This window comes from Benincasa hispida, chromosome 1 (genome assembly GCF_027475165.1).
Source record: "Benincasa hispida cultivar pf3 chromosome 1, pf3_genome.v1.1, whole genome shotgun sequence".
In the NCBI taxonomy this organism is placed as follows: Eukaryota; Viridiplantae; Streptophyta; class Magnoliopsida; order Cucurbitales; family Cucurbitaceae; genus Benincasa; species Benincasa hispida.
Window position 1 is genome coordinate 23,710,846 of NC_143478.1, and position 72,089 is coordinate 23,782,934.

Genomic DNA, 72,089 nt, shown 5'->3' on the forward strand with positions numbered 1-72,089 from the left:
AGAAAGCTCAAGTGGCAGTGACCTATAAAACTATCAGCTTACACGTGACAGGCCTCAGCGGGTGAGGCATGCTTCTACGAAGTATGGTTATGCTAATTTAGTTGCTTATACTCTTACTTGTGCAGTTGACAGTATTGAAGCAGATCTTACTTTTGAGGAGGCTATTGTATCTGATTCGAAGGAACAGTGGAATGATGCTATGGAAGCAAAATTGTTCTCATTGCAGAAGAATCAGACATGGTCATTGGTTCCAAGACCTCCTAATCAGAAACTCATTCAGTCAAAGTGGATTTATAAAATCAAGCCAGGTATAGGAGGTGACAGTAAGCCTAGGTATAAGGCTAGACTGGTAGCCAAGGGCTACACTCAAAAGGAGGGAGTTGACTTTCATGAGATTTTCTCTCCGGTGGTGAGGCATTCGTCCATTCGATTAATTTTATCTATTGTTGTTCACTTTGATATGTTGGTTGAATAGATGGACGTCACCACAGATTTCCTTCATGGTGAATTGGAGGAAGTGATCAATATGACTCAACCTAAGTGCTATGAGGTGAAAAGAAAGGAAGAAATGGTTTGTCGTCTTCACAGGTCCATCTCTGGACTGAAGCAATTTTCGAGACAGTGGTATATCAGGTTTGACACCTTTATTCTGAAATAGGGTTTCACAGGAGCTCATATGATGCCTACGTATACTGAAAACTATCTTAGAAAGGTACATATACTTATCTACTTCTGTATGTATGATATGATTCTGGTGTCTAAGGATTATTTTGAAATCTGTGATCTCAAGAAACGATTGAGTAGTGAATTTGAGATGAAAGATTTAGGTGAACTGAAAAGGATCCTAGGTATGGATGTGAAAAGAGATAAGAAACCATTTCGCAGAAGAGTTATGTGCATAAACTGCTTGAGAAGTATAATATGTCTGGTTGTAAGGCAGTTTCGACACCCTTAGCATCTCATTTTAGGCTTTCTTCATCTCAGTGTCCTGTTACTAAACACGAAAGGTTAGAGATGGCTAATATTCCCTATTGTAATGTTGTTGGAAGTATTATGTATTTGATGATTTATACTAGGCCTGACTTGGGATATGCTATGAGTATGATAAGTAGGTTTATGTCAAATCCTGGGAAGGAGCAATGGAATGCAGTTAAATGGGTGCTTCGATATTTGAAAGGTAGTGCCAGTGTATCATTGTGTTTTAGCAGGGATTGTGATAAATCAATACTGTTGGAAGGCTTCACAGATGCAGATTATGTTGCAGACCTTGACAAAAGAAGGTCTCTATCAGGTCACATTTTATGTGGTCAGTTGGAAAGTTGCTCTTCAGTCAGTTGTTGCCTTGTCTACTACTAAGTCAGAGTATATTTCAGGGGTGAAGTTGTGAAAGAGGCAGTGTGGTTGAAAAAGATAGTTGGTGAGTTGTTGTCGCAAGAGTTCATTTCTATCGTTGTGATAGCCAAAGTGCAATTCATCTTGTGAAGAATCCATCTCATCACGAACGGTCTAAGCATATCGATGTCAAATTTCATTTTATCAGAGAAGTTGTGGCCTAGAAAGATGTTGAACTGGTCAAGGTTCATACAGTTGAGAATTTGTCAAATATGTTAACCAAGGTTCTTCCAGCCCATAGGTTCAAATACCTATTAGATTGGCTGAATATTAAATCTGGATGATAGGAAGATTGGAGAATCAGCTTGGCACTTAAATATTCTTGTTATGAGGGAGATTTGTAGAAAATAACAAGGTGTTTAAGTGAGTTTTATTGAGTTTTTGGAAAAATTAAAGGCCCAATGGCATTATCGTAAATAATGAACAGTAGCATTTTTGTAATTACTCTTTTCTTCTCCACATAGGGAGTATTGCGTGTTTTTTTTCAAAGAAAAGAAATTTGCAGCCGTCTGTGAAGGAAAGGAGGCGCGCGCGGCCGACTTGAAGAAGAAGACGCCTGAAGCTGCCTGTGAGTAACCGTCCTTGAAGAGCAGCGTCGGTTCGAGCGTCAGCGGCGATCCGGTCTGGGAAGCTTAAGGCGTAGGCGTGGATTTTCGTCAGTGCGGAGTTCGGGCAGTCCGGTCTGGGGAGGTTCGTCTGAGCAACAGTTCGTCTGGCAGAGATTATTAGCGAGAGATACGCGCGGGTCTGCCCATGGTTCGCCGGTCAGAGGCAGGTAGCACACTGTTTTGGGTTGTTTTGCTGTGGGTTGTTCTCAGTTTTCAGAGGTGACGTTGTGTGCAGATCTCTCGGTATCAGTAGATACTTAAAATTACAGATTGGTGATTTCGTTGATTATCTGTAATTTGTAAAATTCCTTTATTGCTCGTTAATAAATTAATTCAAGCTGGTTCTCAAAGTGAATGTTGACTAAACTAGTCAAACCACTATATATCTTGGTGTTCTTTACTGTTTTCGATTTATTTCTGCTTATTGTTTGCGTTCTGTTTGGCCATCTAAGTTAGGTTCAGAAACTTTCACACCCTTTTTCTTTTAGTTTTTTTTTTTCTTTAATTTTTTTTTTTTGTAATGACCCTAAAAAAAGCCGATAATCCCCATTTTAAGAATATGTCATTCTTTAGCTTTAATAAAATCAATAAATGAGCGATTTCCTTATCTAGCGCTGGATTAAATTTATAAAATCTAGTACACCATCATTTTAGGATTTGAAATTTCAAAATACCAATTTGAGTTATTAAATTTTGAACAAAAACTGTTTAATGTTCATCCATTAACTGATTGGAGTGGCTCCAATAAATGCCACATTATTAGCACATTGATAATTGATGTTATTCATTTATTAAAGCATTAACTCTTATAAAATAATTATTAAGCAATTAACCAAACAACATCAATAACTTCCATTAGAATCACATGCGGGGGGTTTGGTTAAACGGTTTCATTCTTTGTCTTTCTCGCTTTTCCTTTTAGGGGTCGTTTTCAATTAAATTTATTATTCGATGATTCAATTGAGAACTGTGTGTTTGACCCTATATGTTGAAATAAGATGGCTCATAATTTGGTCGACTATGCTTTTTCTTCTTCCCCTTCTTGTACTTGGACAGATGGTTTTCCTGACTGGCTTTTCCATCTCGTTGGGGCTGAGAAAGAAGAGACCCTTCTTTCTCATTAATGTTATTCGTTGATGTTCTTAAAAAAAAAAATAAATAAATCAACATTATTAGCTCTTCGGCTTAAAATAAACATTTTAAATAAAACTTTAAGCAACTAAAAAAAAAGTTTAAATAATCTTAAAAGTTGATGATATAAATGAAATCTAAAAGAAAAATAGTATCGTTTAATATTTGTTTGGCTTTTTTATAACTTAGCCTATGAATATGTGTTTTTTGTAGGATGGCCTCATTTGGGAGGCTTAAATGAAAAATGGCCGCCTATAGAAAAAGTAACATAAAGTGGCATTGTGCTGATGTCATCCATGTGTGATTTTATCGCTTCACCCCTAAGATGCACCCCACGAGTCTGAACCTACCAAGGAACTCAATCCTTGATTACCCGTCACTCGATCCTCGATTACTCGTCACATGATCCTCGATGCATGATCACCCGATACTTGGATGCGTGGTCACTTGATACATGTGCAATCAACATGTGTATACTCGTTCATAACCACGTCATACTCGATACTCGATTAACGTATACTTGATCATTTCAAACTTTTTGAATTCTTAACCCATTTGAAGTTCATTATTTCACCATTTCAACTCGTTTCTCAGACTATTCTCTCTTGTTTTTCGATTTTATCTCTCTCAATGACTGCATCTCTACACTCAAAACTCTCTAGATTCTCTCTGCATCAAGTAACATTCTTCTTTGTGCTTATATTTTGGCATCATTCGTCTCTTTGTTTATTATATTTTGGCATCATGTTCCTTGATACTCGACCGATACAATTTTATTTCGGTTTCACATCTTACATGTTTGGCTGGAGCTCGAATTTTTCTCGTTTTGGTTTTCATATTTTTGGTATTTCGGACCGTCTAGAGTTTAGGATTTGAGTAGAACAAGTTATGAGAAGGTGAAAAATCAAACCGAGCCATCGTGTATTGTATATCGAGTAAAAGACACTATGTAGCATGTATCGAGTAAGGGACACTATGTAGCATGTATTGTGTATCTGCTATCGAGCAATCGTGTATCATGTTTTGTGTATCGAGTATTGAATATCGTGCATCGAGTATCGTACATCATGTATCGAGTATAAAACAGAATGCTTAATTTCTGGTGTTCTTTATTATTCTGTGCAGTATGGCTAGAAAATTCAGGATTCCTCCCTAGGATCGTTTCCTAGGCCAAGAGACCAGCTTATCCTCTCATATAGGGGCGGCAACAAGATTGTGAAAGAGAAGCTTACTCTCACTCAGCTTGCCTTCTTCAAGAAGACGGTATTTGGGCGATTCGTGGACATGGACATTATCTTCAACAGTCCATTGGTCCACTACATTCTATTGAGGGAGGTTGTAGATGATAGAAATGATGAAATGACCTTCGATTTGAATGGTACAGTTGTTACATTCTCCAAAGAAAACTTCCTGTTGGTGACGAGTTGTGGTGGTCACCTAATCCAATAGTTGTGAGGAGGGGTGAAGCACTTGGACCACCGCGTAGTAGGTACTTCAAGAATGATCTTGCGGGGGACATTCATATTGGTACCTTAGATACAGTGTACAAAGAGATGGAGTTTGGTAACGAAATGGATGTTGTGAAGATGACATTAATCTATTATACTGCATTGAGTATGATGGGGAGGGAGAAGACGAAGGTCAATGTTGACAAGACATTATTAATTGATATAGATGGTGGAACATGAGACATACGCAGCGGAAAAATGACCTAATTACACTCTAATTGCTTTTAATTTAAAGGAAATTAGCATGCAATTTGAAGGGGAAAAAACAGCAAATTAAATTTACCTTTGAAGCTCCCGAAAATCGCTTTTCCTCGCTGAATCTCGACCCAAACTCTTCCGAACCACCACTAGAGTTGACCTACTATCCTCTGGACTCAGAACCAGGTTGTGGGACCCGGTGGATAAAGAACCCGAGAGAGAGAAAAAGATGGAAAAGAAGATGGAATCTTGGGTTAGGTTTAGGATTTTCTTTTTTTCACAAAGTAGTGATTTTTCCAGCCCAAATTTAGAAAAAAAAATTTGGAAAAATGGCCAAAAGTTTTTCATCCATCATTGAAAGCCCAATTTATAGAAAAAAGTCATGCAACAATTGCATGAAACAAATCCATAAAAACCCAACACCTAAAATCCACGATCTAAGTGGGCTTAATGTCTCCACTATAAGCCAACACCTAGCCCACTATTTTATTAATGAAATTATCCAACAAAAGTTTGGATTTTCCCACTAACTATAGTCAAAGGGCAAAATAGTCATTTTGTCAAAGTTAAACTTTGACCAAAAAGTCAACATTTTGACTTTTTATGCTTTTTTCCGTGTTGGCTAATTTTGACCTCTCGAGCATGAATCCGCATTCATTTTCTCAAAATTAAAATCACATTTGAATATAAAGTTGATCAAAGTTTGACTTTTCAAAGTCAAAAGTCAACTCTTTGACTTTTTACATCTTTGACCATTTCCATTATTTCTGAGCTTCCGAATATGAACGTATTCATATTCTTAATATTTAAATCACATTGTGATTTAAATATTAAAGCTGTATCTCTAAACTGAAAAACCCGACCACTATATCACATATACTTGTCAGTTTCTCTCTCTTCACCTAATTCGAACAATTCGAATTATTCTATCATACTAATCTAAGTTTATTCCATATGAGCTAGTAGGGGAACCTAATGGACCTATAGATCATGGGCTCCAACGATCCGAGATTAACTGGCTAAAACTCTTTTAGACGGAGCTAATCAACATTCGTTAACTAACGGGTCATTCCACTATAGTCCCGTAGTTGCACTCCCCTCACTAAAGATATATTTGTTTCCATTTGATATAACCATAATTAGTAAGTTAATCCTTCATAGGTTGTTCGTAATCTCGGTTGGGTCATAAAAACCGTTTTACCCCCAAGACTACATCTTGTACCTTAAGTTCCATTGATCCTCTAATGAACAATTTGTTTAAGGTCCAACCTATAAACCGAATCCCTCTCAGGCCAAGGAGAGGGTGGGGCCCCTTGTTCAAGACCTAGATTCAGTACTAAAGGGAACAACCTATCTACTATCTCTATTACGGGTAGGAGTAAATTCCGTCTTGCTCCCTATGTTCCCAGTTATCCATCTGATCTTACCCCTGAAATGAGAGGCTTATTGGGCAAGCGATGATGAGCTGCCCTCACCAATGCAGATTTAAGGATAATTCCGAGTGAATAGGAGTTCATAGTTAGCTCAGGATTAAGATTAAGTTACCTAGGTCATCAATTAACGAAATAGTCAGTTTTATACATAAAACGACATTTAGAACGTAAAAAATGACTATTTCATGGATCAGTCTTATGCAAACTCATTGCATAGGATGCCCCCACTCACATATCTCTATATGAACGATTCAGGATCACATCGTTTGTACTAACTAAAAAGTGGGCCACATCCATAGTGTCCTCAGAATAAGGCGCCCAACCTTATTCATATACTATAGACCATTTTGGCTATATATTTGAACTTGATCCATATTTATGTCACTACATAAAGTTCAAACTACATTAAATAGCCTCAGGACCTTAGTTTATTGGATTCAAGATTACAATTTCAATAACAACTTTATCGAAAAACAAAACAGAATATGTTTATTAATTTACAAACGACGAGTTTTAGGACATAAAATCCAACAGTAGATGCTTTTGATTACTTTAATTCTATGGATTGGGGAAATGTGCTATGGGAGAGGACATTAATTGGACTACAAAGGGGATTGAGTGGCAAGGCAGATAACTAAAAAAAAGGTCCAAGAACAATAAGAACTATATTGTGAAGTACAACCTACCGAGGTTTCCTCATGCATTCCAGATAATATCCATTCATTGACCATACGAGTTACTATTTATTCTTTTTTTATAATTGTTTATGAATTATGGTAGGTGTAGGCATACAAGATCATATCAACGGTTGTCAAAAAAGTTGCAAACCCATTAAGTAGACATATCGTACCTCACTTCCTGAGATGAGAGTGTACATACTCACCGCCGACTAAAACAATACAGCGATAGGTGTTTGAGTCCAATGAGGTTAGTGTATTACATAAATATTTACTTGGATTTAAAGTGAATATCACATATAAGTAACAAATTCTTTGTTGTTTTGTACAGACAAGGATCACACCCACACCACTAATCATGTCGAATAGGGAGAGGCAATATAGTGACACTAGGGTTGATGAATGACCCGTATATGAGTGCATTGATGCTGAGACAAGCTCCTCAGAGACACATAGATCACATCATGATAAGGATGCTCATAGTCACTCCAGTAACTACGAGAGTCACGAGCGTCAGTCCCACGAGCCAGACGATAAGCATCAGTCTCACGAGCTCCTACTGACGAGTGTGAGACTCACCGTCCTTATAGTTAGTGTCACAAGCTCCCTACTTACGAGCATGTGCCCCCAATTAAGGAGTAAGTGTCTCCTCGACCGAATACATCCTATTCGAAGCCCATGAAGGGTGTGGGCATTCGTACACCACTTTGTGACATAGACTAGAGAGTGTCTATGATGGAGGATAAATTAGACGATATGTAGTCAGACTTGAAAGATGTGAAGTCTGACTTGAATGTCCTTTAGGCTGGTATACAAACAATCACCAGCTTACTGTGGTCCTTGTGTCAAGTACGTAATATTATATTGAACTTGTTCTAATGTAAATATATAACACGTAGTGTTTGACCTAATGTACTTCGTAAACAATGTAGGGTTTTAGGCATGGATTCCACCTAGACTAGTGACCCCATTCCTCCATCATCCATCGAGTCTCATGATCCCATTCCTCCACCATCCATTGAGTCCCATGACCCCATTCCTTCACCATCCACCAAGACTAGTGTCCCCATCCACCGTCCACCGAGTCTCATGACCCTATCCATCCATCATCCACAAAGTCCATTGACCCCATCCAACCACCATCCATCGAGCCATTGATCCTATCCCTTCACCATCCACAGAGTCCATTGACCCCATCCATCCACCATCCACCAAGGCTATTGACCCCATCCCTACACCTTCCACCGAGTCCATTGACCCCATCCCTACACCTTCCACAGAGTCCAGTGCCTCCATGCATCCATATTCCACCGTATTTAGTGACTTCATCCCTCCACCATCCATTGAGTCCATCCTCACCATTGTTATAGTATCCACTGCTCTCCCCAAGATACAACATCTTTTTATGTTTCTTCTCGAGATACCATATTTTCCCCCATTGACACTCTCGCATCCTAAGTTGCTTCAACTACAGATGTTGAAGAAGTTCAGGGTTAAGGAGAAGCCCAATGTAAAGGGCGAGCCCAAGGTGAAGGTCGAGCCTGATGTGAAGGGCGAGCCTGCAGACTTTAATGGGGAACAAAGATGGACAAGCAGGAAAAGGAAGCCGATACAATCGTATACGCCTCCAGTTGACACGGCTAGGGTGGTGGGAAAAAAGCATAAATACATTCAGCTAGGTCAACGTCTGACTGACATCGTCCCTTATGACCTAACACATGCTATTCCAGAGGACGTGATGAATACATTAATGGTCTGGTTGACCAGCGCAGATATGGGTCCTCACTGGCCGAGTAATAGAGTCCTCTTCAAGATGAATTGCATAATGAAAAAATTGTTCCATGAGCTAACACCTGACAATTATTGGGTTGAGAACGACTTAAGTTAACATCTTCATTACATTTATATGCTTGTTATTTACTATTTCTGCTCATTAACCAGACTTATATATTATAGATCCTCGATGTTTTATTCATGTTTCTCTGGTGGAAGTTTATTAGCCGACCAGAGATATGTGCTCATCGGTTCATGACGTTGCCATATGGCATATTGGTATGTATTATAGATTATTTAAATTTTGCACGATTGATATGCACTTAACCTATTGTTATCTATTTTGCAGAGTCACTTGAACCTACAGAGTCCAGATAGCTTATTCCACGCCATATATAAGAAAAATGCATGAAGAAGTTGCTAAGCTATGGGAGAAATAACACGTGTATGTCAATTACGTGCTTGGATTGATAGTTGAACATTAGTCTAGATGGGCAAATGTCGATTACATCTATAGCCCATTCAACTACAAGTAGCACTGGATTATGTTGGTGATAGACATGAACCTTGGGTGCATCCTTTTGCATGATTCACTCCCTAAGTATATCACACAAAAGGATCTGGTATCATTCTTATGGCTTCTATGCTTCACTCTCCCTTCACTAGCACATTTCTGCAACTTACATGATGCAAAGCCCGACTTTGCACATAGTCCTTGTGAAGGAACTCATTTTATAGAGATCCTTGAGTGGAAGCGGATCGTCCAAATTCTATTTGCATTGAAAAAACAAATTTACAGTAAACATACAAGATATGCATTCTAAGATAATTACAACATGCTTTTTGTAAAGAAAATGGGTTCAAGGGATACTAACTTTGAAGAACTTTTCTTCTTGTAAATCCCTCTCGTGGTTACGAACCTCGAACACAACAACAAAATTGAAGACCCTCTTCAAAAACTTCTCGAACCAAAAGTAAGAAGACACTACCATAGGGAGCCTTCAGTATTCTCAGGGTGAGAGTCCAGGAGTGGTGGACTCTGACTATTTTGATTTGGAGGGTTTTTGAGTTTGGAGGAGGAAGGAGATTGAAGAAGACACCGAACGATTCTGTGATACTCTCTATCGTATAGCAAAGCTCTCAATTGTGTAACAACTGTCAGGAAGAAGAGAAAATAATTTTTTTTATTCCTTTTACCATAAAACGACCCACTAAGGTGGTTTGAGAGAAATTAGGAATTATTATCCAAAATAATAAAATTAATATAAATAAATATGATGACTAACTTATCATATCTTATTTATACTAAACTATATATCATATCAAATATAACACATAACCTATAGTTTTAATATTGTATCATATAGAATATAAACTATAGTTCCTTTTCTCTATTTTATGGCATTTAATATAAATCATATTTATATTAAATTTAGCAACTATGAATCACATTCATAGAAAATATATTTGAATCTCATTCAAATATTTATCTCCTCCAAATAAACTATAACGTATCAAATACATTATAACAATTATATCATATATAATTGAATCAATTTAATTATATCATATATAATTATATTCCCTCTTATTAATTTGAACAATTCAAATTAACCCAAAAACTGATTCTCAACTAAATCCTAATGAACAATAGATCATAGTCCTACTATGACTAAGCCCCTCTCGAGCCAGGAAATGGTGTGACGTCACATTGTTCAAGACCCGGAATCAGCCTTTAAGGGAGTAATTTATCTACTTATCCTTGCTTTGGGAAATGAGTGAATTCCATCTTGGGTAGTTGTGTTCCCAACTCCCCAATCAAACTAATTCTCAAAAGGTAAGCTTGTTGAGTCGACAATCTGGCCACTCTCACCCATACAAATTAAAGGATCGCCCTCATAGGCAAGAGTTCACAACTCACTCAAGATTAAGGTCATGTTACCTATGGTCATCCTAGTGAAATGAAAGTCTCTATTATGAATGGCTTTATATAATGAGACTAAATATTTCATGGTCCAGTCTTATACAAACTCCTTTGTATAGAATATCTCCGCTCGCATATCTAATACATGAATGATCAGGATCAGATCATTTATAGCACTTTACAACACTTGTAACACCTACAAAGCGGGCCATACTCGTAGTGTCACCAGAATAAGGTATCCAGCCATATCCATATACTACAGACCATTTAGGTTATCCCTTAAACATGATCCACTTGTATGTCTCCACATACATGTTTAAGTTACAAGGATAATCTTGGATGTTAGTTTATTGGTTTGTGGTTAATGCAACTAAAACATCACATATTTTATAGACAAGTTGAATAAAATATCATATATTATTAATCATATAAGAGTTTGTTCATACAAGGTTTACAAACTATAGAATCCTATGAGATTTAGGGCATAAACCCTAACAATCTCCCACTTGTCCTAAAGCTAATGGGGTGTACAAGATAATAAAATACAAGTACACAAAACAATAAACTAGAGCATAACACGACCAGTACAAGATCTCCCACTTGCGCTAGTCCAGTCGTGGTCTGTCCCATAGACCCATACTCTGTAGGTGAACCTCAAACACTGTAGCTGTGAGGGCCTTCGTAAAAGAATCGGCAACGTTGTGCTTCGAAACTATCTTCGTGACAATCACTTCCCCTCGATGCACAATCTCTTGGATGAGATGATACTTTCGCTCTATGTGCTTGCCACACTTATGACTCCTAGGCTCATGGGAATTAGCCACAGCACCACTATTATCATAATAAAGTATGATGGGATTTGACATGTCTGGAACAACTTCTAGATCAGTCAGGAATTTCCTAAGCCAAACGGCCTCCTTAGTAGAGTCACAAGCCGCTACATACTCAACCTCCATGGTGGAGTCCACGATGCACCCCTGCTTGGTGCATCGCCATACTACTATCCCTCCGTTAAGAGTGAATACTGATCCTGATGTGGATTTCCAAGAATCCCTATCAATATGAAAATCAGAGTCTATGTATCCCGTAAGGATCAAATCCTTAGAACCATATACAAGCATGTAGTCTCTCGTTCTCCATAGATACTTGAGGACGTTCTTAACAGTTGTCCAGTGATCTAATCCTGGATTAGACTGATATCTACTGACTATCCCCACTGCATAACAGATGTTAGGTCTAATATATAACATCACATACATCAAACCGCCTACGGCATATGCATAGGGGACTCGTCTCATATCCTCAACATCTTGAGGTGTCTTAAGACACTGTCCCTTAGACAAAGTAACTCCGTGCCTGAAAGGCAAAAGGTCCCTCTTGGAGTTTTGCATCGAATACTTGACAAGCATCTTGTCAATATACGACACCTGAGACAGTGCTAGTATTTTGTTCTTTCGATCTTGAAAGATCTGAATACCTAGAACAAACTAAACCTCTTAAAAAAATTTCATTTGAAATTGGGTCGCTAGCCAGTTCTTAACTGTAGTCAGTAAACCTACACCATTCCTAATGAGTAGGATATCATCTATATACAACACTAGAAAACTACTGAACTGTTAATGATCTTCTTGTAGACACAAGGCTCATCAACGTTTTGATCAAAGCCATAACATTTGATCGCAATATCAAATCTTATGTTCCAAGATCGAGATGTTTGTTTTAATCCATAAATGGATCTTCTACTCTTGACCTTGGACTATGAATCCCTCGGGTTGTACCATATAAATGGCCACCTCAAGATTGTCATTCAGAAAAGCTGTTTTGACATCCATTTGCCATATCTCGTAGTCATAATATGAGGCAATTGATAGGAGGATTTGAATAGACTTCAGCATGGCAACAAACGAGAAAGTCTCCTTATAGTCGACTCTCTCTATCTGGGTATAACCCTTTGCCACCAATCTAGCCTTGAAGGTTTGAACTTTCCCATCAGTACCCCGTTTCCTCTTGTGGATCCATTTACAATCTATAGGTTTAACCCCATCAGGTTGATCTACAAGATCCTAAATTGACTCGAACTACATAGACTCCATTTCGAGATCCATGCCTTTGATCCATTCATCTATGTCAACATCCTCCATTGCCTTCTTGTAAGACAATGGATCCTCAACCTCACCATCAGCTACAATAGTTAGGATTTCAGTTAAATCCATACAGCGAATAGGTGGGTTCGCAACCCTCTCACTACGTCGAGGTTCCCTCAACACTTGAGGTGGATTTTACCTACTAGAGGAACCTACTTCAACAACTCTTGTTGAGGTAATTGGCTCTTCAACAACTCTTGTTGAAGATTCAATAGTTTCTTTGGAAAGCTCATTCAACACGATTTACTTTTGGGTTTGTACTCCCTTATATGGTCCTCCTTAAGAAAAGTAGCATTTGTCGATACAAATTTTTTTCTTTAGGATCATAGAAATAACCACCTCTCGTTCCCTTGGGGTGGCCTACAAATAGGCATAACCTTGAACGTGGTTCCAGTTTCTTAGGATTGGCCTCAAGCACATTTGTTAGGCAACCCCAGATTTTCAAATGATGTAAATTAGCTTTACGACCATTACATAACTCCAGAGGTTTTTTGGAAACACTCTTTGAGGGAACACGGTTCAGGATATAAGCTGCAGTCTCTATTGCATAAACCCAAAACAAGTCAGATAAGGAAGCATAACTCATCATAAACCGAACCATGTCCAACAGGGTTCGATTTCTCCTCTCTGATACACCATTTTGACAAGGTGTACCAGATGCTGAGATTTGGGATACTATTCCATGTTCTATCAAATAGTTCTGGAAAGTTAAATCCTCTCTACCCCGATCAGATCGAAATATTCTAATCGTTCTATTTAATGCATTTTCAACTTCAGCTTTGAATTCTTTGAACTATTCAAAAGACTCAGACTTTTGTTGCATTAAATAAATGTACCCATACCTTGAATAATCATCAGTAAAAGACCTTTTAGTCATCTTGCCTTCAAGGCATGACTCACACACAGGTAAAGAATTTTCTTCTAACTCGCTTAGAAGTCCATTCTTCACCAATCTCCCAATCCTATTGAAATTAATATGTCCTAGTCTTAAGTGCCAAAGATGGGCATTTTTCTTAGGAGAAATTCTAAGTCATTTATTTTGAGTTACGAAAGTTTTAAATATCTCTATGTTATTGAGGGTATTTGTTACTAACGGCCTTAGCATATACAAATTAGTTTCCAGTTTAGCAGAACATATATCAACACCATTCTTAGTAATAAACACTTTATTATAAGAAAAGTTCAGTTGATAATTACATTCGAAAAGATACTTTACAGACACTAAGTTCCTTTTTAAATCAGAAACAACAAATACATCATTCAAAATGAGAAATTTGTTCTGTAAAGTTAACCGAAGACCTCCCACTGCCACAACTGAGACGACATGCCCGGTTCCAACTCGCGTCATCTCACCAACATCAAGTTGCCGCCAGGAACTAATTCCCTGAAATGAAGAACAAACATGGTTAGTGGCTCTAGAGTCTATAATCTAGGCAGAATCATCATTCTCCACTAAACAAGTTTCCAATACAAGTAAATCACATTTACCTTGTTTGGCCTTCTTCTTTTCTGCCAAATATTTGGGTAGTTCTCTTTCAGTGCCCGTCCCGATTGCAATGGAAGTGCTTTCCATTATCAACCCTCACTAGTTGTCTACCCCTTGGAGCAACAACTCCTGGGTTAGCAGCAGCCTTCCCCTTTCCACCCTTATTTTTCTTCCACTTTTTGGTGCTGGAGGTAGAAGGTGCATACTTAGTTCTAGAGGCCAAACCTTTATGGAACTTTTTAGATGATGAAGCAACATTTTCTTCACCCTTCTTCTCCTTACTTTTCAACAAGGATTAGAAAGAGTGCAGCTCGTTGAGCAAAGTAGTAAGGTTGTCGTCAATCCTGTTCAAAACAACATTGCTACGAAAATGAAAGAAGTTATCTGGTAAAGATTCCAGAATGATGCAAACCTGGTTGGCCTCATTGATTCTTGACCCGTCCATCTTAGCCACGTTGAAGTGAATCATCATGTTGAGAACGTGTTCCCAAAAAGATGACCTCTCTTGCATACGTGAGTTGAAGATGTACTTGAGAGCGTCGTGCCTGAGCTGTGCGGATGGTTATCTGAACATTCCCCTTAAGGACTCCATGATCTCACGTGCAGTGACCATGGGCTCATGCTTCTTGGCCAAGACTTTGTTAAGGCTGGCCAAGATATATGCTCGAGCCTTCTCGTTCACCTTTGTCCATCGCTCATACATTTTCCGAACATTTCGAGGAGCAATAGTAGCTGGAATGGGAGGACACTCCATCATCAGGACGAAACGAAGATCATCGATGATCAAAACCGTGTTTATGGTGTTTTTCCAACTAGCATAGTTTTCGTCAGTTAGTTTTTCGGGTGCAAGTAAAGTTAGAGTCGCAGTAGCCATATTAAAATTGCTGAAACATAATAAACTTAATTAAGTCTACTTGCATTAAACCACTTTTAGAAAACCAATCAAATTTTCGCAAAATAGTTTATTGTACCCTAAGTAACATCTATTTTGCAATAATGCTTCAGTGAGACAGGACAAAAGTCGCCGTAGGGTGATCAAGTGCCCCTTCACTGAAATGAGACATTCTCAACCATTATACAGAAACAACTCCTTGTAACTGAATCTAGTAGTCACCATTGTTCGTTCAGAAATTTGTTAACATCCTTAACAATTCTGTGTAAGTGTAAACTCTCATTTTAGGTTCTAGAGTCCCGCCCTAATGAGCCAACCTTAGGGAAAAATCGATTAGGACAAGAGACTAAAACAGCCCTATCCATTTTTGGAGATCAGATAAAAAGTCATACAAAACTGCCATCATTTAGAGGGAAACCCATGATTCCACGAGGCGATGCATGAAACTTTATCCAACCTAATGAGAGAGACTGGGATATGTTGTCACATGTCCCACTCCAACTTACTATGAACACTCTCTCCATTCATCTTAGTATTAACCTACCCAAACGCCACCCGTAGGGGGACACCCATAGTGCCTCGAGGCCGAGGATAGATCTCACAGTGTGAACTTTTAAGGAGAAACATGTAGAGGTTAAAATGAAGTATCATATACTCCATTTTCCTCCCACTAAGTGTTCTACCTAGGACTCATTAACTTAAAAAATTTGGCTACTGATTTTATCTAAGTGTTTGTTTAATTTGCTCAAAAATAACTCTTGTCTTTGATGATTAAACAACTTTGATTCAAGTCTTATTAAACTCTTTAACAAACTTTCATCAAACTTGCATGCATGTAACAAATCTATCTAAATTTACCTTTCTAGGTAGGTTCCCAGGTAGGGGTGCGATGTTTCCATCGGCTTAAGTACCCCAGCCTAGCCAGAACCAACCTTAGACAAAAGGTCCCTTATAGATATATTTGTTACATATTTAATCTTTTATTAAGTATCAATTTAATCCTATTAAATCGATTTAAAAGATTAAACTTAGATTTCTAATCTCATTAGAAACGTGATCTTAGATCTATCTCAATCAAATTTTAAAACACTTTTAAAAAATGATTAAAGCTTAAGGTTTGCATGCAACTCTTTATTATTGATTTTAATTCTAATTTCATTTATTATAACACTTATAATAAATGAAACAATTAAAACCAAACAACATTGCAAGCTAGACATACATAAGTTATATATAACATTTATAAATTAACCTAAGGTAGTGTCATGCTTCATGCAATGTTCATTCATTGCTAATATATAACATTTATATAAATAAGTAATGAACTAAGTTAGAGTATACATTTTATACAAACATTCAACCTTATATTATAACATTTATAATATAAATGATGCATGGATATACTATAAAGCATGCATACATATAGTATGACTCTTATATTATATGATGCATGAGCGTGTTTTTTTGTAATTTAAATCATGCATACTAATATATTATAACACTTATAATATAAAATGATGCATGAAAAAAAATATGCATAACCTATGGTGGGTTTTAAAACTATATGACATACATTATGACATATAAAATAAACATACATCACGTGTATATTTAACTAAAGTTGGTGGACCGGGATAGATAATCTCAAAAATTGGAAATAAATGGCTAAACTATTACAAAAGTTTGAGTCCACCGGTTCGGAACAAGTGAATCGGGTCTTGAACCGCTCGCCTTGAACCACTCCACCAAGAACCTTTGTAGCTTGATCGTGTAGCAATTCTGATCATCGAGCAACAAGGCGTCGAGTATAACCAATCGTTTAAATGCGATCGCATAGCTTTTGACTATGCGATGAGCATGAAAGTCTATGCGATCATGCAGCGTGCATCGAGTATCGCATACCATTCGATCGTGTAACTAAAGACTATGCAATGAGTATGATAGTATACACAATCGTTTAGCATGCATGCTTTACACCGAGTATCATATACCGCGTGATCGTCTACACCTAGAGTGTCTATGCGATCATGCAGCCAACGGAACATGATCGTGTAGTAAACTCTACACGATCGCGTAGCATTAGCTATGCGATCGTTTAGCAAATGTTACACGATCGTGTAGTAAACTCTATACGATCGCATAACAAAATTTAAATGATCATTTAGCTCCAACTACATGATGCGGCAACCACCGCTTCGTCTTCTCCATCGAAACGCACTGCAACCCTTCTTCTGAAGCCTCATGAGCGACTCAAAACTTAAATGAATACAGACTCAATTGCAAATTTAATGCCCAAAAAACGCAAGGCCCTTACAAATTAACTTTGTAAATTTAAACAGAAAGCCATAAACAGAGACATCTATCCCAAAACATCCATAACCAACCATCCACATACATTTAACATTTAAACGCAATGCAGAAACTAAAACCCACCACTATTGTAAATGGTTTCAATACATAAATGGAATTTGGAATCAAAACTACAACCTGGCTCTGATACCAATTGAAGAAACTCATTTTACAGAGATCCTTCAGAGGAAGCGGATCGTCCAAATTCTATTTACATTGAAAAACAATTTACAGTAAACATACAAGATATGCATTCTGAGCAAATTATAGCATGCTTTTTGTAAAGAAAATGGGTTCAAATGATACTACCCTTAAAGAACTTTTCTTCTTGTAAATCCCTCTCGTGGTCACAAACCTCGAACACAGTAACAAACTTGAAGACCTTCTTCAAGAACTTCTCGAACCAAAAGTAAGAAGACACTACCACAAGAGCTTTCGGTATTCTCAGAGTGAAAGTCCAGGAGTGGTAGGCTCTAACTATTTTGGTTTGGAGGGTTTTTGAGTTTGGAGGAGGAAGGAGATTGAAGAAGACACCGAACAATTCTGTGATACTCTTTATCATATAGCAAAGCTCTCAATCGTGTAACAACTGTCAGGAAGAAGAGAAAATAATTTCTTTTATTCCTTTTGCCATAAAACGAATTAACCACCCACTAAGGTGGTTGGAGAGAAATTAGGAATTATTATCCAAAATAATAAAATTAATATAAATAAATATGATGACTAACTTATCATATCTTATTTATACTAAACTATATATCATATCAAATATAACACATAAACTATAGTTTTAATATTATATCATATATAATATAAACTATAGTTCCTTTTTTCTATTTTATGGCATTTAATATAAATCATATTTATATTAAATTTAGCAACTTTGAATCACATTCATAGAAAATATATTTGAATCTCATTCAAATATTTATTTCCTCCAAATAAACTATAATGTATCAAATACATTATAACAATTATATCATATATAATTGAATCAATTTAATTATATCATATATAATTATATTCCCTCTTATTAATTTGAACTTCAAATTAACCCAAGAGTTGATTCTCGACTAAATCCTTTTGAACTACCAAGGAGACTTTATGGACCTGTAGCTTGAAGCTCCAACGGTATGTGAACAATTAATTAAACTCTTTAATTACATTATCCACCATCCGTTAACTATCGAGCACTCCACTAAAGATTGACACCTGTACTCTTCGCACTACAGATATATTTATGTGTCCATTGCATATAACCAATCAACAGTACAATGACCCTTCACAAATTGCTCCTAAGTATAGTTGGGCCAAATTACCGTTTTGCCTCTATAGTTACCTCTAACTCCTTATGTACCACTGATCCCTCTAATGAACAATAGATCATAGACCTACTATGACTAAACCCCTCTCGGGCCAGGAGAGGGTGTGGCGCCACATTGTTCAAGACCCAGAATCAGCCCTTAAGAGAGCAATCTATCTACTTATCTTTGCTTCGAGAAAGGAGTGAATTCCATCTTGTGTAGCTATGTTCCCAACTCCCCAATCAAACGAATCCCCAAAATGGTAGGCTTGTTGTGTCGAAGAACTAGCCACTCTCACCCATACAAATCAAAGGACCATCCTCATAAGCAATAGCTCACAACTCACTCAGGATTAAGGTCATGTTACTTATGGTCATCCTAGTGAAATGAAAGTCTCTATCATGAACGGCGTATATAATAAGACTAAACATTTCGTGATCCGGTCTTATACAAACTCCTTTGTATAGAATATCCCCGCTCACATGTCTAATACATGAATGATCAGGATCAGATCATTTGTAGCACTTTACAACACTTGTAACACTTGCAAAGCAGGCCATACTCATAGTGTCACCAGGATAAGGTACTCAGTTGTGATGTTAGTTTATTGGTTTGTGGTTAATGCAACTAAAATATCACATATTTTATAGACAAGTTGAATAAAATATCCTATATTACTAATCACATAAGATTTTGTTCATACAAGGTTTACAAACTATAGAACCCTACGAGATTTAGGGCATCAACCCCAACACCTTTGAGGTTGAGTCGTGTCAATACGGGCTTCCTACGAGGGTCAGATACACTAGATTATGGGATATTTTGTCTTAAGTTCTTCGAATACTTGGTGACCGGGTCTAGTTTGGAGAGTTTATGGCAAGATAAAATGCATGAGTTTAGGTTGCAGTATGATGCCGAGTTATAGGTCGATCAATTTTTTTATTAGATCTTTCTATGTAAATTTTGACAATTTTTGTAAATGTATGAATCTCTTAACTTTATATGAGCAATTTGTATATTTCCATACTTATATGAGAAACTTTTTCAAAGTAAGCAACTGTATGTGTATCGAGTGTACATGATTTTAGGTGTCGTATTTCGAGTATCATGCATCGATCATCAAGTAACATGCGTCAAGCATCAAGTAACTTGCATTGTGTATTAAGTAACTTGCATCGAGTATGGTATAATGAGTATCGTATATCGAGTGAAGTCATTGGATCAAGTATTGTTTATCGAGTATTGTCGAGTAATCATGTATCGAATAACATGCATCAAGTAGCGAGTAATGAGTATCGTGAATCGAGTATTTACAGAAAGTTCTTACTTTACATAATTAACAATATAATGCATATTATTAAATTATAAAGTATTGGTCATTGTTTGGGTCCCTTGAGTCTCAGTCCTCGCCTGTTCATTGCGTTTGGACGTATCAAGTGGTTCGTTGTACTTTTATCTATTATGTCCCGGTTGACCACACCGTCCACATTTCTTTAATGTGACATGTTCTCCAATGGACGGTGTCCCATTTACCTTTGTCTACCAACCTGTACCACTCTTTTCGGTGGGAGTATTTTTACCTCGGTATACCCTGGTGTCTTTTTCCATTCGAATACATGACCAAGTGGGTTTATCGACTCTGCATATGCTAGCACTAAGAATCAACACTATAGAATTTGTTGCATAGAGTAAACTGATTGATATTGCGCTCTCTAGCTACAGCAATAGTGTGCAAACACAAAATCTCCAAACACTGAAATTGTATGCAACTACATTCTCGAGTGTTAAGATTGAAGATACCATCTAATCCACCGTTCTTGACATGAAATCTATAACAATCGATTGGATTTACTTGGTATCGCCTAGCTTTATCACACCCTAAACCCATTATTTCCTCTACATACTTTGAATGTGGCGATATACTATTAAACCACATTGTTCGCCTCTCATGAAACCAACCTTCAAGTAGACCTCTTATGTATTCTAGCAACGAAGTTATTGGCAACTCTCGGGTTTCTTTGGTAATTGAATTATAGCATTCGACACTATTGTTGGTCATGTTATCATATCAGTTCCTGAACTGGTAACACTGTGCCCATCGCTGAATATCAACATCCTCCAAATATCTTGCAAGTGAACCATTGTTGTAGTTCATTATTTGGACCCAATGGTGCTTAAACTCTAACTCGATATGTTCTGCAAAACCAATTTCTCTGGCGTCCCCCTTGCAAGAGCAAAACCAATTTCTCTCGCATGCCATGCCTTGTCATAATTAATATCGACACCGTACGGATGCCGCACATTCTTAATAATATGGTGTGGTTTGTCCCCTCGACTAATGCCAAACTTGTCCTTCATCAAATGACCAATAACGAATGCACTGGCTTGCCTGTGGTCATGATTCAATACTTTAATCGAGCATGTGTGATTGGGCATGCATTTTGTGATCTTGAAAATATCACATCTGTCCATTTTAATTGATTGAAGGGCCCACCTACAAGTTGGGTGTAAACACCGAACAATATACAATTTTTTGTTCGATTTTTTAACCCGCAGCTCAAAGTTATTCTTAATAGCCAACATTGCTAACCTCATCTTTACATCACTCTTGCTGAACAAAATTTGACCTACTTCAACTGTATCCCCCAACCCTATAGACGATTGCGGTTGCATGATCAAGTCCCCTGTTCTGGCATTACTATTGGATGGTAGTACACTGCACGAATTTTGGCAAGACACACTCTCAACAAAATAGCCAAAATCATTTGACAAAATCGGAGTTGGTTGTCCTTCATTCACAATAGAAAGACCAATCCCTAAAACAACCTGGGTTGGTTGTTCTTCATTCTCAGCATCTTCCTCTTCTATCATCAAATTCTCATTTACACATGTCCCAACCTCTTTTGTTGTCACATTCGGATGCAATACATTTGCTATATTAACATCGATGTTTTCGTTTTTCAATGAGACACTCGATGGACAAACATCATGCTCATTGACACCCGCTCCACACATGGGTTGGTCTTCTCTCTCTAGGTAATCAAATGTTGCCTCGTGATGAATATCTTCAATTTCCTCAAGACTTACAAATACCTACGGTCTAGTACGGTCCCATTGAGAGGAGAAATTTAACATAAGCATCGTCCATTAAGCATACTGGAGGAGAATCAATATCCATCTTATATGTCACCCTCATTATAATCTTGAACTCTATCAAACTAACTCGCATGAACTCATATACTAGATTTACCAACTCATTAAACGTCAATGTGCTCGAAACTAGCAAACCCTTCAAATAGCCTCCAATATAGCCTTCTTCTATATCGTCCCATGTATCACTATAACGTAAGAATATATACTTCTTCATCCTTCAAGAAAAATAATACAAAAAGTGAGCAGTTAGGAAAATTGGTTAACGTTAAATACTCGCTATACTCGATCCTCGCTACTCGTCTTCACTATTCGATACCCAATACCCGATATTCGTCCCTCAATATTTGGTTCTCTTAACTCAATGCTTACTATTTCATAGATTTCTCTCCTTTCATCCTCGCTCCACTGGGAGCTACTCGCATGTCTCAGTGTATACTCACAAACTCACACTCACTCGTTCTCTTTGCTACATTCGTATATCTCGCATAGCATTGGAAAAGTAAAAAAAATGTGATCAAAAAATGGAAGAAAAAAAACTAGTACATTTACTTACTTGAGGTGTGAGACAATATAGTGAAATGATCTGAATGCCTTTATAACTTGATCTCTATTAAGAAAAACAGGTTTTGTGAAGCGGATTTTTAGAGGGAAAAAGAGCTCGATTTTCTCTTTTGTGTTTCAGTTCTATTTGTTCTTGGTTAATAAAAAAAAAAAATTACTTCACATTTCAAGAAATTGATTTGAAAAAAATAGTGAGAATTGTCAGAAAAATCTCCAATTTGTGTATGTTCATACATGAGCATTAACTACAGTGTAGATCCTTCGACAGGCACAGACAATTCAAAATGATCGAGTATGCATTAATCGAGTATCAAGTACGGATGGCAATGGTTGAGTATACACGTGTCAATTGCACATGTATCGAGTGACCATGCATCCCGGTATCAAGTTATCGTGCATTGAGGATCATGTGACGAGCCAATGAGGAACGAGTAACAAGCCATCAAGGATTGAATTCCTTGATAGTGGTGGGCTCGCAGGATGCATCTCAAGGGTGAAGTGGTAAAATCATACGTGGATGACATCAGCAAAAGGTAACTTTCCATTACTTTTTCTATAGGTGGCTATTTTTCATTTGGACCTCCCAAATGAGGCAATCCATACAAAAAAAAAAAAAAAAAAAAAAAAAAAAAAAAAAAAACTACGAATACTACATATTTTGTGAGATTCTATATTTTTTTATCTACCTCCTTCGAGTATTTTCAAAGTCCAATCCAAGTTTTAAAAAATAGAATGCACATTTTAGGATTTTGCTAAGAATCAAAATGTTTCTCTAAGAGAAGTGAAAATCATAATAAACAAATTGTGAGGAAACATGTACAATTTTCAAATATATATATATATATATAAAAAAAAAAAATCAAATGGAGTCTTCTACAATCTACGAGCTCCCACTTGATTGGTTTCAAATGGAGTTTATTTTTTGCCCAAAAAAACTTGAACTCTACTTATTGTTTAAAAAATGCTTTTATTCTTTCAAAAGTTTAAAATATAAATCCTTTAGGGGCTGTTTGGGGCGCTGAATTGAGATAGGATGTAGTTCACAAGTCTGTGGAGTTCATACATCTGTGAAGTTCATATGTCTGTGTTTGGGGTGATGAGTTATTTAGTCTGAGTTCATATGTCTTTGTTTGGAGTGCAGAGTTGAATTCATATGTCTGGGTATCTGATGTAATTTTTTAAACTCTAAATAATATGCTTTTATGATTATTATTTTTGTTTTGAAATCTTTTTATTCAATAATTCCACTTATCTTTGTTTGAATAAAATATGAACTATAATTTTTTTCTTTTAATTTTTAGAACTTTTCTTTCTTTCTTTCTTTCTTTCTTTTTTGGGCAATAAACAACAATTGACTCATTACATTTCTTGTAGAAATATGGTTAAATAAAATGAAAAACTAAAGTGAAATCAAAACTTTCTAGCCAATTTTTCTCCATGAATTTCATTATCATCTTCTTTTTTTTCTTCTTCTTCCTATTGTTGCTCTATATTTTTACTATGTCATGTATTTTTTTTAATTAAATTTCCCCCATCATCGTAACAGTCAATGGAATGTCACCACATTTCTTCAACAGTTTCACTTTCATTTCCTCTAAATTTAGAGGATCATCAAAGAACAAATCTCTATTTTTCACTAATTCTTGCTAGAAAATGTTCCATGAAAAAAATTTTCATTTTATGATTTTTTTTTATTATTATATGTTATATACTTTTCAACTATATACATACTTTTCGTCTAAATATTCTTAACACTCATTTGATATATGAATTCATTACATATAAATATTGCACTTAATGTAGACAAAATAATATTTTTTATATAATCAACAACTCTACAAAATACTTTAACAATCATCAGTCTTATAGTAGTCAGAAGTGGTTGTCGAAGTTGATTATTGAAGATGATTTTTGCTGGAGTTTGTAGCTGGAGGTGGTTGTTGGAGCTTGAAGTTGGTCACATGAAGGTATATTGGAGTTGGTTGTCGAAGTTTGTCATCGGAGGTGGTTTTTGAATCCCAGAGTTGGGCGGGCAAAAGTGGTTGTCGAAGTTAATCATCAAATATGATTTTCGCTGGAGATTGTGAGGGTGACTATAGGAGCCCAAAGTTAGTCTAAAGCATTGAGTTGGTCGTCAGATTACTCACTCAAAAGTGTTCATCGAAGGTGATTTTCATCGGAGTTTGTAGTCGGAGGTGGTTGTCGGAATTGGTCATCGGAGTTTGTTGTCAGAGCCAGTTGGTCGTCGGAGTTGATAGTGCGAAGGTGGTCGTCGGAGTTGGGTCACCGGAGGTGGTTGCCAAAGTTGATCGCGCAAAGTTTGTAGGAGCTCGGAGTTGGTTGTCGGAGTCCAAATTTCATCGTCGAAATTGTCATCAAAGGTGATTGTTGGAACCCAAAATTAGTTTTTGAAGTGTGACGGTGGTCAATGAGTAGAGCCATTGAAAACATTGGAAGAATGGAGAGTTAGGGTAAGTTGGTAAAATATACCAACTCAACTCTACCAACATTTAAAGTTGGCAGGTCAAACAATGAGTTGATATATTATACCAACTCAACTCATGTTGATGAGACAAACACCCACTTAGAATGTTACGAAAGATCAATGCAATGATGTGGAACGTGGCAATGACTAGGATGTTTGTTATATGAACACATAGAATATCAACGAATTCGTAACCTCGTAAACGTGAGAGAAATACAACTTCACGTTGTCTCCCTAATAAAATTTTACTCACTTTAGTGCCTAAGTTTCTTGAGTAATTGTCTCATATGATAGAACAAATTAATTTTCTTATGGAAGCAACACTCCGTTTGCAAGATCCAACGAACTATACTTTGTTGAAATAAACTAAAATGAAAGAAAGTTTCTTAGGAGAAAAGTGATTACGAAAAAGTTCTAAAAGTTCATTTATCACGGTTTTGGAATCAATCATTTTATAAAACATAAATTTTCCGACCAAAAATATCATTGTTATGACATCTTTTGGCTTATATATATTGTATTTCTCTAATGAATCCCATAGATTTTCGCCAAATCCACCACTATAAGAGAGATACGAAATCGTAAGCGTAGTATCCATCCATGCCATATTACTGCACTCAAAGCATCTCGTAAGGAGCTGAAACCATTCATTATATAGTGTTATCTAGTCAACTTAAAGTGTGGCTCTTGCATAAATATTTTGCATATGTTTCTATACCTTAAGTGCAAGCAACCTTTCTTTGTTGACTTCTCCTTCAACATTATAATAGCAATTGTTTTTTGAAAAAAAAAATTTCATTCCAAGTTGCAAGGGAGATTAGAATATTATGTTGTTATCATTTGAAATCAAAGCGATTAAATTTTTCATAATTTTTCTCCATAATTTTCACCAAAATGTGGTACAACAATTTCGCATTGTTCATGACATTTATGTGAGACGGATTACCAAATATTTGTGAAACAAGGTAAATAATTTTACTAAATATTTCTCACAAAATAAAATCAATAAGACAACAAATAAACTTGGGACATTATTCATTAGGCTTGAAATGTAAAATAATATGAGAACATTATATAATAGTAACAATTGACCGTAATACGCCAATTTTTTGCAGTACACGACTTAAAACCCTGTTGTCATAGATATAACTGTAAAATAAAAATTAGTGCATAAAATAAAAATAACCCACTGCACATATGCCAAACGATCAACGCATGCCAAAATTATATATATGCCAAAGAAAATATAGTATTAAAAAAAAATTTGCCCAAGTTGATGAATAACAATTTATCTTGCCATCAAATTTTAAGTTTAGAATCCACATTGCTCATTCCATCAAACATGATAAGTGTTTCTCATGATGCTTAAAAACCACAAATCCACAACCCAAAATCAAACAAAATTTATCAACATCTTTTGCAAAATCACTAGAAGTTAGTGATTACATCAAGAAAAAGGTAGATAAGGAAAAAAATTCTTCAAAGATTTTCGTGGGGTTTGTGATGCAAAGTGAAGAGCACAGAATAAGGGAAGGAAAGAACAAAATCTGGTTTTTTTCTGTGTTTATTTTTGTTTTTCTAAATCCAGTCGAAGAGTAAATATAGAACAAAAACGCACGGAAAATAATAAAATAAATTCAGAAACTCTTCAAAATCATTTCATGCCAATCTCACTTGAAAACACTTTTATGCAACTATCACTTGAGTGCAAATTAACAATTTTCACACTACAAAACTTCATGCATAAATAAAGCACATGAAAATCAGAAAATAAATAAAACGAGAATATTAACAATTTCGATGCATGAAGTTTTACTTAGAATGAGATGAAGATTTGGAGGAATAAAAGGTAAATCTCATTTTACATCCTAATTTGATGATTCCAACAAGATTCTCATTTGTTGAGTCATAACACTAAATCAACTAAAAAACCAAATGCACTAAAATCAGGTAAAACCCACACATACAACTCAGATTTAACTTATGGATTTTTTTCTTTAAAAAAAAAAAAAAAAGAACCAAAAAAGACCTCACGACAAATTTACATAAAACACATTCATGAAAAAACAATAAGATCCATGTATGAGTAATAGAAAAAAAATGAAATCTCATATCAATTATTTAATGATTGCATCATGCATAATGACAAAAATAAAACCAAATCCAATTAAAATTGTCTTAAGATTGTTATATGAATAATTTTACCAAAAATATGAAAAAATACATAACCTTATAAACACGAAGGATCCCGAGCCCAATGATTTCACGTTGTCTCCTTAAGACAATATTACTCACTCTAGTGCTTGAGTTTCTTGAGTAATTGTATCCCATGATAGAATAGACTAACTTTTTTATAGAAGCAGCACCTCGTCCACAAGATCTAACAGACTATACTTTGTGAAAATAAACCGAACTTCAAAAACTTGATAAAACAAGAGAGAGTTTCAAGGAGAAAAGTGATTATGAAAAAGTTATAAAATGCAATTTGAAGAAGAGACATATTTATAGACTATTCATCCATTTGAATAGTCGTGTCTCTTCATCAAGTTGGTTATTTACGAAAAGACATGTTCACTTATGAAACGATACAACTCTACACGAATGATCACTATCATTTATTCCAACAATGATTGCATGGATTACGTCAAAAAAACAACATCCAGACACTCAACTTTCTGTCCAAAATTCTAATGATTTTTTTCACTCCAAGTGTTATTTTGAAACCTTTATAAAAAAGACAAGGTAATATTGCAACTTTTGAAAATAGAGATATTTTTTAAACTAAGGACAAACTTCAGGGGTATAGTATCTAATTTAGCCTCCATTTGTTCAGTAGATAAAAGATTATAGGTGGGATTTGCTAGTTTATAAAATGCACCATTGGAAGACCAACACGATCAAAAAATATAAATACTTTTAAGCTATTATGAGTTTAGAACGGAATTCAGAAAATAAAAAAATATATAAAGGCTCTTAAGCTAGAAACAGAGTACCGAATTCATCTCCAAGTCCTTCACAGCAGGCTGCTTTAACTATGCTCTTTCCTCGGTACAAATCCTGCTTTCCTGCCTGCATTCAAAGTTAAAAACCCATAAAAATTAGCAGCCCCTCATTTTCTCAAGGTTGGTGATGGTGTGACAGAACATTTAATGGGTTATCTCCTTAGACTTACCTTTTCTTCCTAATCCTAAGCTCTCTTCTCTGTTTCTTCTGGTTTTGAACCATTACACAGCCAAAAGAAAGTTAAAAGGGAAGAATACTCGAGAAACTGCTTTGTTTTCTTTTTCCTCTTAGAAGACTGTTTCTAAATGGATATGATATTTGTTAACAAAAACACTGTCGAGGGTATCCTATGTTTTACCCTATTTACCTTGTTTGGAACTTGCTTCTCTAGAGATTTTACAGCTAATTTTGTGTTTGGGGATTCATTGGTGGAGGTTGGAAACAACAACTACATTCCATCGCTCTCCCGGGCCAACTATGTGCCAAACGGCATCGATTTCGGTAGGCCAACTGGTCGATTCACAAATGGGCGAACCATTGTTGACATAATAGGCAAGTTGTGATCTACATTGCACTAATAAGACCAACAAAATACAGGAAATACAAATTTCAATGTCTATCATGTTATTGTTTCCATCTTACCAGGTCAGGAGCTTGGGTTCATGACATTCACTACCCCATACTTGGCGCCTTCCACGACTGGGGCGGTGATTTTTTGAGGCGTCAACTATGCTTCTGGTTCAGCTGGAATCTTAAACAACGCAGGAAAAATCTTTGTAAGTTTCTGCGGCAATGGAAAACCATGATTGAAGTGCATATTTTCATGCTTTCTTCCTCATATGTGTTGTTCTTGCTATTTTTGTAACTAAAGTATGTTGTATTTGTGTTGGAAAGATTGCTCGAATCAACATGGATGCTCAAATCGATAACCTTGCAAATACCAGACAAGATATCATCTCCATGATTGGCCTTCCTGCTGCCATAGATTTGCTTAGAACTTCCATTTTCTCCATAACCATTGGCTCAAATGACTTCATTAATAACTACTTTACACCAGTCCTCTCTGATTCAGGACACCGCTTGATTCCTCCAGAGTTGTCTGTTGGTTCCATGATTTCGAGATACAGACTCCAACTCACAGTAATAACACTCTTTCTTGTTACTTCACTGACATCAAAGTTTATGACTCGTTTCCATTACTTCATTCGAAAACGGTTCTGAATCACTTGCAGAGACTCTACAATCTAGGAGCCAGAAGGATCGTAGCGGTAAACGTCGGACCAATCGGATGCATTCCATATCAGAGAGATTCAAAACCTTCATTAGGAAACAACTGTGCAAATTCCCCTAACCTAATGGCTCAGTTATTCAACAACCAATTGAGAGGTCTACTCATAGAGCTCGGAGCTCGATTTCAGGATTCGAATTTCCTTTACGCAGATGCATTTCGAATCGTTCAAGATATAGTTCAGAATCACGCATCATACGGTAAGAAAATAATGTGGAATTACACATTCTCACAGTGTTCACATTGAAAGCTTCGTTCATTGCATTTTGAATAGGGTTTGAGAATGCCGACTCGGCGTGCTGCCATATCGCCGGGAGGTACGGTGGTCTTTTTCCCTGTGGACCGCCGTCCAGCGTGTGCGTAGACAGGTCGAAGTACGTGTTTTGGGATTCATTTCATCCTTCTGAAACTGCGAACTCCATATCGCCGGGCGGCTCTTGAACGGGGACGCCATTGATATTTGGCCTATCAATATTCGAGAACTTGAACGTCTTAATTAATTAATCATTGCTAATTAGCCTGAAAAGAACTACCAGATTTTTATTTGATTAAATTGCAAATTTGCTTCCTATCGCAGTATCGCTTGATAATTAGAATTTAGAATTTTGGGCCTTTGAAGAAAATTTAAATTTATTGCATATTGTTTTTAATTAGAATTTAATCCTTATGGTTGAATAAAACTCTCACTAATAATTATCTATGTGTTGTGAAATTGAAGAGCACAACGGAAACACGAATATGGAGAAAATATAATATAATAACATATTTATATAATAATAATAATAATAAATAAAATAGCTACAAGCATAAAATAACTAAAATTATAAAATTGAATAATATGTAAATTAAGTGAAATTCTCACCAATTTATATCCGTACAAATGACCACTTATTTATAGGGAAGAATTTTGACAAGTAGGAAGTGGCACATTTGGATACTATGCATAGGAAGTTGAATGACACATAGCCAACACATGTGATAATGAGAAAATGACATTTGGCATTAGACACTAAGCATGATACTAATGGACATCTATTATTTTTATACAATACTTATAATACTCCCCCTTAGATGTCCATTATATATATGAAATATACCCCATTAAAATCTTACTAGAAAACAACCACATGGGTGGGAAAAAAATCATAGTGAAAAAAAAAATACATATTTCATATAATTTATACTTTCAAAAGAATATATTTGCTCCCCTCATGAAAACATCACTTAATATCTCTAAGTCACTGCATTCCAATGTTGTGCATCAATTTTTCAAAAGTTGCGATTGATAATACCTTTGAAAATAAGTTTGTCAGGTTATCCTTCGAACAAATTTGTTGTACAGTGATGTCGTCATTTTCTTCATGATCATGAGTGTAGGAAAGTTTCGGTGAAATATGCTTTTGTTCTATCTCCTTTAATATATTCTCCTTTGATTTGGGCTATGCAAGCTGTGTTGGTTTCGTATAATATTGTTGGAAGATTTTTATTAGAAGATAAGCCACACGTTTCACGAATGTGTTGAGTCATTGACCTTAGTCATACACTTTCTCAACTAGCCTTGTGAATTGCAAGAATTTCAACATGATTTGAGGAAGTAGCCGTTATAGTCTATTTCACTGATCGTCATAATATAACAGTTCCTCCATATGTGAACGGATAACCTGTTTAAGATCTGACTTTGTGTGGTTCAGATAAATATCTAGAATCTATATAACCAACTAGATCAAATTTTGATTTATTTAAATAAAACAAACTCATATTGATTATTCCTCAGAGATAACGGAGTATATGCTTAATTTCGTTCAAATGTCTCTTTGTAGGAGAAAAACTATATCTAGCTAATAAATTTACTGAAAATGCAATATTTGGTCTTGTATTATTAGCAAGATACATAAGTGCACCAATTATACTAAGATATGATACTGACTAATAAGTTCTTCATTATCTTCTAGAGGTTGAAATATATCTTTCTTTATATCCAATGAACGGACTTCCATTGGAATATTTAATGGATGTGTTTTGTTCATATAAAATCTTTTCAAAATTTTTCCTGTATAAGTTGACTGATGAATAAATATTTCATCTGCTAAATGCTCAATTTACAAACCAAGGCAAAATTTTATTTTTCTGAGATATTTCATCTCAAATTCTTTCTTAAGATATTCTATTGCATTTGAAAGCTCTTTAGGAGTTCCAATTATATTCAAGTTATCAACATATACATTATAATAGCAAATCATGATTGTGATTTTTTTTATAAAAACACACGGACATATTGGATTATTTTGATATCCTTCTTTCAATAAACATCCACTCAGGTGATTGTACCACATCCGTCCTGATTGTTTTAATCCATATAGTGATCACTGTAACTTTATTGAATACCATTCCCGGGAATTTGATGTATATGTTTCAGGTACCTTAAATCCTTCTGGGATTCTCATATAAATATCATTATCAAGAGATTCATATAAATATGTTGTGACTACATCCATAAGATGCATATCCAGACTTTTATACACAATCAAGCCAATTAAATATCTTAATAAAATTGCATCCACCACCGGAGAATATGTCTCCTCAAAATCAATACTAGGTCTTTGTGAAAAACCTTGTGCAACTAGCCTTGCTTTATACATTGTAACCTCATTATTTTCCTTTTTTTTTTCCTTACAAATACTCATTTGTATCTCACAGGTTTAACACCTTCTGGTGTTCGGACTACTGGTCCAAAAACCTGACATTTTGCAAGTGAGTTTAATTCTGCCTCCGTTGCTTCTTTCTACTGGAGCCAATCTTTTCTATAACAACATTCTTCAACAGATTTTGGTTCAGGATACTCATTTTCAGATATAATATCAAGAGCAATATTATACGCAAAAATATTGTCAATAATTACATTAGTTTGATTCCATCACATGACATAGTTTATTGAAATCTCATTATTATCTTTAGGTATTTCACCTTCTTCACTAGTCATGTCGAGGATTTCTTTATGGGCATTTACATCCTCAACCAAGTCTTCTTGACTATTAATTATTTTTCTTTTCCGAGAATTTTTATCTTTAGAACCCACTGGTCTACCACGCTTCTGGCGTGTTCCAAGCTCATTAGGGACAACTTGTTGTATTGGGATATCAATTTTTTATGGAACATTTGCAACTGGTATATATGACTTAGTTACTTTTTTTGCATCTATAAATGCATCTGGTAATTGATTTGTTATATTTTGCAAATAAATTATTTTCTGAACTTCAAGCTAATTGTAATGGCGAATACTTATGATAAGCTACTGGCCTAATACATACAAATGATGCTACATGTAAAATAGCATGTCCCCATACAGATGAAGGAAGCTTAGCTCTCATAAGTAATGGTCTTGCAATTAATTGCAAATGTTTTATAAATGATTCTGCTAAACCATTTTGTGTATGAACATGAGCTACAGAATGTTCAATACTTATCCCAATTGACATACAATAATTATCAAAAGTTTGGGATGAAAATTTCACCAACATTATCAAGACGAATAGTCTTAATTGTATAATAGGAAATTGTACTCTTAACTTAATTATTTGAGCAAGTAATCTTGCAAATGCAAACTTTCAACTTGATAATAAGCACACATGTGACCATCTGCTGGATGCATCTATTAATACCATAAAATATCTAAATGGTCCACTTGGTGGGTTGATGGGTCCACATATATCACAATGATTTCGTTCTAAAAATGCAGGTAATTCAGTCCCCACTTTAGCTGGTGATGGTCTAATTATCATTTTTTCTTGAGAGCAAGCATTACATGATAATTCATTAGATTGAAGAATCTTCTGGTTCTTCAATTGGTGTCCATTTGAATTTTCAATAATTCTCCTTATCATTATAGATCCTAGATGACCCAATTGGTCATGCCAAATTGTAAATATTCTGGATTATGAAATTCAGGTTCATTGTTGCATATGTTTCAATTACTTGTATATGAGTATAATACAATCCAGAAGATAAAACAGGCAATTCTTCCAATATATGTTTTTCATTTGAGACAGTGGATATGATATATAGATATTCCATATTATTCTTACTATCAGTTTCAATATGATAAACATTGTAACGTAATCTTTAAAACTTAGAAGATTTCTCTTTGATTGATTAGAGAACAATACATTGTCAATTGTAAATTTTGTTCCTCTAGGCAAAATAATATTTGCTTTTCCAAAACCTTCAATCAAGTTTGCAAAACCTCATATTGTATTTACTCTTGCTTTCAGCATTGTTAGTTTAGAAAATATTTTTTTTTGTAAGTATTGTATGTGTAGCTGTACTGTGTGCCAGACATAGATATTCTTTGCTCATTTTTTAGTCACCCAATATATGAAAATGATTCATGTTTCTTCATTAAAAGAAAATAATTACAATAAGAAAAAAAACACTTAAAATATACAAAAGTTACTAAAAAAAACATGAAGATAAATAAAAGAAAACAACAACATTAAATCTAGATATTCTCAAAGTCAAGAGAAACACTTGATGTGTCACTAACTGTGTTAATCTTCTCTTCAGAAGATTCAAAGAAGTCCGTCACATCTAAATTTGTCATATGGGATGGGTCAAATATGTTATTATCCTGGTATGCAAAATTTACTTCCATATTTTTCTATTTTTTCCTTCAGGGAAGCTTAATAGAGGTCAACTAAGTATTTTGACGTACAACAGGTATGTGACCAATGCCTAATCATTCGACATCAGAAGCATTTATTTTCAATACTCTTTAAACTTTTATCTTGTGGAACTTTTCCTTTGTAAGCATCATTTTGTGTGGTTCTTTTGAAATTTAAATGATTAGAACGACCACCATGAAAATAATAATTATTTATTCCTCTTCCATGGTCATGACCTCGACCACGATTATTTTTAAAATTCACAGCATTCACTTCAGGGAATAGTGTTGTTCTGGTTGGTCGAGATTCATGATTTTTCATCAATAACTCGTTATTTTGTTTGACCACGAGAATGTTGGGGTTAATGCCCTAAAGTCTCGTGTCATATAGTTTGTAAACAGTATGTACGAACACTTGTGTTGTTAATATATGATATTTACTTCACATCTTATTTTTGCTCGGTTAATTGTTTTATTTGCTTTACCACAAACCAATAAACATAAAATCCCTGGTTATCTGTATGTGACTCAAGAATATATGTGGTGACATACAAGTGGATCATGTCTTGAGTGATAACCAAAATGGTCTGTAATAAATGGATAAAGGAGGGAAACCTTATCCTGGTAACGCTACGGATGCGACCCAGTTTGTGGAATGGTCACAAGTGTTGTGACTTGTCACAGAGGTCTGATCCTGATCATTCGTGTTGGGGACATGCGAGCGGGGGCGTCCTATACAGAGAGTTTATATAAGACCTGACCATGAAGTGTTAATATCTCGTTATATAACATCGTTCATGACAGAGACTTCACTTCACTAGGATGACCATAGGTAACATGACCTCAATCCTAGGTGAGTTAGGAACTCTTCCATTGAGGGTGGTCCTTTGATTTGTATGGGTGCGAGTGGCCAGGTCGCCAATTCAAACCTACCATTCTGGGGATTCGTCTGATTTGGGAGCTGGAAACTCAGCTACACAAGATGAAATTCACTCCTTCCTGAGGCAGGGGTAAGTAGATAGATGACTCTCTTAAGGGCTGATTTCGGGTCTTGAACGATGTGGCGCCACACACATTCTCTTTGCTTGAGAAGTGTTCACACATAGTTGGACTATGTTGTATTGTTCATTAGAGGAATCAGTGATACTTAAGGAGTGAGATGTAACTATAGGAGCAAAATGGTAAATTGGCCCAACTGTACTTATGAGCTTCTGTGAAGGGTCATTATACTCATGATTGGTTATATCCAATAGACACAGAAATATATCTGTGGTAAGAAGAGTTCAGCTATTGGTCTTTAGTGGAATCATTGACAGTTAACGGATGGTGGATCTCGTAGCTAAAGAGTTTGGTCAGCTATTCACGTACCGTTAGAGCTTCAAGCCACAGGTCCATTAGGTCCCCTGGGTAGCTTGGATAAAGTCGAGAACCAGTGTTTGGGTTAATTTGAAATGTTCAAATTGACAAGAGGAAGTTCAATTATATATGATATAATGGGACTAGTTAATTATATATGATATAATTTACTAAATGTATGAGATACATTAATTATGGAGGAAATTAGATATAAATATGATTTATATCAAGTAAAGGAGAAAATAATATAGTAGATATGTGATATCAAACTATAGGATATAAATATAATATGATTATATTTATTAATTAACTAATTGATTAATTATATGATAATTAACCAATTCTTCCATGTTCGGACGTGGGTAGTGGGGCAGCGGTGGTCATGATAACCGGTGGGTTAAAAATGAAAACCGTTTTCATTTTTCAAATCGTGCATTCATATTTTTTGTCTGCCCAAAAGAATTCGTGAAACGATCGCGAGAGCCTATACGATAGTAGCTCTTCCGTTTAAACGATCGTCTACCTCACGATTTCTCAAAATGATCTTATACGTTTTTCCTAAACGATCGTTCAGCTTTTCATACACGATCGTGTAGCTCTTCTATACGATAAGCACTTCCGCTATATGATAGCACAGTTTTATCTCCCACTTACTTATCGTCTACACGGCCCGTTGTCCTCCGTCCTCTACCAAACTCACCAAAGGCCACTTTTTGGGTTTTCACTCCAAGGATACCTAGGTTTCACTAGTGGTGGTGTCATCCCCGCTGTAGTGTTTGTGTTTGTACTGATCGTGCTGTTGCAGTCGACATACCCGTCGGGTGTTGGTAGATCTGTTGGAGGGTTTCTGCTGCATTGGGTTCAGAAGTTCGGAGAGAGTTTTCAACTGGTATGAACCCTTTCCCTGTTATTTATTGTGTTCAGAGTATGCCAATAATTAGGTTTATATGCATAACTGTTAGTGTTGAATGTATATCTTTTGTGTTTTGGTCATTGTGAAATCGGAGTGATCTGAACACGCTCATGGAACTCTCGATATGAGATCTTTCAGAAAAGACATGAAATTAATTCAGAATACTATTTAAAACACTTCTCTCGATATTGCTATTGTAGAAGAATACTAGAGACATGAAATGTAGAAAATGTCTTCTCTAACATATCAACATTAGTAATTTTCTCTCCGCATAACAACAATTTTGAACTGATTTTAAATAATGCGAAGTTGTAATCACTTACTGATTTGAAATCTTGTAACCTCAAGTGCATCTATTCATAATGAGCTTTAGAAAGAATAACTATTTTTTTATGATCATACCTCTCATTCAATTTTTTCATAAGATACGGGGATCTTTTATTATAAGATACTCCATTTTCAATGCCTCGTGGATATGATGACGAAGGAAAATCATAGCTTTTGCTTTGTCCTGATTGGATGTCATATTTCCTTCTTTAATAGTTTCCTCAAGATTCATAGCTTCCAGGTGAATTTCGGCATCAAGTACCCATGACAAATAATTAAGGTTGTTAATATCAAGGGCGAAAAATTCTAATTTTGTTAGATTTTTCATGGAAGCACTATCATAAAATATTGTACTTACGTTAGAAATTTAATAGATATTGAATATACAAAATAACATTAAATTTATTAATTATGACGAACAGGGAAAAACTGACACACCTTTAGGACATACCTTTAGCGGGAAAAATGACAGGAGCTCGTGCTGATAACGTATTGACTTTTGCTTCCAACATTGTTTATTTTGGAAAGATATTTTCTACTTGTAAGTATTTATATGTGTAGTTGGATTGTCTGTCAGACCTAGATCTTCTTTACTCATTTTTTAGGCACCTACAACATATGAAAATGATCTAGGTTTTTTCATTAAAAGAAAATAACTAAAAGAAGAAAAACAACATTTGGAATATACAAAGGTTAACATCTACTAAGAAAAGGAAAAAAAAACATGAAGATGAAAAAAAAACATCAAATCTGGATATTTTCAAAGTCAAATGAAACGCTTGATGTTCCGTCAATTCTGCCGATTTTCTCTTCAGGAGATTCAAAAGAAGTCTGCCACATCCAAATTTGTCATATAGGATGGGTCAAATATGTCACTTTCTGGGGATGCAAAATTTACTTACACATTTTTTGTTTTAACGTGTGACAAGTATGTAACCAATGCCCAGTTATCGTGCATCGAAATCATTTATTTTCAATACTTTTTGAACTTTTATCTTGTAGGACTTTTCCTTTGTCATTATCATTTTGTGTGGTTCTTTTGAAATTTGAATGATTAGAACGATCACCACGAAAATAATAATTATTTCTTCCTCTACCACGGTCATGATCTCGACCTCGACCATGATCATTATTAAAATTCACAGCATTCACTTCAGGGAATGGTATCGTTCCGATTGGTCGAGATTCATGATTTTTCATCAATAACTCATTATTTTGTTTGGTCAGAAGTTATGAAATTAATTCAGAATACTACTTAAAATCTTTTTCTTGATATTGCTGTTGCATAAGCATATTCGAGACATGAAATAGAGAAAATGTCTTTTCTAACATATCAGTATCAGTAATTTTCTCTTCGCTTAATAATAATTTTGAACTGATTTTAAATAATGCGAAGTTGTAATCACTTACTGATTTGAAATCTTGTAGCCTCAAGTGCATCCACTCATAACCAGCTTTAGGAAGTAACTGTTTTTTTTATAATCAAACCTATCTTTCAAATTTTTTCCACAAGATACGATGATCTTTTATTGTAAGATACTCCATTTTCAATCAATTGTGGAGATGACGACGAAGGAAAATCATACCTCTTGCTTTGTTCTAATTGGATGTTGTATTTCTTTCTTTAATAGTCTCTCTAAGATTCATAGCATCCAAGTGAATTTCGGCATCAAACACCCATGACAAATAATTATTACCGTTGATATCAATGATGAAAAATTCTAATTTTGTGAGATTTGTCATGACAACACTATCATAAAATATGATATTTATGTTAGAAATTTAATAGATATTAAACATCCAAAATAACATTAAATTTATTAATTAGAATGAAGAGGAAACAACCAACATGAGCTCGTGTTGATAACATGTTGTGAACTTGAAGAGCGCAACAAGAACACAGATGCCAATAAAATATAATATTAAAATAAATAAACATAATATAAATATATGGAATAAATAAATAATAAAATAAAATAAACATAGATAAATATATATAATAAAATAAATAGTAAAAGTAAATAAAATAACAAATTATAAATTTCTCCACTTTCTCCAAACGTATGTCGCAAATTGACAAATAAGAGGTGGATTACATAGACACTAATAATGAGTATTTACAAGACATACGGACAATACTTTAAAAAAAAATAGAGAAATGACATATGATCAATTGACACTAAGTATGAACATCTAATAGATATCTATTTTCTATAATATTTATAATACTTATCACATTAATTAATTTGGCTTAATATCTATTCGGTTCGATCTGGTTCAGCGTTGGACCGGTCTGATTAAAAACCGCAGACCTGTTTGGGGAATAAGAAAATCAGAAAGAAAATGTAAGAAAATATTGACGAATTTCATTTTCCCGTCGCACAGTTCAGTTCGGAGCACGAAAATTTCTTGCGACTTGAACACTAGCAGACTTCCAATTCTTCCGCTGTATCTGCTGCTGATCGATTATCTTTCCTTCAATTTCAACAATTGATCGCCAATCTCTTGATTTCTTTCTCATACATGTAGAATTCCTCCAATTCTCAATCGCAAACCGAGCAGACGAAGAAGAAGAAGAGGGAGGCTTAAGGAATTGCGGCCGGTTCTCAGTTCCATGGCTGCAGGATTGAACTCAATCTTATTTTTATTATACGGTTGTGTTTTGGTATTCGTTTTGCGTGTAGTTCCATTGGAGTCGGCACCTCAAGCTTTCAGGAGAGATCCAGGACATCCTCATTGGCATCACGGAGCCTTCCATACCGTCCGAGATACTGTCCGAAACGATGTTCGTCGGATGCTTCATTCGCGAGCTGAGGTAGTTCTTATTCTGTATTTTCTTCCGATTCTGTGATCGTTTACTTGAGTAAAATGCAGTTGCTTCAATTAGTCTATTGTTATCCCGCTTGCTAAACCTCTTGTTTGGGATTTAAACGACGTTAGAACAATTAGAAATAATGGACAGTTTTAGATTTGCGTTTGTTATGTGCTCTTTTTTTCCTCAATGTTTTTATTGAAGGCACAATTTACTGTCTTTGAAATTCAAGTTGTTATAATCTTGGCTATCATGGAGGAATGCTGTTCCTGGGATTAATTAAACTATGGGCTGACATTTATAATTTGGTACTTCGTAGTATTGTATTTTTCTTTTTCCTTCTTTGAACCTGTAACTTATATTAATTGCCTTGGTACTTTGTAACTTGTGAACTATGAATGATGATGATACATATTACCCATTTACAGAAAAGAATTATAAAAATTAAATCATGTTTTGACTAATGATTGAAAATGTCATTTAGATTGCATAGTCTAATAAAAGCATTGCACAGGTTCCCTTTCAGGTTCCACTAGAAGTGAATATCGTCCTTGTTGGTTTCAATAATGATGGAGCCTACCGGTACACAGTAGATTCACACAGGCTAGAAGAGTTTCTGAGAGCCAGCTTCCCGTCTCACAGGCCATCCTGCCTTGAGACCGGCGAGCCCATTGATATAGAGCATCATATTGTATATAATGCATTTTCTGTGAGTTCATTTTTTATTTTGTTGCATAGTGTGTAACTCATATCCGCAAAAGAATTTGATTTATAAGTCTTCTCTTTCTGAGACTACATATTGAAATTTTTTTGGCTCTCATGCACTTGAGTTTATGTTTTTGAACCAAATGTTTCCTGAAAGTTATAATTTTAATTTTTAATCTATCAAATCAAAGCATGCATCGTAAGTTCTACTTTGATGGTAACATAATAATCCCACTAGTAAGACTACAAGATCATCAGAAACATAGAATTTTGATCTCAGGAATGCATAAATTAGATTGCTTGCACTTACATACTTTTAAATGATTTTTTTTAATTGAGTATTGCATTTTTGTACAAAAAGCTCCTTATTCTGGCTACTATGTTTTGCACTGGTACAGGTAGGTCAGGCTGAATTGATAGCTCTTGAGAAGGCATTGAAGGAGACCATGATTCCTGCTGGAACCGCAAGAGAGGTGGAACTTAAGCTTTGTGCTGGCATTTTCTTCTGTTCTTCTTAGTTTTTGGGTAGTTTGTGTACATTTCGTTCTTTTTGCATATATTTAATTCTAAAAGTTCTATACATTCCAGACTGATTTTGGAAGGGAGGTACCTTTGTTTGAGGTTGAAGCAACAGCAGTTGAACCTGTGTTTCAGAAGTTATATTCCTATATATTTGACACAGATAATGAGGCATACTCTGCTGCTGACAGGGATAGACTTATGCCAATTGCCATATTTATTGTGAACTTCGATAAGGTTTGGTAACTTCTTCTGCATCCAAATTTCGAATACAAAATTTTGGTGCTTCTTGTTAGGATCACCGATGCATTTTCTCCCACTTTTCCTTGGGAAAGTATTCATTTTTCTTCTTTTCTATGTCAGATGGAGTGCTCTTCTCTCTCTCTCTCTCTCTCTCTCTCTAATTATTATTATTATTTTATTTATTTATTTTTTTTGGTGATGATCTACTATCCTTAAATTTTTTCTTTCTATTGTCATCTTTTGTTGCTTTTATTTCATTTTCTGTTTCACCATCTCCTGCCTTTTCACTCTACTTCCTTGACAGGTCAGAATGGACCCCCGAAATAAGGAGATTGATCATGATAGTTTAATGTATGGTAAACTTGCCCAGCTGACTGATGAAGATATGAGAAAACAAGAAGGTGATTACATTTATCGTTATCGATACGAAGGAGGAGGAGCAACTCAAGTTTGGCTGGGCTCTGGCAGGTATTGTTTTAATATCTGGGGAATCTTCTATTTCTGTGTGGTTCTATTGCAATTTTTAGTGGTCCAATACGATTTTAGTTATGTTTTTTGGGCGCTTAGGAACTAACATTCAATACAGTCAGAAGCTAAGTGGAAATTATTAAGTTATGGTTGTTTATACATGGTTGTGATGTTATCCACATCCTTTCAGTAATTGATGTAATAGTAAAGCTAAATGGAGTGGTAATACCCAATTTCATGTCTGACGTGGTTGAATTTATATCATTTGACCATACTGTGATCTCTGCCACTGGTATCCTATCACGATTAAAGTTAATCAATGTGGTAGTAGGTGCAGTTTACCTTTCCGACTGGTGTAAATGTGTAATTGTTGTTTGTTTCTTTGATGGAAAGTGTGTTACTAGAGTTCTGGTATGTGATCCTCGTTCTTTTCTAAGGTCTAACTTTCTTCATTATTCAGATATGTTGTGATTGACCTATCAGCAGGCCCGTGCACATATGGAAAAATTGAAACTGAAGAGGGAAGCGTCAGTTCTAGAACTCTACCACGATTGAGGAATGTGCTATTTCCAAGAGGACTCGGTGCAGCTACTGATCATTCAACCCATGATAACTTTTTGGGGGAACTTGCTGCCCTAGTTTCAACCACCATTGAACATGTGATAGCCCCGGATGTCAGGTTTTTGCATTTCATTTCATTTTAATATTTTATGTTACCTATTCTATATTAGTTTTATTGGCGACATACTGCAGAAGGTTAGGCCCTAGAGAAGAGCTGGCTCACTTGGAATAGGACTTACTGTGTTGAACGAGATGAATAATGTCTTCTCACTGTTTATTCCTTATGTTTAGGTTTGAAACTGTTGATATGACAACAAGATTGCTTATTCCGATAATTGTCTTGCAAAATCACAATCGATACAATATTATGGAGAAAGGCCATAATTACAGTATAGATGTTGAAGCAATCGAAGCAGAGGTAAGATCCTTGCATTGAATACGGTATAAGTTCCACAAAAGATGATGCTAAAAGTTTTATTTCTCTCAGTTAAATGCCTACGTAGTTATTTGTTGAAATGTTGTGGAATGTGAACATCCTGTACATTTGGGTTTATGGTTTGATATAAAACACAAACCTCGTCACGTAGGTGTTTCACATTATTTCAGGTTAAGAAGATGATTCATGTTGGGCAAGAAGCAGTGATAATTGGTGGTTCACATTTACTGCATCGTCATGAAAAGTTGGCCATAGCTGTTTCAAAAGCAATGCGGAGCCATTCCCTACAGGAAACGAAGAATGATGGTCGTTTTCATGTTCATACCAAGGTGTATTTGGATGGCGCTATCCTTAGAGAAGTAAGTGCTGTCTTTTTCTGAATAACTTGACCATTTTGTTTTGGTATATATATTAGTCGGGGAATGCAAACTACTACGTGATTTACATGGACTACTTAAGTGGATTCCACGTAACGGCATACGACCATTAGACATTTTTAGCAATCTCATTGATGCCATTCTGTGAGTAATTGCTTAATTTATTTCAGGAAATGGAAAGGTCCGCTGATGTGCTTGCTGCAGGTTTGCTTGAAGTGGCTGACCCATCTTTATCTGATAGATTTTTCCTTCGCCAGGTTAGCATAAAGGTCTTCTGTTTAGCATACTGGATCGAAGTATTTCACCAGTAAACTTAAGTTTAATGATCTACATTTTGGCGTTTACCAGCACTGGATGGATGAAACTGCTGTTTCAGATGATTCAGTACTGAAACATAAGCCTCTTTGGGCTACATATCAATCAAAAATTGGCAAGAAGGTGAAGAAAACTGAAAAAAAGCAGGGGGATTTGCACCGAACTTATGGAACTAGGGTGCTTCCAGTGTAAGCAACTCAAACTCAACTTATAAAAGAGGGGTTGAGAGGGAGAAGAGAAGTGTAAGGAATAAAATCACCTTTTAAGAGATCAGTATAATGTTTGATTTTTTCTTATATTTATTACCCTAAGTACAACTTCTTTCCTATTTAAAGGCAATCTTTTTGTTGGTGTTTCCTCCAGGGTTTAACATTTATCCTAATGTGTCAGTTTTCATGCTTTAAATGGAAATAAATAGAAACAAAAAAGAGAAGACAGAACATATACTGTTGGATTTAAAATTGGTGTTAGACTTGAAATATCGTATTGGTGCAATTTTCTATTTGTTAGTCTTGATGACATGAATAATTTACAATTGTTATTTTGACTTTTAAAGTCATTAAGATCTAATGCCATCAGCTCCTTTTATTCAGTTTTGTCCTTTCATTGGCTGATGTTGATTCAAAACTCACTATGGAGGATGAAAGCCTGGTTTATGCAAGCAAAGATGTCGTAATCGTACTTGAGCATCAAAATGAGAAGATACCTCTTAGGTGAGTGGAAACTTACGTGATTGAGTGCATCCACCATCCCTATCCCTACATTAGTTTGCAGAATAAAACAATTTAAACAAACCTTTCTGTAGATTTTCTTGTGAATTCCTGTTTGAACTGCTGGTGTACTGAAAGATGAGATGCACTGACAAATGTCCCAATGTTTACATTTTGGTTCCTTCACAATTCTTAGGTCTAAACTCCTTGTTTCTTAGACCCTGTATATTAACCATTTGGTTTTTTTTTTGTTTTTTGTTTTTGAAAAGTAAACTTATAAACACTACTTCCACTCATAAGTTTCGTTATTCAACTCATATTTTCAAAAACTAAACCAAGGTTTGAAAACTGAAAAAAGTAGTTTTCAAAAACTTGTTTTATTTTTTAAATTTAATTAGGAATTCAAGTGTTTCTTTAAGATAGATGAAAACCATAATAGAGAAATTGAGAGGAAACAAGCATAAATTTCAAAAATAGAAAACTAAAAACGAAATTATTGTCAAACGAGGTCTTGGTTATCTGCTTTCGATGTTTACCGTGAAGGTTGGACTCTGTTCATTTCCATCTTTTTACATATCTATCCATTTTCTGTAGGTTTCAGCCACCTTGTTTTTAGCCGTAGTAATAGGGAAAAACTAACTGCACCGAAACTCTTCAGCCTCTACTGTTTTTCTTATTATTCTGATAAGTAACATGAATTGACTGTTTCGGCATACCTTTGTGATTTATGTTCATGTCACTCTGTATCAACATTAGCCAAGTGCTTTACCGGTCCTCGACTAACTTCTCTAGTGGTGTAGTTTTAGCATGCCTTATGTGAAATATGGAATTTGGTGACTTTTCTTTTCTTTATGATAAGAGTTGACCCACTTTCATTATAGCTCAAGTGTGTTGTTTTGTACAGCTATGTTTCTGAAACACATAGAAGACATGCGGATCCATCGCAGGCACAACGTCATATATTAGCTGGGCTTGCCTCAGCCGTTGGTGGTTTGACTGCACCTTATGAGAGGGCTTCTCATGTTCATGAGAGGGCAGTTGTGAATTGGCTCTGGGCAGCTGGTTGTCATCCATTTGGCCCATTCTCGAACACGTCTCAAGTCAGTCAAATGCTTCAAGATGTTGCATTGGTGAGAATAACTTGGATGGATTCTGGTGAAACCAATCTTTTATTATTATTATTAGGATATGAAGAATTCCCACTCATTATATCAAAACTTATCCCACTGATTTTTTAAGAGGCTTCACCCGCCCCAAAGAACTTCAAAATATAACAAGAATTTCTTTTTAAATTACTAAATTTTCTAAATTGAGGGCTTGAACTTATGTATTTCCAAAATTCCAGGCCTTAACAGCCATGGCACCATGATTATATGTACGATTGCACATCAGTGTTTGATATTTCATTGTCCAACTTTTCGTATTATCGGTTTAGAATGCAGAAACATATTTTCATTTTTTTCCTTTTTTCCCGACAGAGGAACATCATATATGCACGTGTAGACTCAGCTCTTCACCGAATCCGAGATACATCAGAGGTAATTTCATTTACATCTGATCTTTTAATCTTGGCTTGGTTTGGTTTGATCATATTGTTTATTTGGTGTCAGACTGTCCAAACCTTTGCAGCAGAACATCTGAAAACTCCACTTGGTGAACCAGTGAAAGGCAAGAAGAACAAGACAACTACCGAGTTATGGTTGGAGAAGTTCTATAAAAAAACCACCAACTTGCCTGAACCTTTCCCCCACGAATTGGTCGAGCGACTCGAAAAGTACTTGGATGTAAGTCATTCAACATGTTGATGCTACTGTCAGTACTAAACGTCTTCAAATTGTAACAGTTTCTTTACAACTGAAAACAGAACCTTGAAGAACAGCTCGTGGATCTCTCGTCGCTATTGTATGACCACCGTTTACAAGATGCACATTTGAATAGTTCAGAAATTTTCCAGAGCTCCATTTTCACCCAGCAGTAAGTTACTCCATCTTCAGCTTAGTTTTTCTTAAATAAATAAATCTGTGGCATTGAAGTGATGCCTTCATACCGTGTTTGTCGATTTTAGGTACGTCGATTTCGTATTGAACGAAGAGAGGGAGAAGATGAGATGCTGCAGCATTGAGTACAAATATCCGGTGCAGTCTTCTCAAAATTACATCTATGGAGGGATTCTTCTAGCTGGGTTTGTAGTTTACTTTCTTGTCATCTTCTTTTCATCACCAGTGCGCTAACACTAAGAACATAGAGTAATAATATTTTAGATGTTAACACTAAAAAAAGCGTACATTTTATTTCTCATGCCAATAGGAATTTAGAAAATTTTGATCATATTGGCAAATTACTTTGGTACCCCATTCTGAATTATTCTTATTTGCAAATTATTACTTTTATACTATGTTCTGTTGCAATCTTTGTTTTAGGGTATGTTTGAATTGATTTTTGAAGGGTTCTTGAGCATTTAGAAAATCAATCTAAATATGCGACGAAAGAAAGAAAACTATTGAGAAAAAATCAAGAATTTGGGTTTTTTTTTCTCGATCGAGAATAAGTCTGCTCTCATCAAAATTTGGTACCAAAAATTTTTCTAGACAAGTTTGTATTGTGTCAAAACTTTAGGCCATTCAATACATGGGTGGTCTAAAAATTGTTATATATATTTATATGTATTAAAGAAAGGAAATTTGAAGTTCTATCCGTAATTTTTTAAATTGAAAATTTCATATCTACATAAATTTGAAAACATTCCCGATTGTATCCTAAATTTTGATGTTGTGTTAATTTAAACGTTAAACTAATAATTGTAGAAATTTAAATTATGAATGTTTGGAAGTGTGTCAATTTATTATTCGTTACGTTTTGTATGGATAAATATCATGTGAGGTTTATAATTTTATCGATTAAATCTTTAAACCTTCGTAAATGAATAAATTTGGTCTCTTAAGGATTTTTCGAAAGTTGTCCTTGCATTAATTCTTCATTTTGTTAATCCGATTCATAAGAACTAATACTTATATGATTTTTAAAGGTAATCTTAATAACGAGTCTAAATTGATTCATTTGTGATAATTTAGAATTTAGACGTTTAATTGAAATAATTATAAGTCTCGTTTGGTTTTCTAACAAAGTTTGACGAAACGTGTAAATTGATACACTTTGAGAGTTTAGAATTTAAATTGATACAATTATTAATTAATGATTTAATTGATACAACTTCAAAGTTACTTTAGTAATATAGATTGATATTTCTCCTACAAAGTTGGTAAAGTTATTCCCTTTCCTATGAAAATTTACGGTTTTGCCTGTTCCATTGTTGAAATAGTTGGGTTATTATCTCAAGCCTGGTAGCTCTTTTGTTATGGTTAAAATTAGGTCAGCATTTGATAATTATTTTATGTTTTGTATTTTTATGTTTTTTTCATTTTGATTTAGATTTTTTGAAAATTAAAGATACATACTACTTCAACATATTGATTTCTTTATTATGTTGTAATATTTTAGAAGTGTTTTCAAGATCTAAATCACGTTTTGAAAACTAAAAAAGTATTAGTTCTTGTTTTAAAATTTTGACTAAGAATTCAAATATTTATTTACGAAAGGTGAAAATGTGATTAAGAAATTATGAGAATACAAGTACAATTTAGCAAACATGACCTTGGTTTTTATAATTTAAAATGCTGTATTATAGGCTTCTAAAATCAGTTCATTAATACCTTGTGTGTCAACTTTTTGTTTTTGTTTTTTTTTCTTTTTAGACTATGTTATAAACATTACTTCCAATGAAAATATGACCAGAGAAACTTCTCCCGTCGTATAATAACTGATGTAGGGTTAAAGATTAGGTAAATTACTTTCAAACTTTGAATTAGTGATTTAGGGAGATATGAACCCTTGACCGGCTTGTCGGACAGTTGGTTCGCTCGTCTTTCGATAAGGTGGGCGCTACATACGCCTTGTATTGATTAAGATTCATTCTTTTTTAGCCAAGGCTATTGGCTTAACTTTTCTAGAAGGGGTCAACTTCCCGAAACGATGAACAAGGGTCCCATTGGATTTTCCTTTTTTTTTTCCTGATTGCAACGAATACGGTAACAACTCTTGCCCTCCTTGGTGCTCGCGTGTTTATTATCTACATTTTAGGGAAATTGCAATAAACCCACCTCCAAATTTTCAATTGTAAAAATTAGACCCCTCAAACTTTTATAAATATTAAAATTGAATCCTCAATCTTACAATAGTTGTAGATTTGCACTCCCACATGATAAAAATTGAACCTTCTTTTTTCTAAAGGTATTGTAAGTTAAGTAAAGTGTGGGGTGGGAGAATCAAACCTCAAACTTCGAGCTCGATAGTATGAATACTATGTCAATTGAGCTACACTCTTGTTGGCAAAAATAAATAAATAAATAAATAATAAAATAAAAAATAAAAAACCTTGAAACTTATACAATTTTTACAATAATGTAAGTTTGTAGATTCAATTTTAATACTTCTATAAGTTTGAGTACTAAACTTTTACTATTGAAAGTTTGAGGTTATAATTGTAATTACCACCTTACTTTATGGACGATTTTTGCAATTTACTCTACATTAATAACATTTCCAATATCTAAGTCAAAAATTTGAAAATATATGATTTCATCTAATAACTATTTGGTTGTTTTGTTCTTAACAATTGTACTCACAATTTCTTATTAATTGTTTCATCTTTCTTAAAATACCATTTAAATTTTTAGGCAAAGTCAACTTTCAAACATAAATGCTTAAAGTTTTTTTCTTTTTAAATTTTCAAAATTTGTCATGAATTTTGAATACTTTAAAAAGTAGACCAAAAAGAACAAAGAAATCTTACAAGTTTTTTTTTTTTTTTTCCACTTTACATAAACAAACCAAGAAAATCGTAAAACTATAAACACTTCTCTAGACAAAGCTTAATTATGCAAACCTTTTTGAAGACTTCTTAAAAAGGAAGCATTGAAAAATTAGAAGAGACATTTTTGTCTTCTCTATTTTACGATAGATTGTAATATTAGATGAACAATTTCTTTTCGAAAAATATTTGGATGTAGCTCGCATGTGATAGATAAAGTGGGGAGATATGTGTAACCAAATCATTGCTATTTCCTTTTTAATTTTTTTATATTGTTATTATTATTATTATTAATTATCATTATTATTATTATTTTGTTCGTTATTGTTATAATAGTTCATTAACAAATTTTTCACGTCAATTCAAAACCTTTTTACTTTTAGCTATTTTAACAAAATTAACACAATTTTGAAAACATATACACTAGTTTGACACAAATTACAAACCTCATAGACCTTTTTAATTAAACTAGTAGATATGTTTTAAAAAGTAATGTGAGTGTCATTATTTTTAGTACACTCAATTGACTTTCAAAACAAATTTTTAGTTTTCTAAACCGATCTAATCATTCATGATGTCTTGTTTTACAATCGTATTAAACCTCTCATCTCGAAAGAGACCCTTATTAGAAAAAGACATCCTAAGATATTTTGAAGATGGCATGTTTTATATTTTATTGACCGCTTATTTTCAATAGTCAAAATGTCGTTGCAAAAGTTTGACAACTCCACTGAAAATGATGGCCTCTCAATTTATAAAAGAGTGTTCACTTCATACATTCCCAACTTAAGCAGATTATCATTTTCAAAAGAACACTTAAGTAGATCATAAAAAGGTGTAGTTCAAAACTTTCTTTTATTTATTTATTTATTTATTTGAAACGGTGTAGTTGAAAACTTGTAAGCCAAAGCCATCACAAGCCCCATAAATCATTCTCTTAATTTTTTTTAGTGAATCGTAGTATATGAAAATTCATCTCAAAACCAATTGAGAATAAGAGTAATCTAACTATCTATTTTATAAATAAATGAAATACCTTAATTTTTTCAATGTGAGTTCCCGAACATATCTTCCCTTACTCATAACTCCAACATATAAACTCCAAACTTCATTACTAAATTTCATGCCTCAAACATCCACTTATAATATTTTTTGTTAGAAATATGATATTGGCTAAATGTATTTGTTCTAGATGGCTGACGTTGGCTCCTTGGATTTTTAGGAGTGGTCTCGGTTTTTGTCTTTGGTTGATCTTGTCTTAGAGGATTTTCTTCTAGTTGCTAAATCTACAAAATATTTCTTTCCTTATTTAACTTATTCTGCAAAATATTTTATTTGGAATGTTTTCCTTTTTTGGTGAACTGATGAATTTTTGTGAGGATATTTTCCATCATTCCGCTGTGCTATTTAAGTTCAAGAAGTACTCAAGCTAGGGTTGCTGCATCAATTGTTTGTGAGATCATCGTGTGAGCTTTACAAAATTCTTACAGCACTACGTTGTTTTCAAATAGAAGTTCATTGAGTTATTTGAGCTATTTGTGGTTGCGTGTTCTTCACTTGTTCTTACTACAATTCACAAAGGTTGATTGGTCTTGGGGGCCTAAGACTTTGTTCATCGAGTAGGATTTCTTAAGCCTTAGAGGGAGCCTAAGGTGTTATTCATTGAGAAGGGAGTTCTCAAGACTTAGGAGAGCCTAAATTCTCATGTAAAGGGAGTTCACAAGTTGGAGGAAAGATATCATCAAATGAGAGGGAGTCTCACACACTTAAGGGGAGCCAAAGGGTTTCAACACTAATATTCACATACTTAGGGGGAGCCTAAGTTTGAGAGAGAGAGAGTCTCACATCTAAGGGAGTCTAGGTGATCAGCTAAGTCAGGTTGTATGGGTATCACTGTAACTGTTGTTATTTACAAATAAGTACAACGTTGTAATTGTTTGACTTTTATATATTAGTGGAATACAACCCAGGGCACACTACCCATAGACGTAGGTGGTTTATCATCGAACTGGGTTACCAATCTCGGTATGTTTATTTTGATTCATCCTCTGTTGTTTCACTATTGTTTCCAAAATTGTCAGGATTTTGTGTGAGACAAGTGTACTGAGTGCAAGTGACTACTTTCCAAACTTTCACTTGGTATCAGAGCAGGTCACCTTTATCTTAGGTGCTTCGATTATGGATGGCATTAAAGAAGGTAGTTCCACTATGCGTCCTCTTGTTCTTGATAGAACAAACTACTTCTACTGGAAAGCCAAGATGACAACCTTCTTGAAATCAATCGACAGTAAAACCTGAAAGGCAGTAGTCATAAGATGGTCTCATCCAACTATGAAGAGTGCTAATGACAAAGAAATCTTGAAACCAGAGATTCAATGGTCTAAAGCTGAAGATGAAGTTTCTTTAGAGAACTCACGTGCGTTAAATGTTGTATTTAATGGTGTTGATCGTACGATATTCCATTTAATTAATACGTGCACCTCAGCTAAAAAACTTGGGATATCCTGTCAGTTGCTCGTGAGGGAACATCAAAAGTCAAGTTGTCTAGAGTACAACTGCTGACATCAAAATTTGAAAATCTTGAAATACAGGACGTTGAATCGTCATAGAATTTAATGTCTAATTGTTTAACATAGTCTATGAGTCATTTGTGTTGGAAGAGAAAATTTCTGAACAAAAGTTGGTCAGGAAAGTACTTAGACCTTAACCTAAGAAATTTGATATGAAAGTTACAGCCATTGAGGAAGCTCATGACATCTCCATTATGAAAGTTGATGAATTATTTTGCTCTCTATTAACTTTTGAGATGTCTTTGGATGGAAAACCAGAAAATCGAAATAAATGGATTGCTTTGCAATCTTCATTTGAAGAAGAGCATGATGATCCTAATAGGGAGTCTAATGAGTCTCTTACTGACTCTATATCTTATCTGTCCAAACAATTCAATCGTGTTTTCATACGATTTGAGAAGAAAATAGGAAATCAAAGTGCTCGAAGTTCTATATCTGGAGGAAATCCCACTCAAAAAAATTTAAACCTTAAAATTTTCAAAAGGAAGCTGACAAAGTTGGTTCCACCGGCTATCAAAATAGGGAGAAGACCTTTAAGTGCAAAGAATGTGAAGGCTATGGTCATTTTCAAGTTGAATGTCCAAATTTTCTGAAAAAGCAGAATAAAAGTTACATTCTAACCTGGTCTGAAAATGAATCTGATGGCAGTAGCGACTCTAAAGCTGATATCAAGGCGCTTGTTAATAACATCCCATTCGACACTTTGTCCTATGAGAATCTTAAACTTGATATGTTCATGGGAAGTGATAACAGTAAGAATAACCCTGCGATTTTTGACCCCTCTTATCAGACACTATTCAACAAGTGACAAGATGACTTGAAGGTTTTTTATATTAAAAAAGAGAGGATTGAATCTTTAATGGTAGAAAATTGTAGACTTATGTCTACAATTGCAGATATAAAACATGAACAGAATCTTCTTAAAGTTGAAAAAGATTCCATGAGTAAGTCAATTAGAATGCTAAACTCAGGCACTGAAACTCTTGACATAATTTTATCAGAAGGAAAAACAACCAATGACAATGCAGGGCTAGGGTTCTCAAAAAGGGGAATCAGGGCCAATCAATCATCCAAACTTAAAAGGAATTAGAAGATTGAGTTTGTAAGAGCACAACATTCTGAATCATATGGCTTGCCAAAAGCTTCGTCTAGTAGTGTAAATAGAAGATTCAGTTATTAGTTTAAAAAGACGTGGATATGTCACTACTATGGAAAAAGAGGTCATAAAAGACCTTTCTGTTTTCAATTGTATGGAACGCCGTATAGATCTCCCAACATGACTTACATGTCTCCTCCCTCCAGAAATAGGCTTCCTCGTAATCCTCGAATGAAACAGGTAAGGAGAATCAAAGATGTATAACATAAATATAATGTTGTGTTAGTTTCCTTCAGGTCTTCAGCAAAGGAAGACATGTTCTTTGACAGTGGAAAATCTAGACACAAGATAGGAGAAAAGAGCTTTATTTCTGACCTAAAGCTTGTGATTCTCGAGCATGTTACCTTTGGGGATGGAGCTATTGGAAAAATTGTTGAAAATTGTAAATTGAGCTTTCCTTGTCTTCCTTATCTCAGTGATGTAATATTTGTTGAAGGACTTACTGCTAATCTTATCTGTATCAGTCACTTGTGTGATCAAGGGTTGAATGTCAATTTTATTAAAGATAGATGCATTGTTACAGATGATGCCAAAACACTTGCCATGACAGATATACGTTCCTTCAATAACTGTTACTTATGGTCTTCTAATGATTCTTCTTAGGTTTGTCACCTTTCTCATCAAGAAGAGATAAGTTTGTGGCATAAATGCTTTGGTCACATGAGTATGAAGTCTATTCAGAAAGTTGTGTAAGAAATGCCATTGTTGGCCTTCCCCTTTGCAAGTTACAAATGGAACAATTTGTGGTGACTATCAAGCTGGTAAACAGATTTGTGTCTCATAAATAGGTACCTCATACTGTTTCTAGTCGCATTTTAGAATTATTTCATCTGGACCTTATAGGTCTCATGCAAACAAAAGAAAAAAGTATGTCCTTGTATGTGTTACTGACTACTCCAGATTCACTTGGGTACATTTTCTTCATGATAAATCATAAATGTTCACTGCTTTTCAAGCTTTATGTCTTCAAGTGCAAAAATAAAAGAACCTGAGTGTCATTCATATTAGAAGCGATCACGATTGTGAATTTGATCATTCTCAATTTCATGAATTTTGCTCCTCGTTCGTATTCATTATGAGTACTCTGCCCCTATTACTCTTCAGCAAAATGGGATTGTTGAATGAAAGAATCGGACTCTCCAAGAGATGGCCCAAGCCATGCTCCATGCCAAAAACTTGCCTTTCCACTTTTGGGCTGAAGCTTTGAATACTGCATGCCACATCCATAACCATTTTACTCCCCGTCTAGGTTCCTCCAGCACCAATTATGAAATATGAAGGGGGAGGAAACCTAATATCAAATATTTTTATATATTTGACAACAAGTGTTATATCTTAGTGGACATAGACTTAAGAGAGATGAGATTCCAAATCTAGTGAAGGCCTTTTTTTTAGCTATTCCACAAACAATAGAGTTTACCGTGTGTATAGAAAACGTACACGGTGTGTTATGGAATCTACAAATGTTGTAATCGATGATGTTGTGAATGGTTCTGATACTGTCTCTAAGGAAGAAGAAAACAACATGTTGCCTATTGTTAGCTGAAATGTCCAAGAAAGGTATTTGACAAGTGCACTGAAAGCCAGAATAAGAATAGTGAGGATGTAATTGAAGAAGATGAAGTTAGTAAGAAGAAACCCTCGAGCATGGTTTATAAAAATCATCATGCCTCTAACTTTATCGGAAGTTTAGAAGAAGGGATCTCCACCAGAAGAAAAGATAAAGCCAACTATCTTGAGATGATAAGTAACATATGCTTTACTTCTCCTACTGAGCCAAAGAATGTCAAGGAAGCTCTTGTTGATGAGTGTTGGGTGAATGCAATGCAGGAGAAGTTCAATCAATGTGCAAGGAATGATGTCTAAACTCTCGTTCCCCGTCTAGAAAATGTGAATGTTATAGGGACAAAATAGATTTTTAAGAACAAATATGATGAAAGTGGAAATGTGACCAGGAATAAAGCTTGTTTAGTTGCTCAAGGGTATACTCAGATTGAAATTAGACTTTGATGAAACATTTGCACCTGTGGCTCGCTCAAAGCTATCAGATTTCTTTTTGGTATCTCGTGCTTACTAAAATTTAAATTATTTTAGATGGATGTGAAAAATGCCTTCTTAAATGGGTACTTAAATTAAAAGGTGTATTTTAAGCAACCTAAAAGATTATTGATTCCTCTCAACTTAATCATGTATACAAGCTAAAAAAGGTTCTTTATGGTTTTAAGCAGGCTCTCAAAACTTGGTATGTAGGTTGACTTAGTTTTTTTGTTGAGAATAGCTATAGTAGAGGAGAAGTTGATAAAATTCTATTTGTGAAGAAATCTGACAAGGATTTTGTTATTGTACATATTTACATTAATGATATTATTTTTGGTGGGATGTCCCTAAAGATGGTTGATCTATTTTTAGAATAAATGAAGAAAGTGTTTGAAATGAGTATGGTAGGTGCATTGACCTACTATCTTGAGTTTCAGATCAAACAACTTGATGTAGTTATATTTATCTCTAGTAAATATGCTAGGAGCATTGTGAAGAAATTTGGGCTTGAAAAGGTAAAACTCAAACGAACTCCAACTCATACTCACTCTAAGTTGTCCAAATATGCATATGGAAATAGTTTTGTTGAAAACTTATATAGAAGCATCATTGGAAGTAAGCATCATTGGAAATTTATTATACCTCATTGCTAGTAGGTCTGATATTGCTTTTGTGGTTAGAGTTTATACTCGATATCAATCTTGTCCCAAGTGATTACGAAATATTATATACTTTTGACACAAGTATATATCAGTGGTGCAAAGAGAATAATCAAATACATCTGGGACAAGTGATTACGAAATATTATATACTTTTGACACAAGTAGTTTTCTTGTTGGCTACTGTGATGTTGACACAAGTAGTTTTCTCCTTGGAAACAATCTTATATCATGGTTTAGCAAGAAATGATATTGTGTTTCTCTATGTTATTGCAGAAGCCAAATACATTGTTGTAGGCAGTAGTTGTACTCATCTAATGTGGATGAAGCAGATGTTGAATGAATATGATGTTCCGTACGAAGCCATGACTCTTTATCATGACAATCTTAGTGCTATCAACATATCAAAGGATCTTGTTTAGCATAGTTGAACCGAGCACATTGATATGCGACATCACTTCATTCGTGATCTTATTGAAAATAAGAAAATTGTTCTTGAACACGTCTATACTAAAGATCAACTAGCAGATATATTTACAAGCCTTGGATGTAGCTCAATTTGAAGCCTTAAAGGTAAGTTTGGGTCTTTGCAAAATTAATTAACAAGTGTTGCCTTTGGCAGGTTTGAGCATTTATTATAAGCAAGCCCATTAATTGTACTCTGTTGATGGCCCACGCTCAACTTAATGATGTGATTAGTTTAAATTTGAATTTAAGTAGGAGGAAGTTATTAATTGAAGCTTTAATCCCTTCTAACGTGGTGTTTCATCTTCTTCCCCACGTTGCTCTAACTACCCGAGTGCTCTATTTTGTATATTGTTCTTACATATTGGTAAATACTAGGAAGAGGACTTATGTTCCTGAGAAACAGATGGTTCGTTTCAAAGAGAAAGCTAATTGAAAGAAGATTGTTGACGTTAATGTCCCTGCAACTTCTACCAACGCATATGGTGTTCGAATGTGAGGGTTACATTCTCTCTCAAATGATGATCTTGCTACTTTTCATTCCATCAAGCAGAAGAGATCGTCTATTGGTTCTCCAATCTTTGCTAAGAGGAAGATTGATATGTTGTCCACAATCGCCTTGATTATCATTGATCTTGTGGGATCAGGTAAGACAATTTTAAGACAATTTTAGTCGACTTTAACAAATCTTCTAGTAGTTCTTTTGAATCTGAACAAGATTACCGTGCTGCAAGTCATGGTTCTGAGCAAAATGAGTCTTCTAATCTTGGTAGACCTTTTAGCAAAGAAATTAGGGTTTCTTAACCATATGTTACTGATAAACCAAATGATGACTTTACTATTGAAACTAGTCATGTTGCTATGAATGTTAATGTCTCTAGAACTAGCCTTGACTTTCCCACGAATGTTAATAGTCCTTCAAATCCATTGATCGGATTGTGCATGAGTCTGAATTGAGTTCTAGTGGTAATGTTGTTGTGAATGTTTCTATTTCTAATGAGACTGTTGTGGTTTTACCTATTTGTAAGAATCAAAGTGCCATTGACGAGTCTGTTGAGTCCACTTCTATTGTTGATGGTGGGTCTGATAAAATTGGCGTTTTAAATTATGTGATTGACGAATCTGCTAAATTGTTTAGTTGAGATGATAATTCGCTCAATCAAATGTTTTCCACGCTGAAAGATGAATGCAAAGACAACTTCTAAGTCTTCAAAAGAAAATTCAATAAGCAATTCTGACAATGAATTTGAAAAAGTTCAAGGGCCAATCACTTGTGCATCTGCACGAGGTCAAAAGAAAAGGCAAATCATGCCTCTATCCCTCTTTTGCCTCTTGATGGTGTCTTCTCCATTCCCTCTGAGAAAAGTGCCTTCTTTTGGAAGTTTGTGATCATGAAGAAGATTTTTGCTAATAAGTTGTCAGAAAAGGCACAAGAATGTCTTGATATCATGGAGCTGATTGTAAAGCTGGTCTAGAATTTCACCTACTCTTGATGATGTCAATTCCTGACTTTCGAGGGGTTCATGTCAAATACCACAATTTTGTTTTTACTATAGGGGTGGGAATGTTCCCTACACTCCTAAACTGTGTCCTTCGATAAAAGATTGGTTTCTGAATTAACCGGAGGTTGAAGAAGGCTTGGCTTAAGACTTTTCGCATTGGGATTGGCAATTGTTGCCCTTTTTTTCATCACTCTAGTCTTTCAATTGCTCTAGCTACTTTGTTGTATCAAATTGTAAAAGAAGTTAGTTTTGACTATGGGGCTTTTATCATTGGTCAAGTTTGACAACACATTGTTCTCAAATTTTGTGTTCACCTATTCCCTATCCTCAACTAATATGTGGAACTGTCTCAAAAACCTAATTTACTCTCAACCAAAAAACCTATTAGTGCCAATTCAAGTCTACCTTCTCCCAATACTATCGAGGAAGCTCAAGTGTTGATTTTGGTCATCGTTTTCTGCACTCTTTGTCTGAGATGAGTAAAATGTTTAATGATGTTATTGATTAAAACCTCTATTAGTGCCAATTCAAGTCTACCTTCTCCCAATACTATCGAGGAAACTCAAGTGTTGATTTTGATCATCGTTTTCTGCACTCTTTGTCTGAGATGATTAGAATGTTTAATGATGTTATTGATTGTGCATCGAATCAAATGATTGAAAGCGTGAAATTACTATATTGATGACTTTGATGAGACTAGCTAGGATGGATCCTAATCGTGTTGGCTCTTTATAGTATTTTCTTTAAACCAAAGGAGAGTTTGTTGCCAATTTAAAGTTGTTTTTGCTTGGACTGATGGTTGGATGACAACCACAAATGGCTATCTATTTCATCAATCTTAGACTTGCTCTTATTTCTACACGAACCTATAATACTACGGTTTAACTTGACTAACTTTGTTAATTGTTGATATGGGTTGGTAATTTTTGATAGGTCATATCTTTAAAAAAATATATCTTAGTCAAAGGGAGAATTTGTTACAAATAGATTGCTAGCAACTCAAATTTTTAGTTATCTCAATTTTTATCTTAAGTAGATCTTATCTCAAAGTCTATTCTTCTAATTGACAAATCTAGAGAATTATTTTTTTTATTTAACTATCATATTAATTTTGTTTGTGAGACTATCATACTAGCTCTTTGAGCTATTTGAGGCAACATGTACTTCATCTGCTCTTGCTTTAATTCACAAAGATTGATTGGTCTTGAAGAACCTAAGACTTTATTTATCGCTAAAGATTTCTCAAGCATTAGAAGGAACTTAAGAGTCTCACACACATAGGTGGAGTCCAAATAGTTTATTTTGATTCACTCATTATTTTGTTGTTCCTGAAATTACAAAGACATTGTGTGAGACAAATGCATTGAACAAACAATGTCATTAATGAACTTACTTTTTAATCATATAGATGATACTTGTGTTTTATGTGGTTTTTAGAATTGCATAATACCATTTAGGATTTAAACACATTGTTCAAAGTTAGTTACTTTGAGATTTGCTAAAAGCGTCTAAAAAATTTAAACGTTATGGAGTTACTAAAAAGACCAATTTGATTTTTAAACTTACATTTTTCTGTTAGATAAATTTGAATATATAAAACAATAACCATCCTCAAAAGCTTATTCTACCTTTCTATATAATTCAGAGACTAAAATTAAACCAATAAATCTCCTCAATAAGATGGAAAAAACAAGAACGATCAATAATATGCAATCGGAGACATAAAAAAACATGTAGAAAATTGAGATCAGACATGGTTTCTAGGCCGCATTGTCCATCAAATGAAGCAGAAATTGTATCTACTCAGAGCCCAGTGCATGTTCATCACTTCCAGTAACAGTAATCACAAACAAAAGTTTCAAAAGATGGAAATACAAAAACAAAACAAAGAAGATGTAAAAGCAATATGTGGATTGTAAAGACTCCTCAGAATTATGCTTGTGATTGTCATCAAAATTAGACTATCAGGTCTCAAAGATTTCATGCCATCACAGGAGCCAGCAAAGAGATAACACATTCAAAACCGAAAACACAAGATTTTTTCTAGAGAAATTACAAGAAAATAAAATTCATAGCACAAAAACACAGATCCAGAGTTAGGAGAAATTTTTTTCAGAAAAATGAAAACGAAGAACACGACAAAGCAAGAGATAATAGAGGTTTACGAAGAGCAATCGATATCGATAAGAGATTTAGCAGGCTCTAATTCACTGCGCCTGGGAAGGACAACGAAGGCGAAGTAACTCAACGTTCCTGCAACAAATCTGTGCCTCCTCAATCCATAGGATACGAAATCGCCGCTAATTCATGACAGAATTAATGGCTACATCGTCGGAGGCATTACAATCAAAGATCACGATTGCAAAACAACAAAATGATGAACAGAACAATGAGAAGATGAGGAAACTTCGCACTTCTGAGAAGAAATTGGGAGGAGATTGTAGACGGTGGAAACTTGTTGCAGGGCTGTTGCTATTTATAATTGCATTGGTACAAAATTAGGGTTTTGATTTTGAGCCATTATTAATTAAATATTAAATAAAGTTTAGTTTTCTACAATAACAAATGCCCATGGCCTAATGGATAAGGCTTTTGACTTCTAAATAGGAGATTGTGTGTTCGAATGCATTTGGTGTGTATTATCATTTTTTTTTTTTCGATTTTCTTATATCTTTTAAAGGGCTTAAAATTCATGTTTGGTCCCTCACCTCTTATTAACTTCTAAATTTTAATATTCAATGACTTAGTCTATATATTTTTTAGTTTATAATAAATTAGTGCATATTCAAAATCTCATCAAGTTGGATTGTCAATTTTGAATTTATAATGACTCAGATCGTTTTAGAGTATAAGCATACGACATTTAATCAATTTATTAATCTATATATGTAAAAAAAACATTTATTGAATTTTAATAGTATTTTCCCAATTTATATTTATACTATCTAAAAAGAGTTATGGGGAGAAACTTTTGATTTCTTCTTTTTCCCCTTTTAGTTGATGTTCATCTTAAGTAAATTCTCTTTAAATTTCATTATTAATTGGCAAGTTCTTTTTTTAAACAAAAAAAAGAGAGAGAGAGAGAGATGATGAGGAAATGTTGCTCCATTTGGGTTTTATACCCTAAAGCTCGTAGATTTATAATAAACATTTTCTTAATAAATTAAGTTGTTTGTTTTATTTTGTAATAAAATATGTTGTTGTTTTGTGTTTTAGTTTGCATAACATAATTCGATATCGTGAAAAACTTAAGGTTATTATATGTAGTCTCGAATAGTATGAGGTTGACATACAGTTTGTTCATATTCAAATAACAACTTAAATTGTCTAGTATATGTATAAAGTTAGGTATCTTATCTTAGTGACATTATAGACACGACTCAATTTGTAGTCGTTACAAACAATTTGATCCAAAATCATTTACATGGAAACATGTGAGTGGAGGTATACTATACAAAGAGTTTGTATAAGACTGAGTCGCGAAATATACAATCTCTCTTTATAAATCCGTTAACGGAAGAAATTAATATTTCAAATATGATCATATGTGAAAGGATCGAATCTAGTGTCGAAACGATTGATCGCTTGTGCTTTTAATTTAAGTTTCAAATTTACAAAATAATAGAAGATGTTAAACATATAATTTTAAATAAACATGTGAAAATAGGGAAGAGCTAACACATACCCTCGAAGGTTGTCTTCAAGAAATCTCCTCTCTACATAAAATTTTTCGCGAACGAATCTTTCAGAAGACACTACCACTTGGTTACCTTGCTATTCTCTAACAAGGATCTGGAATATGGGATCCAAAAACTTTTTGGAACAAGGTACAGAGAATTTTTTTTTCTATGGGAGAATTGGAGATTTTGAGAGAGGAAAAAAATATTTCTTTAGCAAAAAAAGCTATTAAATTTCTCTCATGAATCTACATTAAAGAGGGGAGGAAGGGAGTTACAATAACTCCCCACCCATGGTAAAAAAAAATAACTCCCTATATAATATAATTAAATAATTAATTAACTATTAATTAATTAATGTAAACTAAATATCATTTTAATTAATTATGTCTTTGAATCATATTAAAATGATATTTATCTCAAAACTTATAGTTTAAATATGAATCTCATTCATATTAATTTTAATCTATAGTTTTCTTATGAATTTCATTCATATAATTAATATTTGAATATTATTCATATATATATCTCTCTTATATTATATAGTTTAATTTCGGATCTCATTCAAAATTAAATTTATATTATAATGTGTCCATATACATTAAATTAAATGTATATAATACAATTAACTTATATTCCCTAATTTAATTTGAATAATTCAAATTATTCTAAAACTAATTGATCATTGATTTATCCTTAGTGAGCTAGCTAGGGGACCTAATGGATCTACAAATTAGAAACTCCAATGATAGAGATTAAATTAATCAAACTCTTTAATTAAATTACATTCATTAATTTTGGGTCACTCCATTAAAGACTCACATACACACTCTTGGAACTATAGAATATTTGCGTGTCCATAGATATAACCATTACCAGTAAGTCAACTCATCACGAACTACTTGTAATTACAGTTGGGTCAAACTACCGTTTTATCCCTGTAATTACTTTTTACTCCTTAAGTTTCATTGATTCTCTAATGAACAACCTGTTTATGGTCCTACCATAAACAAATTCCTCTCGAGCCAATGAGAAGGAGAGGCCTCATTGTTTAAAACTTGGAGTCAACACTTAAAGGAGCAATTCATCTACTTACCCTGAAAACAAGAAGGAGTGGGTTCCATCTTGTGTAGCTATGTTCCCAGCTTCCTAGTTAGACAAATTCCAAAATGGTAGGCTTATTGAGTCGGCGACTTAGGTCACTCTCACCCATACAAATCAAAGGATTGCCTTCATAGACAGGAGTTCATAACTCACTCAGGATTGAGGTTAAGTTACCTATGCGAGGGAATCGAATACCTCAACAAAAACATGTTAACGTGTGTGCCTTTGAAATTAGTTTTGGAAAAAAAATAAAAAACAGAGAAAAATAAAACACAAGATAAACACATTCTCATAATCATGCTATAAAGAGAAAACATACATACCTCTTGAAGACTATCTTAAATGTAATTCTTCTTCGCAGCACGAAGTCCCTTAAAACCCATAAATAATCACAAATACTTTCATGAATAGTCACGAACAAGCACCAAGACACTACCACCAGTTTTCCTTTCTTAATCTTCGTGTTGGGATTTGTGTCTTGAATTTCGTAGATTGTAAATTATAAACAAAGTTGTTTATTTAATAAAATATGATGTTATTTTATTTGACATCCAGTTCTTTATAATTCAATCCAATAAACTAAGGTCCATGAGTATTAATGTAAACTTATGTATGGAGTCATACAAGATGGATCATGTTCAAGTTAAAATTTAAACGGTCTATAGTATATAGATAAGGTCGGGTACCTTATCCTGGTGACACTATTGATACGATCTATTTTGTAAGTGTTATAATTATTGTAAATGTTACAAACGAATTGATCCAATTCGTTCATGTAGAGACATGCGAGTGAGAGTATTCTATACAAAGAGATTGTATAAGACTGGACTGCAAAATAGTTAACCTTTCTTTATAACACCGTTAATTGAAAAGATTAACATTTCATAAGATGACCGTAGGTAACTCAATCTCCATCTTGAGTGAGTTATGGACTCCTGCCTATGAGAAACTGTCCTTTGATTTTTATAGGTGAGAGTGACCTGAGTTGCCGACTCAATAAGCCTATCATTTTGGGGACAAGTCCAAGTGAAGAGCTAAAAACATACCTACACAAGATGAAATTCACTCATTCTCGCCTTTAGGGAAAGTAAAGGGAGTTGTCCCTTTAAGTGTTGACTCCGAGTCTTGAACAATGAGCCCTTCCCTCTCATTGGCCCGAGAGGAATTCCATAAACAAGATGTTCATTAAAAGATCATTGGGATTTAAGGAACAAGAGGTAACTACAGGGGTAATGGTAATTTGATCAAGCTATAATTATGAATGATGCGTGAAAGATCGACTTACGAATAATGGTTATATCCATGAACACAAAAATATACCTACAGTGCGAAGAGTGCAACTCTGGATCTTTAGTGAAGTGACCCACAGTTAACGAATATTGATTAATTTAATTAAATTAATTTCGTATCATTTGAACTTCTAATCTATAGGTCCATTAGATCCCCTCGCTCGCTCATTAAAGATAAAACAAAGATTAAGTAGTTTTGGAATAATTTAAATAGTTCAAATTATTTGGGAATTGATTTAATTGTATATGATACAATCAACATAATGTATATAGATACATTTGAAGGAAATTTTGCACGAGGATTTCCATGAGCAGCAGAAAGATCATTCCAAATTACAATCATATATGAACTTTACAAATTACAGTCGTAAACAGAAACATACGGTTATATATTCATTACAGAAATTATAGCATGATACTACAAATAATCAAGGAAAACTGCTACACACATTTGTAGACTCATCGCCAAGTTCCTTGATCACGAACACTCGGACACAGTCACCTCGAACGCTCGTCCAACACGACCGCTACACTGCACGAACACCAAGCCCTTGAACTCAGCAATCGCCTCGGTTACGAACACCCCAACAACACGAACAACCTCCACAGAATCTCAACGATGTCGAGTTGAGTATGACACCACCAATAAGGCTATCTTGGTATTATTAGTGTGAGAATCCAAAGGGTGGGCTCTGTGTGGACTTCGTTTGAGGCAGAAGATGGAGGAAACAACAATCGTGTATAGGAGAAGGTTGAACATATCGTATAGGTAGATGCTCAATCGTTTAGCAAAAGCTAAGCGATCGTCTAGCAAAAGCTAAGCAATCGTCTAGCAAAAGCTAAGCAATCGTTTAGCTCATTGCTTAGCTGCGTGTCTGTCGCCTACAAACACTACACGATCGTTTACCTCGCTCCAAGTTGTCGCTTAATAAATCATATTTACTTGAAAACTTCCGTGAGATTCCGAGAGAGAAAAATCTCAAGCTTACAAAATTTAACCTTACTAAAATTACGAAAATAATTTTCCTTTTTATCTTACGGTTACCATGAAACCACCAATAACCTCCCACTCTATTGGCCATTAGAGAAAAATATTTAATTATCCAATGATTAATATTATTATAAATATAAATGATATCCAACTTATCATACTATATTTATAACCTATAGTTTTAATATTTCACTTCATGAAACATATAAACTATGGCTCTTTTTCTATTCCATGGTACTTAATGTAAATCTAATTTACATTAATCCTCTACTAGATGTATCTCATACATCATATCGATCATATCATATATAATCGAATTACCTCTTGTCAATTTGAACATTTCAAATCAACAACAAGAACTAATCCTCAACTAAATCCATTGAGCTACCAAGGGGACCTCATAGACCTATAGCTCAAAGCTCTAACGGTAAGTGAATAACTAACTAAACTCTTTAGTCACAGGATTTATCATTCGTTAACTGCCAGGCACTCCACTAAAGACCGGCAGAGAGCTCCTTACCACAAATATATTATGTGTTTATCTTAACCAATCAGCAGTGCAACAACCTTCACAGATCGCTTATAAGTATAGGTCGGCCAATAACCGTTATGCCCCTGTAGTTACGTCTAACTCCTTAAGTACCACTGATCCTTCTAATGAACATAAGTCATAGTTCTACTATGACTGAGTCCTCTCTTCCAAAGAGAAGTTGTGGTCACTATGTTCAAGCCCCGAAATCAGCCTTTAAGGGAGCAATCTCTCTATTTATCCCTGCTTCGGGAAAGAAGTGAATTCCATCTTGTCGATTGAGTTTCCAGCTCCTAGATCAGACAAGTCCCCAAAAAGGTAGGCATGTTGTGTTGCAATTTGCCCACTCTCACCCATACTAATCAAAGAACCGCCCTCAAAGGCAGGAGTTCCCAAAACACTCAAGATTGAGGTCATGTTACTTATGGTCGTTTAGGTGAGATGTAAGTCTCTAGTATCAACGGCCTTATATACAGAGTCTAGTCATCTCGAGGTCCGGTCTTATACAAAATCTTTGTATAGGACATCCCCGCTCGCACGTCTCCACATGAGTGGTCAGGATCTACCATCCTTAATAGTTTACAACACTTGCAAACCTCTACAAAGTGGGCTGTATTCGTAGTGTCACCAGGATCAGGTATCCAACCTTAATCCTTATACTACAGACCTATTTAGGTTATCACTTAAGACATGATCCACTTGTATATCACATATACATGCTTAATTTCACATAAGATAACCATGGAGCTTTGTTTATTAGATATGAGTAAATGCCAAAATAAAATAACATTTATTTTATTCATCAAATAATGTGTATCATTACAAACAACGAGACTCTAGGAGAATTAGGACACCAATCCCAACAACATTATATTATAAGTTAATTTTTGAATCAGATTCAAACATAAAACTATATAAAATGAGATAATTATATATTTGAATAAAATTTAAATATTAAATAATATGGATTGGATTCATATTAAAAACTATAGGATAAATTTAATATGAATGAGATTCATATTAAAGTATAGATTATGAGAGGAAAATTCATTTGAATATGATTCAAATGAAATATTGATTAAATATATGATATTTAATTAATAAAACTAATTAATATTAATTTAATTTAATTTAATTAAATATTGTTTAGGAAAATTTTCATAGATAGAAAAAATGTCAAACTATTTACAAAAATAGCAAAAAAAAAAAAAAAAAAACACCGATAGACTTCTATCAGCGTCTAGCCTCTATCAGTGATAAACTTTTATCAGTTTCTATCACTGATAGACTTCTATCGTCTCTATCAGCCTCTATGAAAGAAGATTAAAATTTTGCTATTTTGTGTAAATAGTTTCCCTTATTTTTCTAATTTTGAAAATCTCCATATTATTTGTTCAATATTAAATTAAATAAATAAATAATAATTCCCATCATTATGGGAGTTATGAAGTTATAGAAATGTAGAGTTAGTGGAAGAAAGATGTAACCTCCTTCTTCTCATCTCTTATATAAGTAGAGCTCCACATTTTTCTAAGTATGCTCTCTAATCTCCACAATTCTCTCAAAGCTTTCTAACTCTCTCAATCTTGAGAATAGAAATAATTATTCTCCTTCCTACATTCTTCCAAAAGGTGATTCTCACAAATCAAGTTATTGCCGATGAATAGCGGAGAAGACACTAACAATGGTATTCGACATTTCGTTCATTAGAAAAACTCGTTGTGGGAAGGATATCGTTGAAGTGTTCTTCAAGGGTAAGTTTCTTTCTTCTTCCCTAAAATCTCTTATAAAAGACATACTTAATTAGATTATATATATGTTCTTCATTCATTATTTTTCTACATTTTTCTAAATAAAAATATTATTGCCCTGATGTTCACACGCTTCCGCACGGGATTCAATCATTTCAATTAGTATCAAAGCCAATTCGTGCCATTATTTTTTCTATTTAGAATAAAAAAAAAATAGAGTAAAGATGGGTTGTTTTATGCATATTGTCTATGAGGATTGTGAATAGATGTTTCAGACTTTGGCATTTTAGATTTAAGAATGTAAATTGATGAGATCAATGTAAAGGCCCAGCGTTTTGGGCATTTAAAATGTTGGAATCGAGTCTGTAAGTCCGGGTCATTCGAAAGCAAGAGTTGCTGAGAAGATCGGAAGAGAATGGTGCAACAAAAGCTCTCTATGGATGACATCACGACACTCTCCAACAACATTGCAGTGCTCCGAGGATTCATGACTTGTCATTTTTGTTCGTTCGTGAGGTTGTGCAATGCTATTTAGAAGTTATTTTTTATTAATTAAATTAATATAATTAGATCATAATAGTTTAATTATTTTTTGTTTTGATACCAAAATTGGGTCTATTTTGCTATTTAATTTTTATGCTGTGGATGAATTATTTTCATACTATATGTTGCATAATGTATGTCGTATGTTTTAAAAGCCCACCTTAGGATTAACATATTCATGCATCTTAGGATTAAATAATATATTGAGCAGACGTTACTTAGATAAATATAAGAGTTATATTTATAATGTCACATAGATGTATGTTATAGGTTTTAATAACATAAATATATAAATGTTATATTATTAATTCTTTAGAATATTAAAATCTATAATAAATAATTGTATGCAAAATATAAGGTTTAAAATTTTAGTTCTTAAATAGTTGAAAATAAAATTAAAACTTTATATAAAAGATTTCTAATAAGAATTATAAATTAGGAGAATATTTTATATTGTTTTAATATGATTAAAATGTGAAAATAAAAGATTAAACTTATAAAGTAGTTGACTATAAGGGATCTCTGTCTAAGGAATGTTCTATCTAAAGAAGGGTACTTAAAATGTTTATGGTAAGTGAGAGATGAAAATGTGTCAACATATCTACGATCTTCTTCATTAGTTTGCAACGTGGGATTTTGTTCACGGCCTAAAGGAGTCCTAAGAGCACCCCCGTTTAGATGGTTTGTGTATGGGATCAATATCAAGGCTAACTCTTGAAAAGGATAGGATTACTATAGTTTTTGCTCCATTATTGTCCTTCCTTTCGACAGGCTTATTGGGGCAGGACTATAAGATCTAAAATGAAGGGTCACACTTCCAAAAAATATTAAGCAAGTTGATAATTTCGTGACAACAAACTTATTGTTATAGGAATAAGAGTTATTTTGGTGTAATAATGGGTTGAGATCGTCTCAATTTAGTGAAGGACTAATCGACTACCTTTTTGTGGCTGTTATTATAATTATTGAAGTATCATTGTAAATTAAGTGGAATCGGGGTTCATTATTAAAAAAAATGATAAAATTGGTTGGATTTAAATTAAGAGTTATATAAGACACTAATATAAATATATGTTTTTTTTTTAAGCAATTCTTAAATATGTCAAGTTTAGTAATGTCGCTACTTGCCTCTTAAGAACTAACTGACAAAAATTACACTACCTAAAAAGCTAATATTAACACAATCCTTGTGGTTAATGACCTAAAATTCATTTTGATTGAGGAATATCCTAAAGTCCCTAACTCGAATGCATCACGAAATATTTGTGATGCAAATGACAAATGGAGAAAGGCCAATGACAAGACCTGAGTCTATATCTTAGCTAGCATAACTGATGTTTTGGTCAAGAAGCACGAGAGTATGATCACTGCATGTGAGATCATGCAGTCATGGCAAGACATGTTTGGACAATTGTCCTCATAGGTCAAGCACGACGCTCTCAAATTCATCTTCAATGCATGGATGGAGGAGGACACATTAGTTTAGGAACATGTTCTTGAAATGATGGTCCACTTTAACGTAAGAGAGATGGATGACATTAGAGATGTCCATAGGGCGGGGTGGAGATGGGGAAGGCTTACCTGCCTCCTATTTCATTTCCCGTCCCTGTGGAAATTTTTTTTCTGTTTGTTTGTTTTTGTTTTTGTTTTTTTTTTTTTTTTACAATTTTGTTTATTCTTAACCATGTAAAATTATATATATATATATATATATATATTGTAAATAAGTTATTTTCAGTACATTTTTTAATCAAAGAAAATACTATAAAATTTCCTAGTAAAAATATAGTTTAATCCTATAATTTCTAAACGTTAAAATTTAAATATTACAATATCATAACATTCCATTTAAATATTACAACATTTATAGTTTAAGGTAGAAAGTCTTAAATGTTAAAACAATTTAGAAACGTATTAAAGTACAAAAAGGTCGAAATGAAAATTAGAAAATAACTGTTTTTTTATAACACAAAGTTTTAAAGTGTATATAGATAGAATAATAAAAATTATTATAATAATAGTAATAATTATTATAAACTCATATTCTGTTTATATAGATAAGATATGAGTTAATAATAATAATAATAATAATACTTACTATTATTATATAAATATAAATATATATTATATTCATTGGGGCGGGGCGGGGACGGGGATGGGAAATATAATCCTCATCCCCGTCCCTGCCCCGTTTGGCCAATGGGGAAATCATCTCTGCTCTCTCCCCCATTCCCTGTCCCGTCCAGGGTGGGTCCCTGTAGAGCCTCGGCCTCGCGGGGTAAATGGACATCTCTAAATGGTACTGTCATTGACGAGTCGAGTCAGGTTAGCTTTATTCCGAAGACTCTTCCGAAGAGTTTCCTGCAATTTCGTAGAAATTCTGTTATGAACAAAATTGACTACAATCTTACCACCCTACTTAATGAACTCCAAACCTAGAGGCAAATGTTGTCACCTCTAATAGGAATCTCCACAAAGGTTTGACCTCTGGGGTGATATCTGGGGCTTCTATTTCTGGCTCAGAAGGCAAGAAAAAGAAGGTTAGCTAGAGGAATAAAGTTGACCCAACTGTGGCCCATAAATGGAAGAAGACCAAGATTGGAGATAAAGGAAAATATTTTTGCTGCAACGTGGATGGGCACTGGAAGAGGAAATGCCCGAAGTACTTGGCTTAAAAGAAGAAAGCCAAAAAAGGTAAATATGATTTACTTGTCTTAGAAACTTGTTTAGTTGAGAATGATGATTCTGCCTGAATAGTTGATTCAAGGGCCACTAACAGTGTTTGTTCTTCTTTACAAGGAATTAGTTCCTGGAAGCAGCTGAAAGCTGGTGAGATAACTTTGCGAGTCAGAACGGGAAGGTTATTTTTGCTGTTGTTGTAGTTTGCATGAAGTTATTTTTACAGGAAACAATTTATAGTATTATATAATGTATTTGTAGTTCCTAACATTAAGAGGAACCTAATTTCTGTTTCTTGTCTACTTGAACGAATGTACTCCACAAACATTTCTATTAATAAAGTGTTTATTTCTAGAAATGGTCTCAACATTTGTTCTACGAATTTAGAAAATAACTTGTATGTGTTAAGGCCCAAAGTGTCTAAAGCAATACTAAACGCTAGATTTTTTAAAACAGCAACAACATAGAACAAACGAAAATCAATTTCTTCTAAAGAAAATGCGCATCTTTGGCACTTAAGATTAGATCACATAAATTGAATGAGATTGAGAGATTGGTTAAGAATGGAATTCTAAGTGAGTTAAAACAAAATTCTTTACTAGTATGTGAGTCATGTCTTGAGGGCAAGATGATAAAAAGGCCTTTTACTGAAAAAGGTCATAGGTCCAATGAATCCTTGGAGCTTATAATACCTTTGTGGTCTAATGAATATTAAAGCAAGAGGATGGTGCGAATACTTCATCTCATTCATAGATGATTATTCAAGAGTTGGGTATATTTACCTAATGCAACATAAGTCTGAAGCTCTTGAAAAGTTCAAAGAGTATAAAACTGAAGTAAAAAATATTTTAGGAAAAATAATTAAAACACTTTGATCAAATCGAGGTGGAGAGTATACAGATTTAAGATTTTAGGACTATTTAGTAGAACATGGAATCACATCCTAACTCTTAGCACCTGGTACACCTTAGCATAATAATATATCAGAAAGAAGAAATAGAACCCTTTTAAACATAATTAGGTCAATGATGAGCTATGCTCAGTTGCCTGAATCATTTTGGGGATATGCAATGGAGATTGCAGTTTACATACTGAACTAAGTTTCTTCAAAAAGTGTTTCTAAAATTGTTGGAGTTAATGTCATAAATCAAGTGTATCTTGTAGTTTGTAAAGACAAATTATATATCTAATAAAATAAAAGATATTTTATTAATGTTTAGACTGCATTAAATTAATCCAATAAACTAAGATCCAAGGTTATTTTATGAAATTTAAAATCCAATAAACTTAGATTCAAGGTTATTTTATGAAATTTAAAATCCAATAAACTAAGATCCAAGGTTATTTTATGAAATTTAAACATGTATGTGGAGACATACAGGTAGATCACGTTTAAGTGATAACCTAAATGGTCTGTAGTAGATGGATAAGGTTGGGCATCTTATCCTGGTGACACTACAAATACAACTTGCTTTGTAGATGTTACAAATATTGTATAGTGTTACAAATGGTCTGATCCTGATCATTCATGTGAAGACATGCGAACGAGGATATTCTATACAAAGAGTTTGTATAAGACCGGACCTTGAAATGAATAGTTTCTCTATATAATACTGTTGCAGACTTACATTTCATTAGGATGACCATAGGTGACTTGACCTTAATCGTAAGCGAGTTGTGAACTCCTGTCTATGAGGGTAATCCTTTTGATTTGTATGGGTGAGAGTGACTTTGTTAGCCGACTCAACAAGCCTACCATTTTGGGGACTTGTCTGAGTAGGGAGCTGGGAACACAACTACACAAGATGAAATTCACTTGTTTCTCGATCTTAAGGAAAGTAGATAAATTACTCTCTTAATACATGATTCTGGGTCTTGAACATTGAGGTCTTATCCTTTCACTGGCCTGAGAGGTGTTAGTTTATAATTGGACTATAAACCGTTTGTTCATTAGAGGGATCAGTGGTATTTGAGGAGTTAGATGTAACTACAGAGGTAAAACGGTATTTTGACTTAACTATAGTTATGAGCAATTTGTTAATGGCTGACTCACTATTGATTTGTTATATTCGTCGACACAGAAATAAATCTATAGTGCGAAGAGTGCAGCTATCGGTCTTTAGTGGAATGACGGGTAGATAATGAAAATTGTTTAATTTAATTAATTAATCTTATATGATTGGAGTTTTTAATCTGTAGGTCCATAAGGTCCCCTTGTTAGCTCATAAAGATATATAAGTGGAGTGATTTGAATTGTTCAAATCAATTGCATATTAATGAGATTAATATAATATGGTTAATTATAGATGTGATCTATAATTAAGAGAGAAATATTTGAATAAGATTCAAATATTAAAGAGATGTATACATATAAATATGATAATTATTTGTTGATTAATTCTATATTAAATATGACTTAATATAATTGTTTAATTGATTAATTAATGGTTAATTAATTAATTAATTAATTTTTTAGAAGTAGACATAAATAAACATGTGATATTTATTATTTATTTATTAGTTATATATATTAAATTGGATTTAATATATATGGTTATTTAA

General features: G+C 34.3%; 1 protein-coding gene, 2 long non-coding RNA genes, 2 other non-coding genes and 1 pseudogene across 5 annotated transcripts; 3 read left to right on the forward strand and 3 right to left on the reverse strand.

Moving 5' to 3' along the window:
* Positions 1-27,898: 27,898 nt before the first annotated feature.
* On the reverse strand, positions 27,899-28,921 carry LOC120073203 (uncharacterized). The gene is made up of 2 exons (XR_005480697.2): positions 28,664-28,921; positions 27,899-28,087 (listed from the first exon to the last, which is right to left on the reverse strand). It is a non-coding gene; the product is annotated as an uncharacterized LOC120073203 (long non-coding RNA).
* LOC120073195 (GDSL esterase/lipase At4g16230-like) lies at positions 28,186-29,900 on the forward strand (annotated as a pseudogene).
* An 8,989-nt stretch (positions 29,901-38,889) lies between these two features.
* Positions 38,890-46,103, forward strand: LOC120092459 (uncharacterized). The gene is made up of 16 exons (XM_039050550.2): positions 38,890-39,377; positions 39,889-40,083; positions 40,478-40,552; positions 40,668-40,835; positions 41,146-41,309; positions 41,770-41,988; positions 42,162-42,288; positions 42,477-42,665; positions 42,854-42,940; positions 43,032-43,186; positions 43,592-43,711; positions 44,613-44,838; positions 45,187-45,246; positions 45,319-45,492; positions 45,573-45,682; positions 45,774-46,103. Exons 1-16 carry the CDS (start codon positions 39,177-39,179, stop codon positions 45,937-45,939), a joined length of 2,436 nt encoding a protein of 811 aa, XP_038906478.1. The 5' UTR covers positions 38,890-39,176; the 3' UTR covers positions 45,940-46,103.
* A 9,100-nt stretch (positions 46,104-55,203) lies between these two features.
* On the forward strand, positions 55,204-59,410 carry LOC120068551 (uncharacterized). Its single transcript, XR_005479234.2, has 2 exons — positions 55,204-56,109; positions 56,601-59,410. It is a non-coding gene; the product is annotated as an uncharacterized LOC120068551 (long non-coding RNA).
* On the reverse strand, positions 58,709-58,796 carry LOC120070440 (small nucleolar RNA snoR118). The gene has a single exon (XR_005479936.1). It is a non-coding gene; the product is annotated as a small nucleolar RNA snoR118 (small nucleolar RNA).
* LOC120070429 (small nucleolar RNA R66) lies at positions 58,887-58,960 on the reverse strand. The gene has a single exon (XR_005479923.1). It is a non-coding gene; the product is annotated as a small nucleolar RNA R66 (small nucleolar RNA).
* Positions 59,411-72,089: the final 12,679 nt, after the last annotated feature.

Coding starts and splice junctions, on each gene's coding strand:
- LOC120092459 (XM_039050550.2), top strand. CDS start 39,177: ATGGCTGCAGGATTGAACTCAATCTTATTTTTATTATACGGTTGTGTT. Junction 42,666..42,853: donor ATGGCGCTATCCTTAGAGAA/GTAAGTGCTGTC, acceptor AATTTATTTCAG/GAAATGGAAAGGTCCGCTGA. Junction 42,941..43,031: donor ATAGATTTTTCCTTCGCCAG/GTTAGCATAAAG, acceptor GGCGTTTACCAG/CACTGGATGGATGAAACTGC.